This window comes from Oncorhynchus clarkii, chromosome 15, assembly GCF_045791955.1.
Source record: "Oncorhynchus clarkii lewisi isolate Uvic-CL-2024 chromosome 15, UVic_Ocla_1.0, whole genome shotgun sequence".
NCBI classification, from domain to species: Eukaryota; Metazoa; Chordata; class Actinopteri; order Salmoniformes; family Salmonidae; genus Oncorhynchus; species Oncorhynchus clarkii.
In genome coordinates, this window is record NC_092161.1 from 17546284 (window position 1) to 17617591 (window position 71308).

The 71308-nt window shown below is 42.8% G+C and overlaps 5 protein-coding genes across 7 annotated transcripts; 2 read left to right on the forward strand and 3 right to left on the reverse strand.

The window, feature by feature from the left end:
* The first annotated feature begins 3811 nt into the window (after window positions 1-3811).
* Window positions 3812-9097, forward strand: LOC139366991 (interferon regulatory factor 8-like). Of its 3 annotated transcripts, none has more exons than XM_071104827.1 (10): window positions 3812-3976; window positions 4934-4992; window positions 5172-5294; window positions 5418-5598; window positions 5968-6110; window positions 6236-6320; window positions 6481-6534; window positions 6651-7040; window positions 7157-7260; window positions 7630-9097. In XM_071104827.1, the coding sequence occupies exons 2-10, from the start codon at window positions 4936-4938 to the stop codon at window positions 7786-7788; spliced, it is 1296 nt and encodes a 431-aa protein (XP_070960928.1). In that variant the 5' UTR covers window positions 3812-3976; window positions 4934-4935; the 3' UTR covers window positions 7789-9097. The 3 variants fall into 3 exon arrangements, with proteins under 3 accessions (XP_070960928.1, XP_070960927.1, XP_070960929.1); XM_071104826.1 differs by having other exon boundaries at window positions 3866-3976; window positions 6463-6534; XM_071104828.1 differs by having other exon boundaries at window positions 3866-3976; window positions 7221-7260.
* On the reverse strand, window positions 8825-12086 carry LOC139366992 (ER membrane protein complex subunit 9-like). Its single transcript, XM_071104830.1, has 6 exons — window positions 11891-12086; window positions 11284-11480; window positions 11038-11114; window positions 10764-10833; window positions 10549-10643; window positions 8825-9407 (listed from the first exon to the last, which is right to left on the reverse strand). Exons 2-6 carry the CDS (start codon window positions 11476-11478, stop codon window positions 9227-9229), a joined length of 618 nt encoding a protein of 205 aa, XP_070960931.1. The 5' UTR covers window positions 11479-11480; window positions 11891-12086; the 3' UTR covers window positions 8825-9226.
* A 917-nt stretch (window positions 12087-13003) lies between these two features.
* LOC139366720 (alanine aminotransferase 2-like) lies at window positions 13004-27047 on the reverse strand. The gene is made up of 11 exons (XM_071104410.1): window positions 26888-27047; window positions 15515-15604; window positions 15301-15406; window positions 15071-15204; window positions 14702-14945; window positions 14519-14598; window positions 14264-14400; window positions 13909-14083; window positions 13610-13765; window positions 13358-13470; window positions 13004-13261 (listed from the first exon to the last, which is right to left on the reverse strand). The coding sequence occupies exons 1-11, from the start codon at window positions 27023-27025 to the stop codon at window positions 13171-13173; spliced, it is 1464 nt and encodes a 487-aa protein (XP_070960511.1). The 5' UTR covers window positions 27026-27047; the 3' UTR covers window positions 13004-13170.
* Window positions 27048-36955: 9908 nt separating this feature from the next.
* Window positions 36956-43840, reverse strand: LOC139366721 (protein phosphatase 1 regulatory subunit 16A-like). The gene is made up of 10 exons (XM_071104411.1): window positions 43360-43840; window positions 42365-42435; window positions 41539-41684; window positions 41060-41163; window positions 40725-40849; window positions 40284-40409; window positions 39895-39970; window positions 39577-39706; window positions 39246-39420; window positions 36956-39113 (listed from the first exon to the last, which is right to left on the reverse strand). Exons 1-10 carry the CDS (start codon window positions 43610-43612, stop codon window positions 38631-38633), a joined length of 1689 nt encoding a protein of 562 aa, XP_070960512.1. The 5' UTR covers window positions 43613-43840; the 3' UTR covers window positions 36956-38630.
* A 16572-nt stretch (window positions 43841-60412) lies between these two features.
* On the forward strand, window positions 60413-63235 carry LOC139366722 (forkhead box protein H1-like). The gene is given in 4 exon segments (XM_071104412.1): window positions 60413-60453; window positions 60455-60875; window positions 61518-61622; window positions 62252-63235. Coding segments are annotated over 4 exon segments (1551 nt in total).
* Window positions 63236-71308: the final 8073 nt, after the last annotated feature.

Below are 71308 nucleotides of genomic sequence, written 5' to 3' on the forward strand. Positions count from 1 at the left end.
ACTCCTTTAATTCATTGCCATTTACTCAGCTGGGCCAGGGGCGCTTTAATTAGGTCAGGTGGAAATGTCCGACAGATTTCTCTACCTTAACTCCATCTGATCCAGAAGTTATGTGCGTCCATGAATCCACGTAAGTCCACCGACTATGTTACCTTTCATCTGAATTATCTGTGGCGATCGGGAGAGTGGGCCATTCAGTTATTGTTTATAGGTTTTACCGCGGAGCGCGGCTTGGAGCGCACGCTTCAAACATATTGTGTAATGTGAATTGTCAATGATCACGGCCCTACGGATCCTCATAGGCCAATTATGCAATCGATATGGTTCATATGTATTGAAATGAATTATATGTACACATGAAGACAATTGAAAGAGTGAAATGAGAAACGTCATTGTTTGCTAACTGATTGACTTTGATGGGGATTATAGATTGTATTCACTGTTTGTATTCTTTCATGATTTATGATAAATAGTTACGAGCCTAAATGACTCGCGGATGATTACTATTGACTTAATGAACTGAACTGTTGACCTCCCTAACTTGTGTTAATAATGAATGATATGATTTGATCTTTGATTATGAATCTGATTGGATACATGTTATTTGTTTCCTTTGTGATGCAGCACAGACTACTCAGTAAATATACCACTTTATGGTTAAAGGAATTCCTGCCTCAGTCTCATCCATTCCTCTGTCACCTGACACGTGACCACCTGTTCACCTTCACTGTCAGTCATCCTACCTGTCCAGCTACTCACACAGATTCCACTAATCTTTCACAGACAGTGTGGGGAAGGCGCAACAGCGCCTCTTCAACCTCAGGAAGCTGAAGAAATGTGTCTTGACACCTAAAACCCTCAAACTTTTACAGAAGCACAATTGAGAGAATCCTGTCGGGCTGTATCACCGCCTGGTATAGCAACTGCACCGCCCACAACCGCAAGGCTCTCCAGACTGAAAAACAGCTTCTATCGCAAGGCCATCAGACTGTTAAACCGCCATCACTAACACAGAGAGGCTGCTGCCTACAGTCGTGGCCAAAAGTTTAGAATTCCCCAAACAATCGGAAAGGGGATTCATCAGAAAAAATGACTTTACCCCAGTCCTCAATAGTCCAATCCCTGTACCTTTTGCAGAATATCAGTCTGTCCCTGATGTTTTTCCTGGAGAGAAGTGGCTTCTTTGCTGCCCTTCTTGACACCAGGCCATCCTCCAAAAGTATTTGCCTCACTGTGCGTGCAGATGCACTCACACCTGCCTGCTGCCATTCCTGAGCAAGCTCTGTACTGGTGGTGCCCCGATCCCGCAGCTGAATCAACTTTAGGAGACGGTCCTGGAGCTTTCTGGACTTCTTGGGCGCCCTGAAGCCTTCTTCACAACAATTGAACTGGTCTCCTTGAAGTTCTTGATGATCCGATAGATGGTTGATTTAGGTGCAATCTTACTGGCAGCAATATCCTTGCCTGTGAAGCCCTTTTTGTGCAAAGCAATGATGACGGCACGTGTTTCCTTGCAGGCAACCATGGTTGACAGAGGAAGAACAATGATTACAAGCACCACCCTCCTTTTTGAAGCTTCCAGTCTGTTATTCGAACTCAGTCCATCAGCATGACAGAATGATCTCCAGCCTTGTCCTCGTCAACACTCACACCTGTGTTAACGAGAGAATCACTGACATGTCAGCTGGTCCTTTTGTGGCAGGGCTGAAATGCAGTGGACATGTTTTTGGGGGATTCAGTTCATTTGCATGGCAAAGACAGACTTTGCAATTAATTGCAATTCATCTGATCACTCTTCATAACATTCTGGCGTATATGCAAATTGCCATCATACAAACTGAGGGAGCAGACTGTGAAAATTAATATTTGTGTCATTCTCAATACTTTTGGCCACGACTGTACATAAACTCGAAATCATTGGCCACTTTAATAAATGGATCACTAGTCACTTTAATAATGTTTACTCATCTAACATGTAAACTCAGCAAAAAAAGAAAAGTCCCTTTTTCAGGACCCTGTCTTTCAAAGATAATTCGTAAAAATGCAAATAACTTCACAGATCTTCATTGTAAAGGGTTTAAACACTGTTTCCCATGCTTGTTCAATGAACCATAAACATTTAACGAACATGCACCTGTGGAACGGTCATTAAGACACTAACAGCTTACAGACAGGAGGCAATTAAAGGTCACAGTTATGAAAACTTAGGACACTAAAGAGGCCTTTCTACTGACTCTGAAAAACACCAAAAGAAAGATTCCCAGGGTCCCTGCTCATCTGTGTGAACGTGCCTTAGGCATGCTGCAAGGAGGCATGAGGATTGCAGATGTGGCCAGGGCAATAAATTGCAATGTCCGTACAGTGAGACGCCTAAGACAGCGCTACAGGGAAACAGGAGGGACAGCTGATTGTCCTCGTATTGGCAGAGCACGTGTAACACCTACACAGGATCGGTACATCCGAACATCACACCTGCGGGACAGGTACAGAATGGCAACAACTGCCCGAGTTACACCAGGAACACACAATCCAGCCATGAGTGCTCAGACTGTCCGCAATAGGCTGAGAAAGGCTGGACTGAGGGCTTGTAGGCCTGTTGTAAGGCAGGTCCTCACCAGACGTCACTGGCAACAACGTTGACTATGGCACAAACCTACCGTCGCTGGACCAGACAGGACTGGCAAAAAGTGTTCTTCACTGACGAGTCACGGTTTTGTCTCACCAGGGGTGATGGTCGATTTGCGTTTATCGAAGAAATTAGCGTTACACGAGGCCTATACTCTGGAGTGGGATTGATTTGAAGGTGGAGGGTCCATCATGGTCTGGGGTGTTGTCACAGCATCATCGGACTGAGCTTGTTGTCCTTGCAGGCAATCTCAATGCTTTGTGTTAAAGGGAAAACATCCTCCCCCCTCATGTGGCACCCTTCCTGCAGGCTCATCCTGACATGTCTCTCCAGCATGACAATGCCACCAGCCATACTGCTCGTTCTGTGCGTGATTTCCTGCAAGACAGGAATGTCAGTGTTCTGCCATGGCCAGCAAAGAGCCCGGATCTCAATCCCATTGAGCACGTCTGGGACCTGTTGGATCGGAGGGTGAGGGCTAAGGCCATTCCCCCCAGAAATGTCCGGGAACATGCAGGTGCCTTGGTAGAAGAGTGGGGTAACATCCCACAGCAAGAACTGGCAAATCTGGTACAGTCCATGAGGAGGAGATGTACTGCAGTACTTAATGCAGCTGGTGGCCACACCAGGTACTGACTGTTACTTTTGATTTTGAAATCCCCCTTGTTCCGGGACACAATATTCAATTTCTGTTCATCACATGTCTGTGGAACCTGTTCCGTTTATGTCTCAGTTGCTGAATCTTGTATGTTCATACACATTTTTACGCATGTTAAGTTTGCTGAAAATAAACACGTGAGAGGACCATTCTTTTTTTGCTTAGTTTATATACTGTATTTTATACCATCTATTGCATCTTGCCTATCCCGCTCAGTCATCGCTCATCCTTATTTATATGTACATATTCTTATTCCATCCCTTTAGATGTGTGTGTGTATTTGGTAGTTGTGGAATTGTTAGATTGTTGGAATCTAGAAGCACAAGCATTGCTACACTCACATTAACATCTGCTGACCATGTGTATGTGTCCAATAAAATGTGATTTGAAGTGTCCACTTCATTTGAGGGCTGAGGGGTATCTGGTGATTTTTATGCATTCGGGTGTTAATTGTGGGAGACTCTGCCTGGGGAGACGACTTTCTGAGCATAGGCCATATTTTAAGCGATATGTTGCCCCCTGGCGTCACAACAGTACCTAAGTTAGTTCTGTAAAGTCACGTGATTTTTGGGAAAAGGAACGTGTCCCTCTGCTCTGTGCGAGGCAAGTAAACAACTTCTGGATTTCCAGTCAAAGTGCTATGCGGGGGTGCGCTCAGCTGTAGTTAGGAAACGGAGGAAACGCAACCTAAGGTAAGCGAAACCTGGTCACCCAATAACATACATTAATGACAATCATTCTAAATCTGTGGAAAATATGTATGTTTCGCTTCATGAGCAATCTTGATTTATTTATTTCGCTATTTTTAGATGGAGACGAATAGTTTGATATATATTTCATACCAAGCGATGCAGAATAAAAAGTAATTACTTTAGGATCATGATCAACGTGATTAGGTCGCATGTGGCTCAGTTGGTCGAACATAGCGCTTGCAACGCCCGAGTTGTGGGTTCGATTCCCACGGGGCACCCGTACGAACAAAAAAAATGTATGCACTCTAAGTCGCTCTTATCAGCGTCTGTTGCATTTATAAAATGTAGTTATTTCATGCTTTATCATGAACATACAATTAAATATATTGTAATGAAACAGCAGGGAGTAGGTATCGAGCCGAGGTCCGGCGCGCTATCGACTGTGCTGCAAAAGAATGCTCCTGCGGGCAGAGCCGATTTCCGCGTTTATAAACTCAGGATTTTCCGCGTTTATAAACCCAGGGTCGTTACACTATAGTATCGTCTCTAAGTGTAATCACAGTCAAACCATCTTTGGCCGAATATTTATTCACCAATAATAAATGTAAAAGTCCAGTAAGTAACAATGTGAGCGACCCGACCAAATTCATATAGAAATGTGAGTTATGGATGTCATTTTCATTGAAAGCAAGTCTGATAAGCTGTATATCCATTCTTTGTGCGCTACTTCTATGCTTACGGCTAGCTCATCTTTTTACTTCTGGTTTTGTACACCATCTTCAAACAGCTGAAAATAACTTTTGTTATTTATGCACTACCACACTCATCACAACTAGCACTCTTTATGTATTCTGTTTGGTTTATTTATTTTCCATTGTATAGTGTATCGTTTTTATCAGATACAAAAATGTGTATTGCCAAACTAGACTCAAATAAAGTTATACCGCGTCTTCACAGCTATGGCATCTGGGAAAATTCGCTCCACACGCCGACTACGCGCTTGGATGGTAGAACAGGTGAGTGTTTGTGGAGGATGGGCTCAATAGTCAAATGTGTGTTAATTGTAACAGCTGATTACAGTGAGTGTTTCAGCTGTTATGTCATAGTGATAGGTAGAGTCAATGTACTGTCTGGGAAATGGGTTGAGTGTTTCCCAAGCAACACTAACCACATCCTGTTGAATGTATTGGTGCAGGTCAGCAGTGGGAAGTACCCTGGCCTGATATGGGACGACGACGACAAGACCATGTTTCGTATACCATGGAAACACGCTGGGAAACAAGAATTCCGCAGCGAAGTGGATGGTGCCATCTTCAAGGTCCTGACACTAACAACTTTATGACTACTAGTTCATTGACATTTTACAGTAGGCTCATCATGTATTATCTATTAAAAACACAATAGTAGATCTTACTTCCTGCCTCTTTCTACTCCTCGACAGGCGTGGGCAGTGTTTAAGGGGAAGTTGTCTGAGGGGTGTCATGCGGACCCTGCCTCCTGGAAGACGCGGCTGCGAGTTGCTCTCAATAAGAGCCCGGAGTTCAGAGAGGAACCTGAGAGGTCACAGCTGGAAATCTCCGAACCATACAAAGTCTACCGCCTCGTACCCATCAACGAACAAGGTGAGACCAGCACACACGCTGTTTAAATATGTTTGTTTATTTCTACCCCTCTGCTAAGATGTTCCAGCAATTATCTTTTGATCCTTTGTGTAGAGATCTATAACCACATACCTACGATCTGGCAATAGAAACTGGGTGTAGCAGTGTACATTCTTTAAATTTCACTCAAGGTTGAGAAGATTGACATTTGGAATATTTGCCAACTTCAATACTCTAGTTCCCTCAGTCAGTCCAAAGGTTCATAGTCATACCAGAGTCAACCATGCAAATTAGCACAACAATAACTCCATATAGTTTGTAGCTATGGAGACAACTTCAAAGCAGGGCAGTAAACACATTCGTGACCTATGGTCCCTTTTCTCTTCACAGCATTGGGGAGTGTTGACATGAAGGTCCAAGCCAGAGCAGGGGGGAGGAAGAGAAGGAGCCGCGATTCAGACATCGAGGCGGAGGAAGAGGTGGTGAAGGTCAAGCAGATGAAAGAGGTTACCACCTCCCTACCAATCACCATGGTGGGTCTGGCATTTTGAGGAGAAAATAACAATCCAATGGAAACAAGTTATAGACATTTTTGGATACATCTCTATTAGTTATGTCAGTCTCTCTCACCGACATGTTTGATGTTTCTATTTATCAGTCTGTTCAGGAGATTGAGGAAAGTGTTCTTACAATCCAGCTAGACCAGGTTGATCAGCCCTCGGTCATGGTGAAGAGTGCTGGGAGTAAGTCTTATGTCTTACTAACGCAATGTCATGTCTGTCAGACACTGAATCTCTATGTTAGTTGATGCTGGATCTCTCAGCCACTGTCTCTTCATTCTGTGGAGTTCCAATAGCATGTGGTTGATTGACATGCTCTTGACAGTCTGTTGTCTTCCTCTAGCAGTCAATGAGATCCAGGTGAACTTTACGATCGAGACCGTCCCTCCCCCTGGAGGTAATGCTGCAGTAAATGCTAGAGAGAGTATTACAGAGTATATCAGAACTGTTTTTCATCACATACACTGAAAATGCAGTCTGCTGTCTCTCATTCAATCTCATTCTCTCCCCCAGCCCGGGACTCTTTCCATGTCTTAGTGAAGTACATGGGAGAGGAGGTGCTTAAACGTGGGGTCATGGGCAGCGATGTCCGGATCGCCTATCTGCCCTCTTCGCCCGTTCCCCCCACCCTGATGGTGGCTGGGTTCCCCCGCATCCCCCTGCCCGACCCCCCTTCCACCTTGACCTCCAGCATCGGGCCCCAGTTCCAGGCCCTCTTCACCCTGCTGCCCTTCATGGAGAAAGGGGTGATCCTGACCTCCACGAGAACAGGGGTCTATGCTAAGCGCTACTGCCAGGGCCAGGTGTTCTGGACAGGGCCACATTCAGCCACGGCGGGACCGCACAAGATGAACCATGCTGTGGAGCCCGTGCGGCTCTTCGATAGAGAGGCTTTCAGAATGGGTGAGTGACATGGGGCTGTTCACTCTCTCGGTGAGGATCATCCCACTTCTTTTTTGTCCCCTTAATGAATTTGAGTATTTCAGCAGTCAGTGTGTATTTACTGACTGTTTCCTTAGAGCTAGACCACTTCAGCAGCCACGGGGGAGACCCTCCTCAGTGTGGCTTCACCTTGTGTTTCAGTGACAAAGAGGACCCATCCAGCAAACTCATCATCACACAGGTACAGCTGACTAAGCCGTTCCCACCTACTCATAAAATACCTGTTTAACCTGTTGAAATGTAAACAAAAAGGTGTAGCAAATGCATACCGTAGAATGTTAATACTAGTCTATTCAATCTGCGTCGCAGAAGTTCAGCTTTACAGCGTGATTGAAATTTAAAGGCAATGTTTCTGCTTTAGCGAAGACTGCATTTGTCAGCTCAATCTGAAGTTACCTTTAAAATATATATATATTTTTTTTTAAATCGGGGAATCTGTTAACAGCTTTACAGATTGAATAGATCCCTAAGGTTTATGAAAGTACAGCATTGCTACACCTTATTTTTCCCTGTGAAATAAAGAGGGATTGAACCACCCCCTCTCCTCCAGATAACCCTACCCTGGGCTCAGCAGCAGGTCAAGGAAGCTGAAGACTTCCGAGAATCAATGGCCTACTTCCGCAACATAACCAGCGAATCAGGAGAGGTCACCATCAACCTGGTATCAGGTTCATTGCTATCCGAGATCCTTGGGACGTCCCTACCTTAAACATTTAAAAATGTCAACTTCAAATGGGGGCGGGATAGCACGTAAAAGTGGCCTTTAGCATCCAATCACAGGAAATCTTGTATAATTGACTAGTCTTTTTTTAAATGAAGCACTCTGATCTGATACTAAGGCATACACATGATGCACCAAATACTTGTCTGAATAGCACTACATGGAGTACGTCACTTTGGTTTTGCCCTTTACCAACTTGTGATGTTATACTGATGTTCCAAACTCACTTTTATATGGAGTCAGATACTTCTACTCCTTGTTGTAGTATTTGAATGCTGACTGGTACTGCGTCAGACACCTCTCTGTGTCCTCATGTTGCTTACATAGGTGTACCTGTTGACCAAGTTGTTTTAAGTAGCATATGAGAGAAACACTGACAGGCTCTGAAGCCATAGTAGGCTGAAGGTCAGTGATTTGATCATCACCATGCCAACCGTTATGAGGCGGGAAACAAACTTGTCTTCCATTTCTGTTTCTGAAAGTGGTAACGCACATTTCTATAGAGGACATTAATATTCCTAGACTTTGAAGCAGGCTCCTTCACTAGAGACATTGGACTCTTAAATGTGTTTGCAAGTATGTATTCAAGAGCAAGTGAGTTTGTTTTGCATTTGTTAATCTGCTCTCCATAACTCAGCACTTACAACTAGTCCCAACCGTAGGAAGTTAATGGTGTTAATTGAGATTGGCCCAGTTTTGCATGGCAGGTCACTTTACAGGTTTACCCAATTAGTAAATTACACAAGCCACAGTATAAAGCAGGTGTGGAGACTGTTCTAGAGTTATGGTGTGTGGAGACTGTTCTAGGGACCATGTCTGAAAGGTTGTTTTCTGCACCTTTGAACTGGCAATCTGTTGTTCGATCTTGCTCTATTGCACAAATCAAGTATGTTTATATAAGGTCTACTTAAGCCTTTAAGTGCACAAGGTGATGGCTGGCCTCGTCAGACTTTTTAATCTGTTAGTATTGTAGAAATGAATGTGAATTGATATTTATATGAACATAGCACATGAACACTTGAAGTAGTTTGTAGATGTAGTTTAATAAATTGAGATAAGGTTACACACTGAAAGCAGTGAGACAGGATGCACATAATGTGATGCCATTAGCAGTCAGTGAACTATGAGCACAGCTTTGTCAGTTGTAAGTGGGTTAACAACATGGCTACTGGGTTTGACAAGGCACACTGACTGAGAGACCGGAAGACTGCACAGATCTGTCAAACTGTAAATATGTTATTTATGCTTGTCTTTTATTCAATGTTCTGTCTGACCGCATTAAATGTATTTCATATTATCTTGGATGATGTGCGCTTATTTGACTGTTAGATGTTAATAAAAATATTCTTAAAATTTGTAGTATCAGTAGGTTTAAGACAAATAATTCAAACTTTTTTAAAGTAACAAATTAAACCACAAACTTATTTCAGACATTACCATTGGCTGGTGAGGCAAGCTCTGCTATTTTGGCATTGAGTTTCTGATTTGTCCAGTCCCTAGTGATGTCGTCCAAATGGCTGTCAAAATCCACTAATAATGAGTGATCTCCAGAGTCCAGCAGCTGATTGGCTATTTCCCGAGTCTCCTCCCACTGCCGCAGCATTATCCTGGAAGAAAAACAAAGGTAGCTTTAAATGAACCTGTACTTCCCTCTTCAGGTACTAACACTAACCATGTTTCCATCCAACCTTCTTATGCAGGTAAAGTACATGACAGATGAAAAATGTCACGACAGGCCTGATGGAAACATTACATTTGGCGGTGAACTTTCCAAATGTTGACAAAACATGCTAGACAAGGTGGGATCTTTTTGTCTAAAATTGTGTAAATGACAAAACGCTTATGCACATTGATAACCATATCGAAGTAAACTTGGAGTCAGGCGATATGTTAGGTTGTCCTCCCACTACGACTTGGGAAAGTATGCAATTTATTAGGCAACAGATGAAATAAGTTATGATATACTTCACAAGGTGGTGAAAGTGCAGTGATGAGCTTTATGCTCCTTTCCAATAAATATTGAGGGTCTAATTCTGGTGACATGCTTGGCTGCCATTTCACAAAGATAATCTCTCTTTTGTCCTTAATACTCTCATGTAGGTGTAACCGATGTGAAATGGCTAGCTAGTTAGCGGTGGTGCGCACTAATAGCGTGTCAATCGGTGACATCACTTGCTCAGACCTTGAAGTAGTGGTTCCCCTTGTCAGTTGTCTGTGTGTGCAAGAGGGTCCCTGGTTCGAGCCCAGACTAAAGTTATACTGTTACATAGTGCGGGTATAGCCTATCTGCCAGCTGTTGGCTAGAGCACACGTGCCAAGACCAGAGTGGGCACATTCATTATATAACGCAACATTGTGACAAAACCATCAGTAGTGTTGAAAATGTGATGAAAACCCATTTAACGTGTACTTTTTATTTCGGTACATGGGAATTTAACCACAAGTTGTTTTTATGTGCACTAGGTCATCACACACAGCCTTTTATCTGCAACAAGTCAATTTGATGGAAACATCTCTGGTGGGAAAATACACATTGTTTTTATGCAGATTTTAGAATATTCGCATGAAAATCTGTCACCATTTAGATGGAAACCTAGCTACTGACTATTGGAATTTAGTTCCATGCTCACTCAGACGCAATGTATGTAGTCATATGCAGTTGATAAAAGGTGTGCTATTAACACAAAAGCAAACTGTAGTTAACTACAGTATCTTGAAAGAAGGATAGCAGAGATGTCCAGCTCTTACGTGTGTTTGTCTTTGAGGGTCCAGCGGGTGTCTTTCCGCTCATACATCACTATGGGAGGCACCCTGTAGTCAGGTGACATCTTTCCACCATCAATCTGAAAAGCCACATAGATCAGAGATAAGTAGATGGCACACAGCATAAAGATTTACCAAAAATCTGCATTGTGACCATGTACACACACAGGAATTTAGACTAAAGTTTTGTGGATGCTTACCATTAACAAAACTGCATTGTTACACTGCTCGGCAATCTTATCTGCAATCTTCAATGCACATGGCGTAGGGCTGCCCAGCGAAGGAGAGAGAGAAGGAATGGTTAGTGTTTAACACAGATTATATTTTTATTTAACTAAGCAAGTCAGCTAAGAACAAATTCTTATTTTACAATGACAGCAGTGCATGACAGCATATGCATGTGATAAGCAGGCTATCAGCCACTGAAACTACCTAAGAGAGAAAATAACATCTAGAGGTGAAGCTGGACCACACCTGTTGTCTGACACACAAGCGTTGGCTTGGTAGTATCCTACAATCCTTTGCTGTGTCTGTGCACACCATACATCCACCTGAAGCAAAAGGTATGATACATTACAGCATAACAAATACATTAAGTCAAAAGACAACCACAATGTACATGCACCACTGCCAGGTAAGGATGAGTAGTTAGGCGATCTGTATTGGTCATTTCAGACACATGTTTGACAGTGAAGACCACTCAGGATATTAAATGGTTACCTGTGTGAGACCCAGCTGGGTGATGGGAGCCAAAGGCAAGTGAGAGTGGAGCAGGGGAACACAGTCCGTCACACACACAGCACCACCTGCTGGACTGGACGACAACAGCAGCCCATTGACACTACACCGTGGAAACAAACAGCCGTGCAGGTACATCTTCACATAGGCCAGACAGGACAGCTCAACCTCCCCCATTGCTGTGGACAGAAAAGGGTGCACAGACCAGAGAAAATGCAGCAAACTGCATTTAGTGATGAATACGTTGTTATAGTGACATGGAATAACTACAATAAAACACTATTGTTGGCTGGATTTGAGCATTTTGATGGCAGAAGTCATGAAAGCTGAGATGGCAAAAAATAGGTGTAACAGCTATAGTAACTAGCTGAAATGGTAGCCAGCTGGTTAGCACACATCCATGGTCGAAGGGCCTGCCTACGTAGATAGTTATGGCCAATAGTAGTTACTATCCTTTTATTAAAGTAGAACTGGGAAAGTTTATAGTGTAGATATTGAAAAAAATAAATCATTTGATAGGATATATAGGCATTCATCACGAGTTAACGTTACGTTAGCTAGCTAACAGTTAGTAGCAAGCTAGACTTACCGTCAATGGATATTATTTGCTGGGATGAAATTTCAGAAGTCCAGTAAAACAAACGTCTTGTTTGAAACTCATATAATAGTGCATGTTAATACATATTTAACTGAATATTGATAATTTACAAACGTTTGCACTGTGGAGCTGAAACTGCATCATTCAACTAAGACAATTTCCTGTTCCGTGCCCGCCTACCAACAGTACATCTGCATTTGGGTTGGTAAGGATAGCGACCGTCTAAAGTTCTATTGGCGTCTCAGTATGTCAATCATTTGGAAGTAGATCCGTTCTTCAAGTAGTGACGGTGTCTCCTCCTGGTGGACAGAGTTTGACATACCTTGTAACCCAATCATGCATTCATTTTTTTTGACACATTTACAAAATATGATATATGTAGTATAGCCAGATCTGTTTGTGCCGTCTTTTCAACTCCTATAGTCAGTGACATTAATATAACATAAATATAGCCAGAGAATGCAGTAAATAGTCTCTCTTTGTAGAAGTAAACTAGGTTGACAATCTGTCTTTCAACTACCAATACAGTAGACAAATATATTTATTTTATTTATATAATTCTAGATACAAATCAACAGTCACTAAAAATAATAATACTGTAGCTACAGTCAGACTGTTCATTGGACACAGTACTCTTTTCAACCCAGCACCCTTTTCAACACAATATCCATTGCACTCCTGTCGTGCAATAGAAGCACACCTCCACCACCCATTTACTGATATTTGGACTAGTTTGGACCAGTGCTGCTGTATGACCTGTAAAACACTTGGCAGGACAAGTAAACTCTTAACTGAAAAAATAAAAATAAATCATGAGCTGATATCTGTTTTCAATCATCACATAAATACACACACATTGCAAAGGAGGCTGGTGAGGGGAGAACAGCTCATAATAATGGAAACCATGTGTTTGATACCATTCCATACATTCTGTTCCAGCCATTACTATGAGCCTGTTCTCTCCAATTAAGGTGCCACCAGCCACTGTGCAGATGCTATCTGACACAATTAAAAACAATTATCTAAAACAGAATAGCAGGCACCATGTTAAATAGTTCTGTTTTTTTAACAGTGCTTCCCTTGCAATGTCAACTCGAGCATTAGAGGGGAGATATTCCAACACAAGGTGTGTTGTGGTGACTGTTCCCTGTTCCAGCCACACAACGACACTTGGTAACTCACTGGCACCCTTTGTTGGCTATTTAATCCATTTTCTGAAGAGGATGGGTGGTTTTCTGAAACAGACTGCAATCTGGGGGAGGATTTTAGGGTTATGAGAACTCCTCTGTGAACCGCTTATGAAACTCCCTGATCTTTTCTAAAACGATCTTCAGCTTTTCAGTTGCAGGCAAGATGGTCATCCTACAGAAAGAATGAATTTTTCGGTGTTATCATCGTACCTTAACCATCACTAAACACTGGCATTGACACTGTACAGTAGCAGTGAACAGGTCTAACCTGAAGTGGTAGGTTCCATCCCTCTGTCCGAAGCCACTCCCTGGGACCAGACAGATGCCCATCTCCTCCAGCAGTTTCATACAGTAGAACATGTCTGGAGCCTGTTCCTGTTCCTACACAGACAGAGGGTGCAGGGAGCATATGGGTTGAACAACATTGGAAGAATCAAAACAACTGAGAAGAGCATCAGAAACAGGCAGATCATTTAAATACAAGTAAAGAGGGGGGGGTTAGAGAGCGAGGAAGAGAGACCTTGGCCGCGTTGATGGCCTTTTCTGGCAGTGTGAGGCGGGGGAAGGTGTACATGGCTCCCTGGACAGGGTTACAGTGGATCCCTGGGACCGTGTTGAGGACTTGCTCTGTCATCTTGGCCTTCTCAGACAGGATATGCAGGTTGGCAGTACGCTCCTGTAAACAGGTCAGGTTAATACCAACAAGTTGTGACACAAAGTACATACAAAATAAAATAAACTGAACAGCACTTGTCACACTGTAATAAGCTTAATGGAACATTTATCCTAACTGAACAGCCACATCATGTGTATGCTGACCTTGATGAAGGTGGCGTAGGAAGGTTCGTCAGGCTGGGGGGGGTTGACTACCAGGTCCAGTAGGGCCTGCCCAGGGATGGAGGGGCACAGCCGCACAGACACCAGCTTAGTCAGGTGCAACTTCACCTCAGGGTCCATGTTAATCACCTCCATGTATCCTCCCCTGAAACCACACCTGCAGGACAGTCAGTGACAAACATCAACATGGTACATTAACTTATCCCTTGCAGAATATTGGAGAACTCTTCATTCACAGCCAACATATCAACGGTAAGTTTTTTTTATTTTTATAAAGAGCCAAGTAGTGCAGTCAGTCACCATCTGAGAATGTGTGGGTGTGTAGCTAAATACTTACTCTCCCATGTAGCATTTGGAGGTGGAATGGAAGGAGGCCAGCTCCACAACACTTGAGTACTCTGGTCCCATCTCAAATAGAACCTTCTTAAAGGAGTGGAACTGGCAACCCTCCATGTACACATTATCCTGGTAAACCTATCAGGAACAGAGGGAGGGAGTCATACATATTGAGTAACTAGTCTAGAAGAAACGCCTTAGAGAAGGGGGAGAAAGGTCAAACCAGAAACAAGAGATTGTATTATTATTAAATTACCTCATCAGCCATCAGGAAAAGGTGCTCCTCAGCAGCGAATCGGATCACATCTTCAATGCACTGCCTGTTCTGGACTTGACCTATCACAGTGAAGGGAGTACACTAATCAGAACAGAGATTGGGTATAAATTAAAAAGGACTCACAGATCACTAATGTTTTGGAACGGAAACTTTTCCACATACCTGTGGGGTTGCCAGGGTTGATAATGCAGAGGGCGCGGGGGTTACAGTGCTCCCTGGCTGCCTTCACAGCCCTCCTCAGCTCACCAACGTCCAGGCTCCAGCACTTGTCCTCGTCCAGGTAGTAGCTGATCTGGACAGCCGCCAGCTCAGCCAGAGCAGCAGAGTAGAGGGGGTACTGAGGGATGGGGATCATCACCCCTGTACGGGTCTTCCCTTCGCCTGCGGTCAACAACTTCAGCATGGTCTACAGGACAGAGGGAGGAGATGTGAGGGAGGTAAAAAGGACTGAAAGGGGAGAGATATGTACTGTAGATCGAATTGCCATTGACCGGAAATTAAAATAAAGGAGGTTGTCATCGTCATTCTTACCACTATAGCATCACTGGCCCCAGTAGAGAGGTAGATATCGTCAGGGTTACTGGGAATTCCACTGTCCCGCTTCTCAATGTATTTAGCAACATCTTGTCGTATGACCTCAATGCCTGAACTAGCACTGTATGCACCTGGAGTAAAAATACAAGTTCAGTGGATATTTATCCAATGTTTGTCATTCAGCATGTACACACTGCCTGCCTACAGTAGAACTAGTGGTGTTTCACCTAAACTACCCCCTCCACAGGCCTGAAGGATGCGCCGTGCTCGGTTTTTAGCGTCCTCTGGAAACTTGTCTTCTAGGAGATCCGGGTACACGCACAGCGCTATAACCTGACAGGAACAAAGCAGATCAAGTCATATTTTGTAAATAGTCATCTGTAATAATGGGACACTTGGATATAAAAATGTACCACAGTTTTAGAACAACAATTAACAGACCTGTCTGAAAAATGTAATTGGTTTCTGGCCCATGGCATGTGCATCACCTATGTTGGCTTTAATGACCTCAGTGAAGGACTTCTTAACTCCCTGCAAATTAAACAGAGTTACAGTTATTACACAGACATGGTTATCCACAGTGCATTCAGAAAGTATTCAGACCCCTTGACTTTTTCCACATTACAGACATACTCTAAAATGTATTAAATTGTTTTGTTTTTTTGCATCAATCTACCCACAATGACAAAGGGAAAACAGGTTTAGAATTTTTTGCAAAAGTATTAAAAATAAAAAAAACTGAAATACATTATTTGCATAAGTATTCAGACCCTTTGCTATGAGACTTGAAATTGATCTCAATCTCAGGTGCATCCTGTTTCCATTGATGATCCTTGAGATGTTTCTACAACTTGATTAGAGTCCACCTGCGGTAAATTAAATTGATTGGACTTGATTTGGAAAGGCAGACACCTGTGTCATGACGTTGGCCTGGGGAAGGTTTATGACAGTTATAAATACCGCTTTCCCCCTTTTTCCTCTCTCTACCCTACTGATGTTACATTTGCAAAACCCTTGGTTAACATCGAGATTATGGGAACATCAGAAGGTGGGGGGAAATGAACTATATTCTGGTAATCTGACCAATTGAACATATGAGGTGGTACTTAATGAATATGATGTCAGTTCGGTTGTCATCTGAGATATTCTCATCAATGATAAGATGACAAACTCTACAGTGGAAAGTCTACACAGAGTTATCGGATTCACATGGAATTGTTGTTCAATTTAAATGTTTGAATATGAAATTATTTGTGATGGGATGAAATGTGATTTTAGCTTCTAAAATGTGAGATTTGGGTTTTTATAAGATAGGGCTCTGCGGCCCGCCTGTGGCCCGCCCCTGTGAAGGGACATGGGCTATAAAACTTTTCAAACACACCCTCCTCTCCCTTCCTATATAAGCCCTTGATGACAATATAGCCTCCTGTTCCGAGGACGACGGTCCGATGTCAGAATGGTTCAGATAATAACTGCAGAACGAAGCCAACATCAGCGTGAGCTTTGGTTGCGAATGGTATGAACTTTGAACTCTTATTCACGACAGAAGTGATACCTCCTAGCCGTTGAGTTAGCAACAGCCGCTGCAAACGAGGGTTAGGAAGGAACAGACAGAGTATCCCGTCTACCACACAACGACGTTACAACAACGTATTCAATTTACCAGCAGAGACATTCTTCAAAGGACTCGGTTGGGCAGCACGGCCTGCTATCTACCACCAACCTACCGAAGTGCAGCTCAGAGTAAATATGTATTGCATTTTCCTTTTCCAAATGGGCGGTCATTTAGAATGCATAAGATACTGTATTTACGATAGCACAGCGTCGCCCTTTGTTCCTCAGTCTTCCCGCTCTTTCACTCAAACCCAGCCCCTTTTCTTTTGTGTAACAATCTGTCATATCTGTTCCACCCACTGGGGACGTTTTCCTTTATGACGTAATTTGTAATCAAGTTATGATTTAATTATGTGTAATTAGTTAGGTATTTAGTAAATAAATAATTAAACCCAATTTTGTATTGCTGGTTCAACTTGTTAGCCAGGGTTCGTGCAGATAACCAAGATTTTACAACTTTCAGATGAGACGGAATTAAGATGACGATTAATATCGACTGCTATTGATGTAAAATATTACTAGGTCTTTAAGAGTTTATTTCGGAAGATAACAGCTCTATAAATATTATTTTGTGGTGCCCGACTCTAGTTAATTACATTGACATGATTAGCTCAATCAGATAATATTAATTACGGAGAAATCCTTTTATAGAATAGCATGTCATATCACTTAATCCGGCATAGCCAAAGACACGACACCTGCCTCGATAAAGGTCCCACAGTTGACAGTGCAAAAACCAAGAGGTCAAAGGAATTGTCCGTAGAGCTCAGAGACAGGATTGTGTAGAGGCACAGATCTGGGGAGGAATACCAAAACATTTTTTGCAACATTGAAGGTCCAAGAACCCAGTGGCCTCAATCATTCTTAAATGGAAGAAGTTTGGAACCACCAAGTCTATTCCTAGAGCTGGCCATACTGAGCAATCGGGGGAGAAGGGCCTTGTTCTGGGAAGTGACCAAGAACCCGATGGTCACTCTGGCAGAGCTCCAGAGTTCCTCTGCTGAGATGGTTGTCCTTCTGGAAGGTTCTCCCATCTCTGCAGCACTCCAATCAGGGGGGAACAATTATTCTAAAATAGATTAAAGGCTGTAACGTAATTTTGGGAGGAAAAAGGTCAAGGGGTCTGAATACTTTCCCAATGCACTGTACAACAAAGTCAGATTTAGTGCACAACAACCTCAAACAGCAAAACTTGTGCCAACTAAGATGACAACTCTAAACTTGGTTTAAAACCTCTGCTTATTTCAACCATTGGACATTGTATCATTCCAGAAGCCAACAGGCTATCAAAGAGGGGCAGGACAGCTGTGATACTCACACTGTGTGGAGGACTGGGGAGGAGGGGAACGATCTGGGTCAACAATAAGGTTGCTGTGCCAATGCCTTTCTTTCCCGCTCTTTTCTCTCCTTCTCATTCTGCCCCTGCTCAAAGGCACTCCATTTCCCTCCAGTTCTCATAATTTAATTCAAACTCATGATACTGATGGAAATTTGCAATGCAACAGCTTGATTTTCCAAGAAAACAGGGACAAGAACCAGATTGTGGAACCAGTGTGTAACATGACATTGACATGTTCTTTTGTGTAGATGTGGTAGGCCTAGTAGTCATTGAACAGCATAATGTGATAAGCCCCTGAATAAGGCACCCATGTTTCTACTGTGCAGCAACTCGATTAGTGGGGTTTAACTTTCATTTAACTTTTGTAGTCCCTGAGGTGTTTAGGCTACACACTACAGAACATTAAAGACAGCCTATGTGATGTCTATGCTGCATTTACTGTATGTCTGAGTGCTGCATCTTTTGTTCAGTGATCTAAAGCTATGGACTATAGATGACACTACTCTACTTGCTGTAGCTAAACAGCCACTCTGTTTGTCCCCCTAACTGAAACCTAAAACTACAGGAGACCTCCCCGATGTCCTCCTATTGGTCAATATCAGGGGGCATCTCAGGACTTCTGCCAATCAAAGAAGGCAAGAGAGACCACTACTGGTTCCGTTTAGACTAGGCCTGGCTGACAGTCAGCATGGAATAGTTTTACTTGAGTCATCTCCATTATTTTAACCAACTGATTCACCTCATTCTATAAATGAACAAAAATAAAATGTAATGATTTTACTGAGTTACAGTTCATAAGGACATCAGTTGATTTAAAATAAATTCATTAGGCCCTAATCTACGGATTTCAAATGACTGGGCAGGGGAGCAGCCATGGGTGACGTGGTTACATGTGGTCTGTGGTTGTGAGGCCGGTTGGACGTTCTGACAAATTCTCTAAAATGACAGAGTAAGGAAATTACCGTTAAAATATCTGGCAACAGCTCTGGTGGACATTCCTGCAGTCACCATGTCAATTACATGCTCCCTCAAAACTTGAGACATCTGTGGCATTGTGTTGTGACGAAACCACACATTTTAAAGTGGCCTTTTGTCCCGAGCACAAGGTACACCTGTGTAATGATCATGCTGTTTAATCAGCTTCTTGATATGCCACGCCTGTCAGGTGGATGGATTATCTTGGCAAAGGAGAAATGCTCACTAACAGGGATGTAAACTAAATGTATGCTTTTTGTGCATATGGAACATTTCACCTCATGAAACCTGGGACCAACATATTCTTGTTCAGTGTAATTACCATACAGGTCTGGACCTGTATCCACAAAGCATGTCAGAAAATATCCTAGGAATCCTGTTAAAAAGAGACACTGCCCAGAAAAAATAAATGAGCCAGGAGTAAAACCAACTCAAATGTTTCTCAGCTAGTAAAACACAACAGGTATCGCAAAGGAAATACAATGACGCTCATTGCATGGTTGCAAATTACGGGGAACAACTAATCACGATAAGGCATGGACAACGCCGGTGAACACTATAGCACGCTTCAGACAACCGAGTCACGACGTCAAGTCATTTTATTGAAATGACGTGGAAACCTTAATTCAACCGGTGTGTGCCCAGTGGGAGTGAATGGTAAAACGTGAGATATAATTTGCCTGACATAAAATCACTTTGCCTACTCTTAATTATTGGCCAATATGTAGGCATGCATTTTTAATAAATTCTGATGTTATTAAAAGCGCAATGGACAATTACCGTTATGTCAACACACTCGTCACTCCGGTTTCACAAATAAATTGTTTTGGCACTGTGGGCATCAAGTCACTTGCCGATAATGTTGCATACAACATTTGAAAAGTCTCATTACATTGGGTTCTAAGTTAACATAAGCCTTTAAGCCTTTGATGCCTTCAATTGCACAACTTCAAGGCATGACGAATTTATCCTCCAAAAGGGATAACTTGAAATAATAATCGATAGAAAGACGTGCTTATTTATTAGCCTAGTTATAAGTATTTAGGCACAGGCCTATCATGTGAAATGGGCCTCACATGAAATCACTTTCAAAAGCTTTGTGGATACGGCCCTTAGTTTGACTGCCGTCGTAGAGTTCTAACACTCTTGTTATTCCCATAATTAAATCTGAATAAATTACATTTGTGGTCGCTGCTTCAGCCAGTGTCATTTACGCTAGCCAATGTGATTTGGGACACATGGTAAGTGTTGTATAAGGGTAATCAAATAGCACTTATTATTCACACAGGAGCCTGTTTAAATCTAGCCTGATTGCCGTCTGTTAAGCCATCACATTCCACTCAGAAGTGGAACGTTCCCTCATTTTTTATTTTTTTTAAAGACTGGTGCCCAGACTCGTTTGAGTCAGTTTGAGTCACCATCATGAAAAGAGCCTTCAGGGTGCCAATACTTCAGACTGGTCAGTCATTTACACCTAGGCTGCATCCAAAGACCAGCCTACTTTGGATGCAGCCTAGGTGTAAATGACTGACCAGTCTGAAGTATTGAGTCCACAAAAAACATGACATAATACATACTTGCCTTCAATTGAAAGTCTAATTGTGCCATTCCACTTCAAACCATACTGATCTTTGTCCCATCTGTTGTGCTGAGTTATCAACAATTGTCACTGGCCAGTGCCCTGACAAAGTATCTCAGCTGACTAACCAATGGCATGAGCCAACTGTAGCTTATCAAGCTCATTACACATACGTTATGGCTGGAGGGAGAGAAAACAGGTGCAGTTATGTTCAACTTCAGACCTACTGTACTTTCTGGCTAACCTGAGCACCCTATGACACTCCTTAGAAAGAAGAGCTGGGGTGATGTCACAAGGGGAACCTGCTCGACAGTATTCAGCTGTTAAGACGTTGCACAAAGCCCAGTGAACTTTGCTCATAGAATTAGGAGTGACAAACTGAAAATATTTTAAAAAGCACAACATGCAACAATTTTACTGAGTTAGTTCATAATAAGGAACTCAGTCAATTGAAATTCGGCCCTTATCTATGGATTTCACAGGACTTGGCACTGGCGCAGCCATGGGTAGGCCTGGGAGGGCATAGAACCACCCACTTGGGATCCGGGCCTACCCACTGGGGAGACAGGCCCAGCCAATCAGAATTTGTTTCTCCCCACAAATGGGCTTTATTACAGAGAAATACCCTTCAGTTTCATCAGCTGCCCGGGTGGCTGGTCTCAGCCGATCCTGCAGGTGAAGAAGCCGGATATGGAGGTCCTGGAGGTCCTTAAGTCTACCCTCTCCTTTTTCGAACATTCTGTTAAAAATAGCGCAACATTTCAGCGTCCTGCTACTCATGCCAGGAATATAGTATATGCATATGATTAGTATGTGTGGATAGAAAACACTCTGAAGTTTCTAAAACTGGTTAAATCACGGCTGTGACTATAACAGAGCGTGTGTTTCATCGAAAAGCGCAAGAAAAACTGGTCATTGAAAACTGAAAAATATATCCATGTGCCACTTGCATGTATTATTTAAGGGGCACCAAAATTAATAGGGCCAAGGATGCAATTCCTACAGCTTCCACACAATGTAGCCAAAAACGTCATTTTCATTGACAAAAATCCTATGTGCCATGACAAATAGATCCGTCATTCCATCCAGCCTACAGCAATCGATTTTGGAAGAGAGAAAAATGGACATTGTTTTCTTGAGTAGCTGCTATTGAATACAGATCGCCCAGTGATCAATTTGATCGCTTATTAACGTTTACAAATACCTAAAGTTGGGTTACAAAAGTAGGTTGAAGTGTTTTGTCAAAGAATATAGGCAACTTATATAATTTTTTAAAATTACGTTGCGTGTTGGAAGAGAGCTTTTTTCCTGAACCAGACAGGCTATACAAATGGAAATTTTGGACATACATGGACGGATTTAATTGGGAAAAAGACCCAATTGTGATGTTTATGGAACATATAGGAGTGCCAACAAAGAATATCATCAAAGGTAATGAATGTTTTATTTCTGCGTTTTTGTGTAGCGCCGGCTACGCTAATTATTTTGTTTACGTCCCCTTCAGGTATATTGGGGTGTTGCATGGTATCAGATAATAGCTTCTCATGCTTTCGCCGAAAAGCATTTTAAAAATCTGACTTGTTGGCTAGATTCACAACGAGTGTAGCTTTAATTCAATACCCTGTATGTGTGTTTTAATGAACGTTTGAGTTTTAACGAGTACATTTAGCATTTAGCGTAGCGCATTTGCATTTCCAGGTGCCTACTTGAGACGTCTGCGTCTCAAGTAGGATCAACAGGTTAAACAAACTGCAAATTTCTCTAAAAAACTGTTTGAGGTGGCTTATGGTAGAGAAATTAACATTCAATTATCTGGCAACAGCTCAGGTGGGCATTCCTGCAGTCAGCATGTCAATTGAATTCCGACTAGCTTGGAAAGACAGTACCGTGCAGTACCGAAGAGCCCTTACTGCTGCTCGATCATCCTATTAATTGAGGAAAATAAGAACAATCCGAAATTCCTTTTTGATACTGTCGCAAAGCTAACTAAAAAGCAGCATTCCCCAAGAGAGGATGGCTTTCACTTTAGCAGTGATAAATTCATGAACTTCTTTGAGGAAAAGATTATGATTATTAGAAAGCAAATTACAGACTCCTCTTTAAATCTGCGTATTCCTTCAAAGCTCAGTTGTCCTGAGTCTACACAACTCTGCCAGGACCTAGGATCAAGAGAGACGCTCAAGTGTTTTAGTACTATATCTCTTGACACAATGATGAAAATAATCATGGCCTCTAAACCGTCAAGCTGCATACTGGACCCTATTCCAACTAAACTACTGAAAGAGCTGCTTCCTGTGCTTGGCCCTCCTATGTTGAACATAATAAACGGCTCTCTATCCACCGGATGTGTACCAAACTCACTAAAAGTGGCAGTAATAAAGCCTCTCTTGAAAAAGCCAAACCTTGACCCAGAAAATATAAAAAAACTATCGGCCTAAATCGAATCTTCCATTCCTCTCAAAAATTTTAGAAAAGGCTGTTGCGCAGCAACTCACTGCCTTCCTGAAGACAAACAATGTATAAGAAATGCTTCAGTCTGGTTTTAGACCCCATCATAGCACTGAGACTGCACTTGTGAAGGTGGTAAATGACATTTTAATGGCATCGGACCGAGGCTCTGCATCTGTCCTCTTGCTCCTAGACCTTAGTGCTGCTTTTGATACCATCGATCACCACATTCTTTTGGAGAGATTGGAAACCCAAATTGGTCTACACGGACAAGTTCTGGCCTGGTTTAGATCTTATCTGTCGGAAAGATATCAGTTTGTCTCTGTGAATGGTTTGTCCTCTGACAAATCAACTGTAAATTTCAGTGTTCCTCAAGGTTCCGTTTTAGGACCACTATTGTTTTCACTAATATATATATATATATTTTACCTCTTGGGGATGTCATTCGAAAACATAATGTTAACTTTCACTGCTATGCGGATGACACACAGCTGTACATTTCAATGAAACATGGTGAAGCCCCAAAATTGCCCTTGCTAGAAGCATGTGTTTCAGACATAAGGAAGTGGATGGCTGCAAACTTTCTACTTTTAAATTCGGACAAAACAGAGATGCTTGTTCTAGGTCCCAAGAAACAAAGAGATATTCTGTTGAATCTGACAATTAATATTAATGGTTGTACAGTCGTCTCAAATAAAACTGTGAAGGACCTCGGCGTTACTCTGGACCCTGATCTCTCTTTTGAAGAACATATCAAGACCATTTCAAGGACAGTTTTTTTCCATCTACGTAACATTGCAAAAATCAGAAACTTTCTGTCCAAAAATGATGCAGAAAAATTAATCCATGCTTTTGTCACTTCTAGGTTAGACCACTGCAATGCTCTACTTTCCGGCTACCCGGATAAAGCACTCAAATAAACTTCAGTCAGTGCTAAATACAGCTGCTAGAATCCTGACTAGAACCCAAAAATTTGATCATATTACTCCAGTGCTAGCCTCCCTACACTGGCTTCCTGTCAAAGCAAGGGCTGATTTCAAGGTTTTACTGCTAACCTACAAAGCATTACATGGGCTTGCTCCTACCTATCTCTCTGATTTGGTCCTGCCGTACATACCTACATGTACGCTACGGTCACAAGACGCAGGCCTCCTAATTGTCCCTAGAATTTCTAAGCAAACAGCTGGAGGCAGGGCTTTCTCCTATAGAGCTCCATTTTTATGGAACGGTCTGCCTACCCATGTCAGAGACGCAAACTCGGTCTCAACCTTTAAGTCTTTACTGAAGACTCATCTCTTCAGTGGATCATATGATTGAGTGTAGTCTGGCCCAGGAGTGGGAAGGTGAACGGAAAGGCTCTGGAGCAACGAACCGCCCTTGCTATCGCTGCCTGGCCGGTTCCCCTCTTTCCACTGGGATTCTCTGCCTCTAACCCTATTACAGGGGCTGAGTCACTGGCTTACTGGGGCTCTCTCATGCTGTCCCTAGGAGGGGTGCGTCACTTGAGTGGGTTGAGTCACTGATGTGATCTTCCTGTCTGAGTTGGCGCCTCCCCTTGGGTTGTGCCGCGGCGGAGATCTTTGTGGGCTATACTCGGCCTTGTCTCAGGATGGTAATTTGGTGGTTGAAGATATCCCTCTAGTGGTGTGGGGGCTGTGCTTTGGCAAAGTGGGTGGGGTTATATCCTTCCTGTTTGGCCCTGTCCGGGGGTGTCACTGGATGGGGCCACAGTGTCTCCTGACCCCTCCTGTCTCAGTCTCCAGTATTTATGCTGCAGTAGTTTGTGTCGGGGGGGCTAGGGTCAGTTTGTTATATCTGGAGTACTTCTCCTGTCCTATCCGGTGTCCTGTGTGAATTTAAGTATGCTCTCTCTAATTCTCTCTTTCTTTCTCTCTCTTGGAGGACCTGAGCCCTAGGACCATGCCTCAGGACTACCTGACATGACTCCTTGATGTCTCCAGTCCACCTGGCCGTGCTGCTGCTCCAGTTTCAACTGTTCTGCCTGTGATTATTATTTGACCATGCTGGTCATTTATGAACATTTGAACATCTTGGCAATGTTCTGTTATAATCTCCACCCGGCACAGCCAGAAGAGGACTGGCCACCCCACATAACCTAGGAAGAAACCTAGAGAGGAACCAGGCTTTGTCCTTTCTAGGGAGTTTTTCCTAGCCACCGTGCTTCTACACCTGCATTGCTTGCCGTTTGGGGTTTTAGGCTGGGTTTCTGTACAGCACTTTAAGATATCAGCTGATGTACGAAGGGCTATATAAATAAATTTGATATCGCACTGTGCAGACTGGCAGGTATTATCCGGGCTAAAGTGGCTGAAGTCCGGGCTAAAGTGGCTGAAGTCCGAGCTAAATGGTAAAGACCACTAGCAGTGGCTAACAATGACCAAATAGCTAGTAGCTAATTAGCTGGGTTAGCCTTGGAACATCTTGGAACATGAGTTAACCATTAGCAGGTATTGTTGTCATGTCCAAAAATAACTTTCTACCGGGACTCGTGTAGGCTATAACCGCAAATGGCCGACACGCAATTGACACAGGTGTGCAGTAGATAAAACCACTGCTGCATTCTCTGGTTCTAAAACAGTCTCAAGCGCTCAAAATGGGCTAGAATTGTCCTCTATTAAATACTGGCCATGTAAAGTAAAAAATTAGAAAAGCCTAATTGACAAGTAGCCTAATAGCTCCCTGGCCTCAACACTGAATATTTTAGCCAGTCAAATAGATAAACATCTTAGTTCAACCTGGGCTCAAAGCATATTGTATTATTCTTTACGTAAATCTGAGACATTCCATTCGTGACACACACACCTATTACAAAACAGTCAGTATGTTACGAATTTGCAAAACGTTTGATATGTTAATTCTGGCTAGCTAACTAACGTTAGTTTCCGTTAGCCACCTAGCCAATAACCTAGCTACCAACCTAGTGGTTAGAGCGTTGGGCCAGTAACCGAAAGGTTGCTGGATCAAGCTGATAAGGTAAAAGTCTGTCATTCTGCCCTTGAGCAAAGCAGTGAACCCACTGTTCCCCGGGCGCTGAAGACGTTGATGTCAATTAAGTCAGCCCACCATGAAACAGTATAACTTTAGTCCGTCCCCATACCCGGGCTCGAACCAGGGACCCTCTGCACACATCATCAACAGTCACCCACGAAGCATCGTTACCCATCGCTCCACAAAAGCCGCGGCCCTTGCAGAGCAAGGGGAACCACTACTTCAAGGTCTCAGAGCAAGTGATGTCACCGAAACGCTATTTAGTGCGCACCACCGCTTACTAGCTAGCCGTTTCACATCCGTTACACCCGCACCTCTGATTCAGATGGGTTGGGTTAAATGCGGAAGACACATTTCAGTTGAAGGCATTCAGTTGTACAACTGACTAGGTATCCCCCTTTCCTTATATAGTACATTTGCAAATTCATAACATATGTATGAGTTGCAATTTTAACATATGTTACTAATTGCAATTTGTACAATATTATACGAAATGAATGAACATCCACAAATGAATACATACCATACAAAACGTTACACTAAGTGAGTGTTTCAGTGTAAGTACACGAAATGCTCTGAGACCAGTATGAAGTGAGGCACTTTGCTAAATTAGTGGGAGGGATTCCACTTTTCATCACCTTCTTATGGCTAATTGGTATGTTTTTACACCTGCTACATTAGTTTAATGGGCAACTTCCCATTGCCTGAAGACATCTGATAATTTGCTCCATGTCACCTGGGCTGTATTCTCTCAAGGAAAAAGTCAGCCCCTTGCTCAAAAGCTTTGTTTGTGAAAGCAGCAGGACCGATTATTGCAAACCTCTATCCAATAGTAGACATGAAAATGTACCTCTTTAAGCTCTTTTTCGATCTGCACTGCACGTTGCACAACTGGACCACGGACAGCATACTCAATCCGCTTTACATTCGGGTTCATGGTGTCCACGTTAAGCACCCTCTCCCGGTGCCCAAGTCCATTTTCAGTCATGTTGGGTTTCTGGAGCTCACAAAAATGTTCCGCTGATAGTCCACGAAATGGTCTGTGGAATTTAGAGAAACAAGGAAGAGTGGTTGGGAAGTTTGAAGTGTGAAACAACCAATGCACAGCAGCACCACACCAGGATTTACAGTACGGGTAGGTACTAGCCAAAGACAACATTAGGCCTACTGTTGCAGCAAAGACACGTGCACATTGCGAAGGCAAAAAGCCCACCAACCATTCAGCGTGAAATAATTGTTTTCCTAATTGTCTTGCTTTCTTTCGTTCAATGACCTAAGCTGTATATAAAACTGTTTTGTTATCAGAGTTTACCAGAACCACCCAAAACGCGCGTTTAAGCGGTCACTAGATAGTGCCTGTCAGTTCCAGCTCTTTCTCTATTCGGCTAAAGTGACAACCTCTCTTACAAATAACAGTCGATGATTTTATAAGGTTGTCACGCCTCCTTTAGACTTCTGGTATCTAAACCCCCCAGGCCAGTCAATGTCATTTTTTTGTACATCATGTTCTCTTAACTTGATCAATTTAGGAGCACAAAAACATTTATGCAGGTTTAGTAGCACGAGAAAAAGTGATTTAAAAAAAAATGGAGATATGGATCCTAGCAACTTTAAAAGCACATCACCTGAATAAGCTCTCACTTTTCATTTATTTCGGTGACACCAAATGTTGGCCTATTACTGGTAAAGTTCCCACAAATATGATAACTTTCAGGTTGTTAGATAGCTAGCTAATGCTGTAACACGACTGAACTAGGTTATTTAAGGTTAGCGGCTTGTGAGTAGTTTTAGAACGGCCTGTGTGACATGGTTCGTGAATGTAAAATGCTGTCCTGCCTATGTGAGATGAGAAGAAAAAAAAACTTTGCATCGGTAATATGTATCATAGATTTTGAACGGTTTGGGCTAGAAACAATCCGTTTTCTCTGTAGTAATGGTGCAAGCATGACAGTAACGGATGCGCTCAGTGTATTCTCAATGGCACTAAGAGATGAATGAATGATGACAATTATTATCGGCGTTATAATTTTTCTCGGTGGCTAAATTGGATGCATCAACCAATGGTTGCCTACCTCGTCATCGAATATGCAGGCGGGCACTAGACAGCTATAACATATGGGCCGTGCACATAAAAATATATTACAAAATATATTTAAAAAATATGGGCTGTGCTCTACATGGAACCCAAAGGGTTCTCCTATGAGGACAGCCGAAGAAACCGTTGGCACCCTTTTTTCTAAGAGTGTAGTTTAAATACTTAAATAGGCAGCCTAGACAATGAAGAGATAGCTGGGGTGGATTTAAAGAACACTTGTGACCCATAAAAACATTAACCATTTAATTGAAGGATTAATATTATTGCCATGGAGTGTTGAAATACATTTTTTGCCTGAGCTCTTTACATTGCTTTCTCGAATTGCACAGAACCTGAAAGGGCTACAAATTAGTCTGTGGCACTGGCACAGCACTCTGTGTGCTCTTAACTGGGCCTCTCCAGCCCTCTTACTCTTACTGCCTGACCAAATGTACACATGCTGCACACCCACCCTGAGGTCATGGCCCAACTCCAGAGGTTGCTACCACAACAACACTCTCACACACACCCCTGCACACATGTAATTATCAAACCATTCCCTTGAATGTCAACATCCTAACCTAAATAACTCCTCCCATGTCCTAAATTACTCCAATGCACAAGTTTGCAATTATTCATGTCACATATGTCAGCAATACAATGTTCCCCTGAACATTTTTGACTGATCGTCAAACGAGTTTGTTTTAAACAGTCCTTCTAAAAAATAATGCCCTGTGAAATGTTACATTGCATAGGTACTAATCCAGGGTGACTGTGTGTTTGTACATGTTACAGAATTATTACATAGATTATTTCACTGGTACTCTGGTATCAACTTTATAGCAAGTTGATACAGGCTCAGACCTGTTGCACTGCATTACATGTGTTTGTTAGTTGAGATCAGACATTCTCTGCACGACTAAAAGTGCTCTGGTCTGATCTACTGAAATGACAGGTGGTTGGAGGTCATCCCTTCATATAGAGCTGGACATAAGCTCACTATTTTGCTTAACCTTTGTGACGGTCCAGTCTAGTCCATGTCTTCCGTATGAGACCCTCACAGTCACTCCTACAGTGAAAAAAAGGCACGGCCCTTGCAGTGCAAGGGGAACAACTACTTCAAGGTCTCAGAGCAAGTGACGTCACTGATTGAAATGCTATTAGCGCACACCACCGCTAACTAGGTAGCCATTTCACATCGGTTACACTCACCCCCCTTTTGACCTCCCCCTTTTCCGCAGCAACCAGTGATGATCCAGGTCAACAGCATTAATGTAACAGTATAGTTTCCGTCCCTCTCCTCGCCCCTACCTGGGCTCGAACCAGGGACCCTCTGCACACATCAACAACAGCCACCCTCAAAGCATCGTTACCCATCGCGCCACAAAAGCCACGGCCCTTGCCACACTTAAATGTCTAAAACTAGATCGAAAGTATGTCAAAATCACAATGTAGCCCTCGAGCCAGAAAGTTTGCCCACCCCTGCACGAGTCAGTGGAAGCACAATGGTTCTCTCTGCATATCCCTGTGTGTCTGTGAGGCCGTTTTGTCTCTGCTGTACCCCATTGGAAGAATCCAGAAACATCCGGTTCTCAGGGATACAGTATTTTCAACCTAGCTTACTTTTCCCCTGTAAACTGGATGTGGCGACCCCGGTCAGGCATTTATTTTACGCCTGCTACATTAGTTTAGCTTTATCCTGACACCCAGGACATAGGAGAGAAAATCAAATCAAGGTGTGGACTAACTATCAGGTATGAAGGGAAGACCCAGATGCAGACCACGTTGGATAAACAATAGTTTAACGTTCCAAACAGGGGCAGGCAATAGACAGGTCAAGGCAGGCAGGGGTCAGAAAACCCGAGGTGGGGCAACAGTACCGGAGGGCAGGCAGGCTCAGGGTAAGGCAGAGATTGGTAATCCAGAGGGTGGCAGAGGAACCGGTCAGCAGGCAGGCTTAGTGCCAGGCAGAGTGGTCAGGCAGGCGGGGTCAAGACAGGCACGCAGGAGCTGAGCCACAGAACACTGGTTGACTTGAACAAACAAGACGAACTGGCACAGACAGACAGAAATCACAGGTATAAATACACTGGATAATGGGGAAAATGGGCAACACCTGGAGTGGGGTGGAGCAGCCCCCTATCTACATTGACGGGACAGTAGTGGAGAGGGTGGAAAGTTTTAAGTTCCTCGGCGTACACATCACGGACCAACTGAAATGGACAATCGATGCACAATCGAGAGCATCCTGTCGGGCTGTATCACCACCTGGTACGGCAACTGCTCCGCCCATAACCGTAAGGCTCTCCAGAGGGTAGTGAGGTCTGCAGAATGCATCACCGGGTGCAAACTACCTGCCCTCCAGGACACCCACACCACCCGATGTCACAGGAAGGCCAAAAAGATAATCAAGGACAACAACCACCCTAGCCACTGCCTGTTCACCCCACTATCATCCAGAAGGCGAGGTCAGTACAGGTTAGAGGTCGACCGATTATGATTTTTCAACGCCAATACCGATTATTGGAGGACAAAAAAAGCCGATACCGATTAAATCAGACGATTTTTTAAATGTATATATATACACACATTTTTGTAATAATGACAATTGCAACAATACCGAATGAACAATGAACACTTTTATTTTAACTTAATATAATACATATGGCCTTTTGGATGGGTGTTCTTAAGGTGATTCCACAGGTTGGTGGTATTTTTTGATTTAGCCGTTGCTGGCCCCATGCTTACATCTTCATCACAAATAAGACACCTTGCTTTCCCTGGTGCTAATTCCATGTAATAGTCCCACACTGGTGCTCTGCTTTTCTCTGCCATCTGTAAAACACACGCACAGCTCTGAAGTGACAATGATACCAAAGAGTCTGCTTAGGAGACAAATACTCTCAACTGTTTGAATAAAAATAGAGTTTAAGTTACCTGGGATGAATGTTGAAAACAAAAACTGTCATTTCTATATGCAGGAAATCCTATTCTAATAACTGACATGGTAAGAATTGACTACCAAAGTGTGAGTCATAATTCCCATGACACCTTCTAGCAAAATCTGAAAAGCGGTTCCTTCATTCATTTTTTCCATAGGATATTTTCAGATTCACTTAAAATAAGGTCTGTTTCCTGTAGACTTACACCAGCTTGCCAATTTTCTAGCTGTGTAGATATCCATAGGACAAGGTAACTCTGATCAATATTGGCTATATATAAGCAAAGATTTTTTTTAAATTGTAAAGTGGATTTATGATTTTTTTTGGACAAACGTTACCTTATCCTAGTGAGATTTACACTGGTATCAAAACGCAGAGGCGGTTTAAGCACGAAACACAGACCTTATTTGAAGTAGATCAAGACATTCTCTATTGAAGACATGATCAGTAAAATAACAAAGGAACCCCTTTCAAGTTCAGCCGCAAGTTATTACAGGAATTATAACGCGTCGACTATTTCTCTCTAAACCATATACAGTGGGGCAAAAAAAGTATTTAGTCAGCCACAAATTGTGCAAGTTCTCCCACTTAAAAAGATGAGAGAGGCCTGTAATTTTCATCATAGGTACACTTCAACTATGACAGACAAAATGAGAAAAAAAATCCAGAAAATCACATTGTAGGATTTTTTATGAATTTATTTGCAAATGATGGTGGAAAATAAGTATTAATGTTAATATTTTTGCATTCCCTGCGCCACCGTTTCAGCTGAACGGGGGGGTGGGGGGGGGGGGGTGGCGTTCCCTGAACCCCTGGCTTCAACAGGTTTTAATATTGCCTGCTAACCTGGATTTCTTTTAGCTAAATATGCAGGTTTAAAAATATATACTTGTGTATTGATTTTAAGAAAGGCATTGATGTTCATGGTTAAGTACACATTGGTGCAATGACAGTCGTTTATTGATTGTTTTTTATAAGATACATTTAATGCTAGCTAGCAACTTACCTTGGCTTACTGCATTCGCGTAACAGGCGGGCTCCTCGTGAGGCAGGTGGTTAGAGTGTTGGACTAGTTAACTGTAAGGTTGCAAGATTGGATCCCCCAAGCTGACAAGGTAAAAATCTGTCATTCTGCCTCGTTCCTAGGCTGTCATTGAAAGTAAGAATGTGTTCTTAACTGACTTGCCTAGTTACATGAAGATTAAATAAAGGTGTAAAAAAAAAAAAGAGGCAAAATTGGCGCCCAAAAATACAGATTTCCGATTGTTATGAAAACTTGAAATCGGTCCTAATTAATCGCCCATTCCGTTTAATTGGTCGACCTCTAGTACAGGTGCATCAAAGCGGGGACCGAGAGACTGAAAAACAGCTTCTATCTCAAGGCCATCAGACTGTTAAACAGCCATCACTAACATTGAGTGGCTGCTGCCAACATACTGACTCAACTCTAGCCACTTTAATAATGGAAACATTGATGTTATCAATTTATCAGTAGCCACTTTATATAATGCTTACATACCCTACATTACTCATCTCATATGTATATACTGTACTCTATACCATCTACTGCATCTCGCCTATGCCGCTCGGACATCACTCATTCATATATTTTTATGTACATATTCGTATTCATTCCTTTGCACTTGTGTGAATAAGGTAGTTGTTGTGAAATTGTTAGGTTATATTACTTGTTAGATATCACTGCATGGTCGGAACTAGAAGCACAAGCATTTCGCTACACTCGCATTAACATCTGCTAACCCTGTGTATGTGACAAATAAATTTGATTTGATTTAACATTGAAACGCTTACTTATGGGCCTTTCCCAACAATGCAGAGAACGAAAATAGAGAAATAATATAAAAGTAAAACACGTAGTAATAAATACACAATGAGTAATGATAACTTGCCTATATACAAGTGGTACAAATACCGAGTCGATGTGCAGGGGTACGAGGTAATTGAGGTAGATATGTACATATACTAGGAATAAAGTGACAGATAGTAGACAGTAGCAGTGTATGTGATGGGTCTAAAAGAGTTAGTGAAAAAAGGGTTAATGCATATAGTCCAGGTAGATATTTGGTTAGTTAGTTTTATTGCTTGGGGGTAGAAGCTGTTCAGGGTCCTGTTGGTTCCAGACTTGGTGCATCGGTACTGCTTGCCGTGCTGTGGCAGAGGGAACTGTCAATGACTTGGGTGGCTAGTCTTTGACAATTTTTAGGGCCTTCCTCTGACACGACTAGTATAGAGGTCCTGGATGGCAAGGAGCTCAGCCCCAACGATGTACTAGGCCGTCCGCACTACCCTCTGTAGAATCTTGTGGTCGGATGCCAAGAATTTTCCATAGCAAGCGGTGATGCAGCCAGTCAATATGCTCTCAATGGTGCAGCGGTATAACTTTTTGAGTATCTGAGGGTCTATGCAAAATCGTTTCTGTCTCCTGCGGGGGAAGAGGCATTGTCATGCCCTCTTCATGACTGTGTTGGTGTGTTTGGACCATAATAGATCCTTAGTGATGTGGAAACCGAAGAACTTAACGCTCTCTACCCACTTCACTACAGCCCTGTCGATGTGAATGGGGACGGGCTGGGCCCTCCATTTCCTGTAGTCCACGATCAGCTCCTTTGTCTTGCTGACGTTGAGAGAGAGGTTGTTGTCCTGGCACCACACTGCCAGGTCTCTGACCTCCTCCTTCTGCCCCTGAACAGGCAGTTAACCCACTGTTCCTAGGACGTCATTGAAAATAAGAATTTGTTCTTAACTGACTTGCCTAGTTAAATAAAGGTCAAATAAAAATTATAGGTTGTCTCATCGTCGTCAGTGATCAGGCCCACCAAGAGGGAGGTTTTCAGTCCCAGGATCCTTAGCTTAGTGATGAACTTAGAGGGCACTATGGCGTTGAAATCTGAGCTGTAGTCAATGAACAACATTGTCATGTACTGTAGGTGTTCCTTTTGTCCAAGTGGGAAAGGGCAGTGTGGGGTGCAATAGAGATTGCATCATCTGTAGATCTGTTGGGGCAGTATGCGAATTGCAGTGGGTCCAGGGTGTCTGGGATGATGGTATTGATGTGAGCGATGTTCAGCCTTTCAAAGCATTTCATGGCTACATATGTGAGTGCTACGGGGTGATTTCATTAAGAGAGGTTCCCTTGGTGTTCATGGGCACAGGGACTATAGTGGTCTGCTTGAAAGATGTAGGTGTAACAGACTGGGTCAGGGAGAGGTTGAAAATGTCAGTGAAGACACTTGCCAGCTGGTCATCACATTCTCTGAGTACGCGTCTTGGCAATCCGTCTGGCTCTGAGGCCTTGTTAATGTTAAGCTGTTTAAAGGTCTTACTCACATCGGCTACGGAGAGCGTGATCACACAGTCGTCCGGTGTGTGCATTTGTGCTGTGTGTGTGTAAAGCTACGAGAGCTCACATCAGAATTACACCTAGGTGGTGTAAAGAATGGAAGATCTTATGTGCCAATTCACTGTACAATTCCACCACTAAGGGGTAATGTTTACTGTATCCATATGTACTATAAACATGAAAGAAGCACATAAAATACAAGGAAAAACACACACTCAAGTTTGACATAATATATTTATTGTATAATATATACAAAGGCTCTAGATTTGTTTTAAGGTGATTAAAATGAAGGTATCAGAAATACATTGACAGGTAAGCTACTGTAGGTCCTTGATCAGTCTGAGTCCTTCCACATTCCCCATCCCACACAAACAAGAGGGTCCCCCTTTTATGGTTCATCTTCATTAGCTGGACAGGAAAGACAATGAACTCCAGGAACCTTCAATATTTCAACCATTCATATACTCAGTGCAGGAACTTTCATGTACAATAGAGAGAAGGAAACTGGTGTGAATGTTGAGCAGCATGGTTTTCTTCCCTCAGTGTCCCCCTGCTGGCTTGAAGTAGTTATGTAGCAGATGAAGGACGCTACACATACACACACTACAGCACCAGAAGTATGTGGACACCTGCTCGTCGAACGTCTCATTCCAAAATCATGGGCATTAATATGGAGTTGGTCCCCCTTTGCTGCTCTAACAGTCTCCACTCTTCTGGAAAGGCTTCCCACTAGATGTTGGAACATTGCTGCGGGGATTTGCTTCCATTCAGCCACAAGAGCCTTTGTGAGGTCGGGCACTGAGGTTGGGCAATTTGGCCTGGCTCGCAGTCGGCGTTCCAATTCATCCCAAAGGTGTTCGATGGGGTTGAGGTCAGGGCTCTGTGCAGGCCAGACAAGTTCTTCCACAACGATCTTGACAAACCATTTCTGTATGGACCTCGCTTTGTGCACGCCGGCATTGTCATGCTGAAATGGGAAAGGGCCTTCCCCAAACTGTTGGAAGCCCAGAATTGTCTAGAATGTCATTGCATGCTATAGCTTTAAGATTTCCCTTCACTAGAACTAAGGGACCTACCCCGAACCATGAAAAACAGCCCCAGACCATCATTCCTCCTCATTCCTCACCACTGCTCCAGAGTCCAAAGCCGGTGAGCTTTGCACCACTCCAGCCGATGCTTAGCATTGCACATGGTGATCGTGCAGCTGCTCAGCCATGGAAACCCATTTCATGAAGAACCCGATGAACAGTTATTGTGCTGACAAGGCTTCCAGAGGCAGGTTGGAACTCGGTAGTGAGTATTGCAACCAAGGACAGACGATTTGTTTGCACTACGCACTTCAGCGGTTCAATTCTGTGAGCTTGTGTGGCCTCCCACTTCGTGGCTGAGCCGTTGTTTCTAAATGACGTTTCCACTTCACAATAACAGCAATTACAGTTGACTGGGGCAGAAATTTCACAAACTGGCTAGTTGGAAAGATGGCATCCTATGATGGTGCCACGTTGAAAGTCACTGAGCTCTTCAGTAAGGCCATTCTACTACCAATGTTTGTCCATGGAGATTGCATGGCTGTGTACTCAACTTCATACACCTGTCAGCAACAGGTGTGGCTGAAATAGTTGAATGTTCTAATTTGAAGAGGTGTTCACATACCCACGTATATATAGTGTATCTATTAGGAGAGCAAGCACGACTGTCCATTTTACTCCCAATATATACAAATAAATTACATGTCCACACATGTACTCCTAAGCCCATGTCGCAGCCACCCCCCCCCCCCCCCCCCCAAAAAAAAAAGTTTTATACAAAAATCTGTGAAAACATGACTTTTTAAACAGGCAACAACCATACAAATGATGTTCTACATTAAAACAAACAAATGTCAATGTGTAATTGAGGACTGAGTTCCATTATGGAAGGAGACATTTCAATAGTACATTTAGGAGAGAGTCAAAGGCATTTAGTCCCATACTTCACATCAATCAGAATTCCACACGGCCTATGTGGAACTTTGTGCAAGCAATGCAAACTATTTACACTTAGCCAATCAACCCTACAGTAGGCACTTACTGTTGACAAACCATCACATTGACAAGGCTAACCAAGATGGTCTGTCAGTTGTTCTGATGCCCCCTTCATTTCATTAAGGCAGCAATGTAGAAGATACTGGTTTCTAGGCAGGAATGGTTTGTTGTAAAGGAATAGTTGAGGTCAATCTACTCCATACACAAAAATATAATACATTTTTCAGTATTATATTTCATTTTTCACTGCCCTAGGGTTATTATTGATTGGATAACTATCTACTATTTATGTTTAGATTTTTTTTTTAAATTCCTTTTGAGGTGGGCACTGTACGGAACACCGGAAGAACTATCACTGTGAATCATTGTAGTTTGTGTGTGAAATAATCCTGTAAGGGATGGGTTGCCAAATTGTGTTGACACAAAAATGAAATGTCATTAATATCCACAGAGTGTACAAGACATTAGGAACACCTTTAATATTGAGTTGCACCCCCTTTTGCCCTCAGAACAGCCTCAACTTGTCAGGGCATAGACTCTACAGGGAGTCAAAAGCGTTCCACACGGATGCTGGCCCATGTTGACGCCAATGCGGTCCACAATTGTGTCCTTTGGGTGGTGGACCATTCTTGATACACAAGGGAAACTGTTGAACGTGAAACCCAGCAGCGTTGCAGTTCTTGACACACTAACCGGTGCGTCTGGCACTTACTACCATACCCCGTTCAAAGGCACTTAAATATCGTCTTGCCCATTCACCCTCTGAATAGCACACATACACAAGCCATGTCTCAAGGCTTAAAAATCCTTCTTTTACCCATCTCCTCCCCTTCATATACACTGACTGAAGTGGATTTAACAAGTGACTTCAATAATGGATCATAGCCTTTACCTGGATTCACCTGGTCAGTCCATGTCATGGAAAGAGCACGTGTTCCTAATGTTTTGTACACTGTGTACATCCCTATTCACAGCATAGAAATAGTTTAAATAGAAATGCCTATAAGAAGTCATTTTATCCTGAGGTGGGACAAACACCATGACAAAAACACAATTTATATTAATTTGAATATTAGATAATCTCTTACAATCATTTAGAAAACAAAACCCTTGTTTACAAATTGCACCGTAGAAAATGTAGGTTCTTAGTGCACTGGAACAGTATGTTGATTTACGAACAAAAAAACTATTTTGAGAACAGTGCTGAATGCTGATCAGTAGAAAGGCAGGGAAATAGCACTTGTCTACACATGTGTAAATTTGATGCAAATTCAAACCAACAAGAAAGAGAAACCATCATCTACAAACACTCCCACTTCTGTACCCTGTCAACAGACAGACTGGTGTGAGTGTGTATAGAAAACAAATAACACCAACAAATGCCATTATTATGTACCCTTTTGTAACAATCACTCTCAATCCTAATCTCTCCTTCTCTTAAATCCATTTACTGTGCATATCTCAAATCATGCTCAGTCAATCATGAGTAGAAAATTATCATTCATTGGTCCGATTTTCAGCTTGAAAAAAATTAAGTAAAATAATCAGCTTTGGTTCATTCACGCTTCTCTAGCCCCTTTCTGCTTTAAATGAGCAAATCTTATTCACTTAAGTCAGATGGCCAGTTCATATATAATATGCTTGATATGAGAAAACGCTCTCTTTTGATTGAATTGCCTCAAACAAACAAACATGGAAAAAGGGATTAAACTAAAGAAAGTACTCCGTGCTATTGAAGGAGTAATACTGGAATCTGTAGTTCTCTTAGAAGCCACCAGGTGGGCACATAAGGTCTCTCTCTATACGAGGTCCATAGATATGCAGAGCAATATCCATGTATGTAAATCTATGGCTCTGGCCACACCCTTATCAACAGAGGAACGTTAAGTGCTAATATATTGGAAAATTTTTACATTCCCTCCATTAGATAAATCTTGTTTTAGACATTTCAGGAAGGAGGGCTAAAAATAAATCCGTGCAAGAAGATGGAATGTATAACCACATTGACCAAAATGGAGAGTAGACCAAACATTCAATGGCATGTAATTGATGGAAGTAGGCGATTAAATCCAACTGCAATGAATCCTTAAAAGTATATCTGGTGGTCACCGTAGCGTTTTGAAATCATTTTTGATTGTTACACATCAACCACTTTCATTTCCAGTCAGGCAGGTGTTTGGAAGTGTTTGTCCCTACATGAGTCCACAGCAGGGCTCCTTGGTGTTGTTGGAGGTGTCCTCCTCTGGGGCTTGTAGTTTGAGCAGGGGCGGGTCCCCGCTGGCTGGGGTGAAGTACACAGTGCTGGGGGAGGCCACCTCTGTGCTGGGTGTCTCCTGGGCAGCTCCGGACGGGGTCCCATCCTGCAGAGGGGCGGGAGAAGGGGGCATCTCCTCTGGAGGGGGTGGGGCTGGGTACTTGTTGAGCTTGGCTGCGGCCCGCTGGCGTTTCAGGTCCGCTAGTGTCTGGTGGGATTTCTCCCGGGTCATGCTGTCCCCTGCCTCCCCGGTCCCTGAGGCAGGGCTCAGCTGGTAAGAGGCGCTGCGGTCCATCCGGCCTCCGCTCCACTGCTCCCCTGGGACTGACGCCGACAGGGCCAGGGGAATCCCACCGTTCCCCAGATTGAACTTCCTCTCCCCTCCCTCGTCATCCTCCCCCCTCGACATGGCACCTGCAGCCTGAGAGAGCCAGCGCAAGAGAGTTAATATGACACAATCACCTATCAACTCTGAACCATATCATCTATTCTCAGTGTTAATTGAACATGGTAGCAGTTTGTCCTGGTGTTGTTGCTATGACAGGAGTATTACAGTACCACTCACCATGGCAACATGCTGGTGGAGCTCGTTGTCAGTCTGTCTGTCCTCGTCGTCGTCCTGCGGCTCGGCTTGCCGGCCTCTCTCCTGCCACACCATGGCCTCCTTGTGGTGCTCCCGCCGGTACAGGCTGGAACGCTCGTTGATGCTCACACGCCGCACCACCTTACTGCTCAGACAGGGGGCGACAGAGAGAGATACTGTAGATACAGCTACAAGCTGGAGAGAGTGACCGTAGCTTGAGGGTTTTACATGTGTCTAAACAAAACCATTATCCTATCCCCTCAATTCTTGAACTAATCCTCTCTCTTGTCCCCCCCCTCACCCTCTGCTGCCAGTGCTGGAGACTCGTCTCTGCAAGGTGCCCTTGTGTCGGTCCCGACTCTTCATGATGGCATCGTGTTTGTGCTTCAGCTCCATCAGCTTGGCTCTCACCTCCTCGTCCGCACACACATCTGCCACGGACAGAAAACACAACAGGATCAGGACATGTCATCCCCATTCAGGATTTCAGTCCCTCTGAAACACGTTTATGCTGTGTCTGGACAACAATTATCTACCAAGACAACAGTAAGTTAATCTATACTGTCATTGCCCTTCACATCTACACAGTCTCTGAGGGGGTTGATAGTTGTGTTCTTACCCAGTGGCGTCTCTTCCAGAACGGACTTGGTGTTGAGACTGGCCCCATGAGCCACCAGCAGCTCCACCATCTGGACCTGGGGAAACAAGACACACCAGCATGTTCAGGTTTGTCAGGCAATACAGCCATTTAGCATAGCATGGCATATTTGACATTTTAGTCATTTAGAGGACGCTCTTATCCTGAACAGGAGCAATTAGGGTTAAGTGCCTTGCTCAAGGGCACATCAACATATTTTTCACCTAGTCAGCTCGGGGATTCAAACCAGCAACCTTTCGGTTACTGGCCCAATGCTCTTAACCGCTAGGCTACCTGCCGCCCATAGCATGACAGTTGAGAAAGGGGGACGTAGCTTCTTTCTAAACTGTTCTGAGTGCGGCACTACTGACCTGTCCCCAGCAGGAGGCGGCATGGAGTGGTGTCCAGCCGTCTGTGTCCTTCTCCTCCACTTTGGCCTGGTGCTCCAACAACAGCTCCCCTACCAACAGGTAGCCGTTAGCCGCCGCTAAGTGCAGCTGGATGTGAAGTGAGACAGAGGACAGATTGTTACACGGTCAACCTTTTATACCAGTGGTGAGGTGAATCTATGGATTATAATATGAGACTAGAAGTTCAAACCTTAGTGCTGTTTGTAAGTAATGTAACAGTTATTCCCAGCCAAGTGTGTTTTCAGGTGTATTTTAAGGTTTACAGGGGGGGTATTCAAAATCCTACCCTACAAGGTCCAGAGTACTTCTGGTTTTATCTGATAATTAATTGCACCCACCTGTTGTCCCAGGTCTAAAATCAGTCCCTGATTAGAGGGGAAGATAAACAGATTAGTGTCTCACCAGTGTGGCCCCATTGTCATCCTGAGCGTTCAGGTCCGCACCACTCTGGACCAGCGCTCGAAGGTCCGTCAGCATCTCCATCTCCTTAGCCCCACGACACTGGTTTATACGGTCCTGGGTTATACCTGCACAGGAAGTCAACACAAGACCATTTGACTAGGACCGATTTTTAGTAAGGGTCATGGTGGGGATCGCAACTGGGAAGAGAAGGGCTAGGTAGCTAAGGATGAAGGCTCAAGGCTGTAGTCATGGCATGAGAATGATTGGGAGTAGTTGGGAATGCAAATAGAGGATAAGGTTGTGGAGAAGGAGAGGATGTCGAGTTGGGTTCTGACCCTGCTCTGCCATGACCATCTCTAGCAGCTCCAGCGTGGCCTCGTCCTCACAAAGGTCATAGGGCATGTTGCCATCAGCGTTGACCGCCAGCATCTCTGCACCACTGGACACAGACAAGGAGAACGTTACATCAGGAGACAGGGACTCATTATACCAGTGGCACATGCATCACCATCACATGTAGCTGCAGTACAGTATATTCACTGACACACAGTGGTAATTTACTGTAGTAAATGATAAGGATGTCCTAGAATTGTAACCATATGTTTATATGATACGATAGTGCCTATGAAGAAAGGCTAAGAATAGATTTTGGGGAAGTTCAACCAGAGGGCCGTGTCCAAACTCATACTTAGTTACTCAAACTTATTTTTCCAAGTCTAAGTAAAGTAGTACATTGTAACTGTGTGTACATTTCTGTGACCAGCAGTACAGCGAGAGAGTGTGTCACATTGAAGGGTTTCTAAATGTGACTCACGACTGCACCAGGAGCTGCACCAGGGCTGTGTGTCCACAGGTGGCAGCAGCGTGGAGCGGCGTCCACAGCTCACTGTCACAGGCGTTCACACTGGCCCCGGCGTCCAACAGACACTGTACCAGCTCCACAAAGTCATCAATGCAGCACTGCAGGGGGGGCAGACAGACAGACAAACCAATGAATACATGCTCACCTACAGTGTTCTACCATCAGTAAGTCAACTGCAGTGTAAGCTGAATTTGCATAGGCCCAGGCCTCCAGTCGTTTACTAAGTAAAACACATTCACTTTTTTCAAAGGGAAGAAATAATTATAGATAGTACTTACAAAGAGAACACTGTTCTCTCTAGTGACACTCATGTGTTGACAGTGTGTGTTAATGTGTATATGTAGGGTCTGTGTCATTTTGACTTAGAAAGAGAGCAGTGTTGTTTCTTGGTGGTGTTCGTAGAACTTTCCAAACAACACAGCAGTGCTATGAAGGGAAGCATAACTAAACTTATCCTCCCCAATGGTCTAGGAATGTAAGCAAGAGCCTTGGTCCTGAGCAGCAGTTACATGTCTAGCCCTAGAAGCAATGTGAAAACGCTCTACAGTGTTTACATAAACTGCGATGTTAGTTAGACAAAACAGACAGATAGACACAACAGACAGTACTTACAGTTCTGAGAGCTGACAACACAAAACAATGCACACACAGGCTGACCTGTTGGTGTGGGTGGTCACAACTGTCTGTACCTGGTGTGTGTGTGTGTGCGAGTGTGTGTGTATATGTTTGAGAGTATGTGTTTAAGAGTATGTTTGAGTGTGTGTGTGTGTGTGCACACCTGGTGCAGGGCAGTGAGTCCGTCCTCGTTGTACAGATCTGGACTGACTCCACCGTTCAGCAGCTCCCTGACTGCAGAGAAACACAATCACAACAGCGTGGCCGTTACTCACTAAGCTATGCTACGAATCCTAACTTCAGATAGCCTCTGCTCTTGTAATGCAGGCAAAAGTTAGTTACGAGTGACCACTATAATTAACCATAATCATGTGTGGAAACAATAGCACCATTGAAACCAAATGCCTGGTCTGACAAGTTTAGAAGTATGACGCGTCTCACAAAAAAATATGCATGAATCATTTCCTATACACAAGTACAACTTTTAACAATTTCCATTGAAAATTTTACAAAAACATATTTACTTGAGGAACAGTGCCGATGCAAAGTTAGTTAACAGAATGACTGCACAAACAGTCATTCTGTTAACAATCATTGTTTTTTGTTTAACATACATTTTAAAGTGAAAAATCAAAGTCTCAGCATCACTGTTATTGTGGAATTGCCCTTGTGTTTATAGAGTAGTTGTACTGTGTAATTCATGCTAGCCTACTTGGAAGAACAGCAACCATAACAACAACAACAGTGAGGGTTATTTAAGGCCCTAGGAGGTGTGCTATATGGCCAATATACCACAGCTAAAGGTTGTTCTTAATCACGACGCAAAGCAGAGTGCCTGGACACAGACCTTAGCCGTGGTATATTGGCCATATATCACAAACCCCCGAGGTGCCTTATTGCTATTATAAACTGGTTATTAGAGCAGTAGAAATACATGTTGTCATACCTGTGGAATACGGTCTGATATACCACGGCTTTCAGCCAATCAGCATTCAGGGCTGGGATAACCTCTATGGATGGTTTCCCAGACATGGATTATCCTAAGCTTAGTCCAGGTCTAAAACACACTTTTAATAGTGAATCTCCATTGAGCATGTTTTTTATTCCAGGACTAGTCTTTATCTGTGTCCGGGAAACCAGCCCATAGTGGTGACTCACCTTCCTCCAGGTCATTGCGGGCTGCAGCCTCCAGCAGGGTGATGTTGTTGGGGAAGACCACCCTGCGCGTGCGCCCCTTGTTCTTGTCCACTTTCTGTCCGGCCTTGCCCCCGCCACGGGCCGTATCCTTGTCCATCTGGGCCCAGCCCTTCAGCTGCTGGGCGCGCCGCTTCTGGGCGTGCTTCAGGCGCTCCGTGGCACTCAGACGCCCAACCGTGGCCATCTCACCGAGCAGCTCGCCGTGCTCCGCCATGCCACACCACCGCCCACCTCAGACTTCCTACACCTCCCGTTTCACTGTTCTGATCTGGTTCTGGGTTTTATCAGTTGAAAGTGAACACAAAAATAATCAAAGCTGCTGGAAGGTCAGGTGGCAGACATCTCCACGGTGTAAAGGTCCAAGTCGGTATTCTTTGTGTGAGTAACAGAGAATCAATTTCTCTTCCATGGGCCTATATGCTTTAAAGACTATGCATGGAAATTCAAGACCTGAGAACCAACTGGTTCTTACTCTATATCTTTATGGAACATCTCCTGCTGGAACAGATCCATCCAGATTACTGAACCACATCTCTGTCCTTAAATCCTGTGTTCCTTCCTGTATTCCTCTGGGTTGGAGGGAGGGGGACCGAAACAGTGACACTACTTCACCTCTGCCCCCGTCAGTGCCAGCAATGCAACCATTGATGGTTAGGCCTACACTCTCTGGGAAGTGGACCCAACACACAAGTCCCCGGGTGGGAGTCCATACTGAGAGCTGTGGTGCAAACCTTGAAGTGAAGTGGTTACTTAGAGTACAAACTCAGCATCTAAGAGGAACCAGGTCACATTGTTCAATGTGATAATAAAATATAAACAGAGATTTGGACTAATACTGCATAGAGCTTGTTTTTAGAGTGCAGTAGTATGAGAGAATGTAAGGGCAGGGGTTGGTCAGAGGTGGGGGATGCATGGGGATTGCATCACTTCTAGTCCTGTAATAGGCCACTGCAGGTGGTGCTTCGGGAACCAGGAAGAGTCAGGCATCAAAGCGTCTCAAGAATCCATTGTGCTTCTTAGAATACAGAACATTCTACTCCCTCCCCTGACACCTGCAAACAGAAAGAGAAAGGGGGATACCTAGAACAACAATGCATTCAACTGAAAATGTGTCTTCTGCATTTAACCCAACCCCTCTGAATCAGAGAGGTGCGGGGGGCTGCCATAATCAACATCCACGCCATCGGGTGGAACAGTGGGTTAACGGCCTTGCTCAGGGGCAGAACGACAGATGATTTTCTACCTTGACAGCTTGGGGATTCGATCCAGCAACCTTTCGTTTAGTGGCCCAACGCTCTTACCCGCCAGGCTACCTGACAGAGGGAGAGAGTGTGTGTGAGTGTGATATTCAGAGAGAGAGAGAGAGCCCTGTTACAGTAATGTACACAACCTGCCCTCCTAAGCATGTTATCTGGAAGCTGTACGCTCCTTATCCTCCACTCCCACTACTCTATCCCAGGGAAACCGGAGATGGGACGCCTTTCATTAATGATTGACACCCTGCCTGCCCTGCGTATGCCCCCTCAACTTCAGCACAGCACGCTCTGTGGTTGGTTAGTGTAAGAGAACAGATCAGGAAGGGATTCTGTAGGGTGTTAATTAGTCAGGCGGTAGTACTAGTAACTAGACAATGGTTTGGGTGCTAAGTGCTAGGCTAGCAGTGGCCCTCCTGGCTGTCACCAAGCCCTCTGTCCCTCCCTTCCCATTTATCCAGGTAAGTAACATCTCACACCAGCCGCTCTTTCCAGGCACCTCATCCATTATTTAGCCTGGCCTGTGAGTCGCTGAGAGGAAGGTCAACTAGACGCACTCAGGGAGATAGAGGGAGCAGTTGCTTACAGGCAGGCCCAGCTTAGACGGAGACCACTCAAGTCACAGAGGCCTAACAGAGGGGGCCAGGTCTGGGACTGGAAAAAGACATCAAATATCTTGTAACATAGACAGGAAAGATGGCATCACAAACACATGGCACTTTTGGCTACATTCAAGTATACCTATGGTGAAACTACAGAGACCACTGTGTTGTGACCTTACTGCAGCCTACAGCAGTGGTAATCAATGTCGGGGTCGCGACGAACTGCAGTGGGGTCGCCAACATTTAAAACAAATTAATGAGACAATATACAATCGTTAATGAGAAAGAATTAGAAAAATGAATTGATTTCTTTTCATTTTGATAAGAAATTAACATGTAATGAATTTAAGTTTATTTGTTGAATTAAAAAGTGTCCCCCACTGAAAAAGTTGGAAAACAACTGGCCTACAGCATAATCTTTTCATAATTGTCATTCCAAGTCTTGAATGAATAGACCTGCTTTAGGGACACTTCTGTCACTATGGCTTCAAACTATATTTAGGATGACCTTTCCTTTGTCAGTGCCCAGACCACAATGTAAGGATTTCCTTGGATTCAAATCAGAATGTTTATCCTACACACCCGCACACACTAACAAAGTGGCACAGAGTATACCGGTATTCCTATTAAAATATAATGAGGCCCTACTGCAATATAGAGGCCAGGGCCACACCTTGCTTGATCCTCAATCACAGAGAACTGAACTTTGTTCCTAAACAAGACCTAGCTACAGAGACACCAAGCAGCCATAAACAGACAGACACCTGCTGCTGACACACAGGTTGTCGATGTCTAGTGTGTTCACACTCCACGGAACAGCTTGTAATCAGTGCACAGTAAGAAACCGGAGGGATGGTGCCCGGTTTCCACTACAGTAAACACAGAAAGAGAATAATCCTTATTTACAGACTCTTAAAGTGATGCTCTAGAACTTTGTATAATTTTAGCCAGTAGTGTTGAAAGTGGTGCTCACGAGCCAAAATGGGTACTCGTTTTTTGTGTACCACATCATCTAATTGTGTACTACGTCATCCATTTTGTATGATATGTTACAAATCCGATTTGTACAATATGTTACGAATTTGTTGTGCTTAAGATCCCAGACTCCATCTTTAAAGATGGAATCTGCAGTAGGTGCTGCCCCACCACCGTTGTTTTTGCTGCTGCATTATGGTAAAAAAAAATATATATATTTAAATGGTGCTCTGCTATCAAGAGTGCAATGAAAAAAGTGTTGTTTTCAGTAACTTCTTTGTTGTTGTAATATCACAAATGGACGTGACAATTTCAGCATTAAGGATTCCAGCTTTAAGGAGATTTGAGAAGAAGATCCCCACAATCCCTTTAGGATCAGCACAGAAGAACTAAACACTTCAGGTAAATCATATCGCTTAAAATAAAAAAAGAGCACAAATGAGCACGTGACATCTTATTCAACACCACCAATAGCCAATAGCTAGGCCTATATTTTAATGTACTTCTCTCATCAGAATGTAACAAAAGGGATGAAGTGATGAAGACACAGAGAACTACTGGTCTGTATGCGTTTGTCCTCTGAATCACAGATCATTGGCCGACCTCACTTGGAACACACAACTCCATGGGACTCAGGGACATAATAGCTTTCTATGCATGTCTGTGTTGAAAAGTCGTGAGCCTGTTCAGTTGCAGTGTGTTCAGAAGTGATATGTGATGTCGTAGCAGTAGGCTACATCTTTGTACGTAAAGATGGCTTAATCACAAAACCTGTAACTTCCGCTTCCTGCCTAATCAATCTCATTGTCTTTGGTTGACAGTCTTCCCAGTAATGCTGTCAATCACCAAGGATATAAACACCACCACTATATCTTAAGACCATTAGTGACCATGAAACCTAGCCTATTTAAAATCACACTTGAACAATGGCAATGAAACCTACAAAAAGGGTCTCCTTTCACCCTGAATAGCCAGTAGAATACACCTAGATCTCAACTTATGATAACAATAAAAAAAGAGATCATGCTCATATTTCTGGGAATATACTGTGCCTGGTGTCTCAAAGGTCATTTTGAAAGTGATAGCTGAATTACATAACCAAACATCGTAATGAACTCCGGGCTCTGCCTGGGGTCAGGAAACATGTTGGCGCCTATGGATCAACTTATGACCCTTTGTGTACACAAGGTTGAGGCGGATGGAAGACATCCTTTATAGAGCGAGTCACAGAGTGAGTTTAAGGCCGGAAGGACATCCTTGCCCGTCTGTTGCAGTTCAAATGCGAAACATAAAGCACACCAAGTCACAGCCAGTCAGTCGAACAGCGAGTAAGTCTGGAACAGAAGCAGATCAGTATGTGTACTTTAGCCCAGCACAGACTGGCACAGTGGCCCACAGCGAGGTTTAGCACAATAACAGCCACTGTGCCTCCTCAACTCAGAGAACCTCTCTACCCTGTAAAGGCATCCACATGCTTCCCACCTGAAACAGTTCGGTAGAGTTTGTGCATATATTATGACAACATTTTGTTATGTTTTTGTTTTGGACTTTGGTGAGGGTTTCTTCGGCTGTTCTGGCACACAAAACTAATTCTGGAGGCAAGCCGAAGTTCGGAGCTGAAGTCTACGCCCCTTCGTCGGTGATTGGTCAACAGCAGCGATTCTTCAATAAAGTCTGTTGTCATTCAACGAGAGATTACTTGTTTTCATGCACATTTTTTCATTGACAAATACTGCACCAAACATCTTTGTTAGATGTAAAATCTCTTTAGTAAAAACGTCAAAAATAATGTCATTTCTTGAGTCATCCTATTTTGACTGACACTTCACAGCCAGTTGGCTCTGTTCTGTGAAGGGAGTATCTCGTACAACGCTGTTGTACGAGATCTTCAGTTCCTTGGCAATTTCTCACATGGAGTAGCCTTAATTTCTCAGAACAAGAACAGACTGACGACTTTCAGAAGAAAGTTATTTGTTTCTAGCCATTTGTAGCCTGTAATCGAACCCACAAATCCTGATGCTCCAGATACTCAACAAGTCTAAAAGGCAAGTTTTATTGTTTCTTTAAAATCATCAAAACAGTTTTCAGCTGTGCTAACATAAATTGCAAAAGTGTTTTCTAATGATCAATTAGCCTTTTAAAATGATAAACTTGAATTAGCTAACACAAAGTGCCATTAGAACACAGGAGTGATGGTTGCTGATAATGGGCCTCTGTACACCTATGTAGATATTCCATTAAAAATCAGCCACTTCCAGCTACAATATCCATTTACAACAATAACAATGTCTACACTGTATTTCTGATCAATTTGATGTTATTTTAATGGACCAAAAAAATTTGCTTTTCTTTCAAAAACAAGGACATTTCTAAGTGACCCCAAACTTTTGAATGGTAGTGTGTATGTATGTATGTAAACACACACACACATACAGCCGTTGTCGGGTTATGAGTGAAGTAGGCAATTTAACATAGAAGTAACGGGAGTACCCTACCTCGCCGTGTGTATATGCTGCCTCTCGGCTACAGTTAATTCTAAGCCGAACTTTACCGCAATCATGACTAGGTTGATTTGTGGAAATAAAAGTAGAGGCTTTGTCAACCATAAATACCTTTCATATATAAAGAAAAGTCTGCAAAAAGTTGGCGGGATGCTGAATTTGGCAGAAAAAAACACCTTGGTGTTTAGTGTGGGTGATGGCTGAGTGGCTATTAATACAGTCGATAGAGGAGGGAAGATTAAATCAGGGATCATTTACTGGTAGACTGGGAGGGACGCTCTCTCCTCTATCTCAGTTCATTTAGGCAACTGGGCATATTTCAATAGATAGTAAAACCTACTGTACTCTGGCAGCAATCAGATTACAGTTTATCATACATTTTTTTATGGGCATACCACTTGGTAGGCCTACTGAACTTTTCACAATGTCACCCTAACCATACCCAATATAGGGAAAAAGATATAAATGCAACATGTAAAGTGTTGGTCCCTTTTCTCATGAGCTGAAATTAAAGGTCCCATAAATGTTCCACACACACAAAAAGCGTATTTCTCTCAAATGTTGTGTACAAATTTGTTTGCATCCCTGTTAGTGAGCATTTCTCCTTTGACAAGATAATCCATCCACCCGACAGGCACGGCATATCAAGAAGCTGATTAAAAAGCATTATCATTACACAGGTGCACCTTGTGCTCAGGACAATAAAAGGCCACTCTAAAATGTGCAGTTTTGTCAAACAACACAATGCCACAGATGTCTCAAGTTGAGGAAGTGTGCAATTGGCATGCTGACTGCAAAAATGTCCAACAGAGCAGATGTAAGAGAATGTAATGTTAATTTCTCCACCATAAGCCACCTACAACGTCCTTTTAGAGAATTTGGCTGTACGTCAAACTGGCCTCACAACCGCATACCACATGGTGTGTGTGTGTGTGGGGGGGGGGGGGGGGGGTAGGAGTATTTTTGTCTGTAATAAAGCCCTTTTGTGGGTAAAAACTCTTTCTGACTGTCTGGACATGGCTCCCAAGTGGATTGGGCCTATGCCCTCCCAGGACCACCCATGGCTGCCCAGTCATGCGAAATCCATAGATTATGGCCTAATGATTTTATTTCAATTGACTTATTTCCTTCTATGAAGTGTAGCTTAGTAACATCTTTTAAATTGTTGCATGTTGTGTTTATATTTTTCTTCAGTATATTAAAAGCTGGATAGGAATGTTATTTTTCAGGTTGGGCATGCACCACACAGAACGCACTGCAACTGCCTCTGCAACGCAATGCTTCAAGGCAAACACAGCGTTACATTGGAAATGAATGTACTTCTGGTGTACCAAAATGCATTGACGCATTTCTCTGATATCAAATTATATTTCAACAAAATAATGTTGCAGGAATGCTAATCTTATTGGTTTCTAACATAAACATTTTCAGAACAATCTGAGATGGTGGGTGTCAATCCTCTTTCTGGTGATTTTTGAGGTGGAACGACCCAGGTTATCGGCTTCTGGGCACCTGCGTTCTTCATGTATCATCGGTGTACTTTGAGTTTGGTCGGTAAATGCTTGAAACTGTTTACAGGAGAGCCACCATCAATGAGTCATTGACTCAGTTTGGGCAGGGAGGGCCGATGGTTCTGTGGAACAAATCACTCAGTGACTGGCCCTCACACATTCATATGTGTTTGGTGTGGTTTAGTCCCCAAGTGAAAAAGCAAATGACTTAATTTGCCTACAAATCATAAAACACATTTGTGCATAAATGAGTTACAGTTTAAGGCCTACAGAGGAAGGTTTTCAGAAGGACTGTTATAGGGCAAACAAAGGGATTACTTCATAACCAATAGGCCTAAGTATTTGGTTTATGACAAAGTCAATGTCAAAATATGTCTGAGATCTGATTAAAGCAGCGTTATAGGCGATAAGATTAAATAAAGAAACATAGCCTAAGTTGATAGTGCTACAGTCAGAATGATAGGCCTAGTTGAACATACCTATAGGCTACATTTAGGCCTAAATTGTATTTCTGTTCCATCAGAGGACAGAAAGAACCAACCTTGCCTGACAACTCAAACTGAATTCTTCCGCTGCTCTAGCGTTCTCAAATACTTCACTCTGAGACTGCCATCATTGAAGTCATTAGTGGTGAAGTCAAAATGAGGGGTGTTGTACAAAACAAAGCCATCAGCGATTGGAACATCTTTAACCAATCAGAGTATCAAAGCCAATGAAGAATTCTCAAAACCCTGCTATACCCACGTGTGTTCTGGCTCTGGCCCAACCCATTGGTTTCTGGGACCAATCTTCCATTCTAGAAATCATCAGGGAGGTTCATCCAGAATCATTGGGCATGGTGTAGCATTTGGGCGTAGTGTTTTGCCAGAGAAAAGAGTTTGGGTAGCCAGGCAAGAACCAACCCCATGTACACTGTGTCTATGGCTTGTGGCTTTCATGTAGGCTAACAATGCTGAATCAATGGTTGGTGTTATGGAATGATCCTGCCACTTGAACCACTGCCCAGTGGTCTAATCTCCTGTTCAATATTCCTAAAGGCTTTTTTTTCCCATCCCCAGCTTCAATGTGCAATTGGTTTAATGTGCAATTAAAAAGACAAAGCTGAGGAAGAGAGAGATCATTAGGCTATATAGTAGTTAGAGATGGATCAATGACAGCCAGGTTAGTAAAGGCTATACTGTCTGGCTCCTTTGAAGAATGGACATTGTTCCCAATGGTTAGGCCTATATTGATTAAGGCAGGGAAAATAGGAGCTAGTATTGTTTATTCAATAGTTGGATAAGACTTGATTAAGTAGGGGTCTCTTTCCTTTCTGTATGAAAACTGTGCTGCTCAGATAAAAGACCTTAAAAACCTTACCCTCGTTCAAAAGAGTCAGCCACTGAGCAAGAGCAGAAGTTTACATAAGCCAGTGTGTGTGCCATGTCACAATGTGGCCTAGGATATTGTGTTCTCAGATCTCCAGAATCTGAGATAGCATACAATTGTGAGTGCAGCAGCATTGTGTGCGTGCTACTCAAATAAATGTACTAGTTGTAACTAGGTCTGTGACGATTGTGGAATTTGGGGTAATGATTAATTGTCATGCAAATGGCCAAGGTTATTGTCATAATTGTTATTTTTGTTGACGTTTTTTTGTTGTTGCTTGCAATGCATCTCTGACAAATAGCTACGAGAAACCTAATTAATACAACACCGCTTTGGTGACGCCCCGGTCTAAAAAACAAATGGTTTTGACTGCTTGGAACTTTTTTAAATTAAGCTGTTCTGCTCGTAAAATGACTACGAACTTGACCAACTTCATGTAAAAATTTAAAACTGCTATTGGATAAATTATATCTACTTGAATATAATGTTGATCCACCCCCCACCCTTCTCCTAAAATTAATATGTATTAAGACATTTTTTTTTATCCACGGTCATTGTCCATAATTGTCTGTTATACGATTAATTGTGCCAGCCGTAGTTGTAACTTTTAGATATCTCTAAGCACAATAAGAAATGTGACCTGCTTGCTTCCTCTCTTTCCTAGAAAGATTCTTAATGAAAACAAATAAAATGGAAGTAACCAAATAAATGTAACACGGACCTTAGTGAAGGGACTGCCGCCATAAGAATGAGAAAGGCACTTAGCATCTTAAAGCATTGGCATTCTTATAACATAAACTCTGTGGTTGCTATCCTGTTGGTCCTGGACACACACAAAAAACACTAACATACAACTCATAAAGTCAGACTATGCAGAAGAATGCATGGCCAAATTCCACCACACAGCTCATAAGTGGCTAAACTCAGAATAAAGACTTACATTTCTATTTGAAAGTAAGGTATTACATGTATGCATCGATCTAGGCTTCTTTACCTGGTACCTAGTGAGCAAAACAACAGTTCTGCACCATATTGATTCACAACACTGAATCATGAGCTATTAAAAAATGACCTACTGAAAAATGCAAGTAAACTGTTTCATGAATTGAACATGTTAACAACAGTCTACAATCATCTAAGAAGTTGTCCACCAAAAATAACAGGAGATATTGCAGTGGTCTTAAGGGATAGGTCCATTCTATTAATTAAGTTTAAATGATTGAAATGCCAGCTACCCTGTTTTCAAGAGAATGCCGTGTCTCAAACAATGATTTTATATAATGGTTTATATACATCATTGTTCTCAACCGATGTGTCTGATGACAGACCAATACATTAAAAGCCTTAAATAGTAAGCAAATTCTGCTTCACTGGGTAGATGTTAGCAGATTACTAGCACTCTACAGCTAGGTAACACAGGCGAACTAGCTAGGATGCTTGCTGCCTGGTTTCACTGAATGCGAGTAATTCAGTCAAAAATAGACTATATTATATTCCGGTCACATAACTCTGTAGCTAGCTGCTGAATAAGTTGTGTGACCATAAACAACTATTTTTCTAATATCGCTTATCATAACCTTCTAACATCCAACATGCCCGCTCTATCCGTGACAGCAATCTGTTAGTCATTAACATTTTGTAATGCCAATTAATTAGCAACACAGTAGCATCCACGCTAGCCTGCTAACATTAGTTTACACAGCTCACTTACCCGTCCTCATTCAGCCCCGGTAAAAGTTTGCTTTGGGTAACTCAAATGTCAACCTTCAAATGTACTGGAGATTAAAAACAAGACTTGTTGCTTACCTGTGAAGTTAATTCAGTCTGACAGCAGCACAAACTCGTATCCGTGTTCTCAGCCCGACTGAACCCGATCAGCTGTTCTGTCCCCAATCCTCCGGGGAAATGCTTTTCCATAACAACCACTGTGCTGTCATCGAAAGGTGCCCACTAGAGGGAAACATTGCTCAGAGCAAACTCTAGAAATGTAAATGCTGTAAACCGAGTGCAATGTTTACTATGGGACGTAACTGTAATGTATAATGACTCTCACCAAACTATTTGACAACAAAATCCTACGTAAACTTAGTCTCACATTTTCTGACCTTTTCCTCTAAAATTCATTCAAAATAACAGCTGTCTGAAAAATACTGCAGCCCACCTGGAGCATCTGCTTATGCTCCATATAATGTACATCTAAATGTATGTTAACAAAAAAATATGGACTCATCATCAAGGGCAGAACATTTTCCCCAATGACATACACTGTAAAAATATAGCCTACCAAAATAATAAATTGTTGAAGGTTCGTATGAATTCAATCACTTTCTGACTGCACCCCTTTAGATTTTAACGAAACCTTCCAAACATGTTTGGTCGTGGTAGAGGTCAGAAAGTTACTTTTTGGAACCCAATGCCAAAACATTCAGGAGAAAGAGGTGCTCAAAGTCGACCCATTTTGCATACCCCACACTTACATGAGACTTGCCTGGCTACTCAAACTCCTTACGCCGGCCAAACGCTACACCACGCCCAGGGCCGTTAGTTTCTACTCCTCAATGAAGTATTTAGCGAACATACTCGGAAAGTATTCAGACCCCTTGACTTTTTCCACATGTTGTTGTTACAGCCTTATTCTAAAATTGATTAAATACATAAAAAATCCTCATCAATCTACACACAAAACCCCATAATGACAAAGCAAAAACAGGTTTGTGTGTAGATTGATGAGGGGGAAAAACAATTGAATCAATTTTAGAATAAGGCTGTAACAAAACAAAATGGGTAAAGGGTCAAGGGGTCTGAATACGTTCTGAACGCACTGTAGAGCAGCAGAAGAATTCCCTTTGTCGTCAGGCATCCACGACACATCCGTGTCTTAATCACTGAGGAAGATTAACGGTTGAGTTTAATACAATTTGAAATCTTAGAAATAGGGTTGTCAAACTATTTTATAATTTCTTGAGAGAAAAAACACAACATTGTAATTTAATCTTCAACGTCAATTGTCAAAAAAGTGTGAACTCTGATTTTTTTTGTCATTTTCAGATGTTGTAGCTTAGACCCTATTTTACAACGTCCGAAGTGTTTGTGTTGTGCCCATCATCAGTTGAGAACAATGATGTATATAAACCATTATATATAAATCATTGGTTGAGACACAGTATTCTCTTGAACACAGGGTGGGTGTCATTTCAATAACAGAAACATAATGAATAGAATGGCCCTATCCCCTAAGACCACTGCAATTTAGCTGGTACACTATTGAAATGGACATTTAATTCGATTTTTAAGTTTCAATTACTGCCATAAAGATGGCCACCAGCAGAGGTATAAAATACTTAAGTAAAAATACTTTAAAGTACTACTTAAGTCGTTATTTATATTTGACAAATTTTACTCCATACACTTTCCCTGACACCCAAAAGTACTCGTTACATTTTATATGCTTAAGAGTACTGGAAAATTGTCCAAATCACACACTTATCAAGAGAACATCCCTGGTCATCCCTACTGCCTCTGTTCTGGTGGACTCACTAAATACAAATGCTTCATTTGTAAATGATGTATGAGTGTTGGAGTGTGCCCCTGGCTATCCATAAATGTTCAAATCAAGAAAATTGAGCCATCTGGTTTGCTTAATATAAGTCATGTGAAATGATTTATACTTTTACTTTATTTTGATACTTAAGTATATTTTAGCAATTTCATTTACTTTTGATAGTTAAGTATGTTTAAAACCAAATACTTTTTGACTTTTACTCATGTAGTATTTTACTGGGTGACTTTCACTTTAGTAATTTTCTATTAGGGTATCTTTACTTTTACTCAAGTATGAGAATTAAGTACTTTTTCCACCATTGGCCAGCAGTCCACCAACCATCAAATATCAACTTGAATGGGAATGTCTATTCTAATATCTATATTTCTATCATTTCAATAGGTTTTCTATGGAATATTTACAGTTTATTTTAAGACAATGGATATTCCAACTCACGTCAACATTCTCCGATGTGTGGACCTCTAACCATCTTTGTGGTACCATTTGATAGTCAACATTTGTTTTCATTGACATTTTAGTTCATGTATCAGCCAAAACATGACACTCACTCTGTATTCAAGAGCATGCTGTTTTTCCACCAATGGTGGGCACAACACAAACACGTTTGATGACGCAAAATAAGGCCTCTAAGCTACAACATACACTACCGTTCAAAAGTTTGAGGCCACTTAGAAATGTCATTGTTTTTGAAAGAAAAGCAATTTTTTTGTCAATTAAAATAACATCAAATTGAGACATTGTAGACATTGTTAATGTTATAAATTACTATTGTAGCTGGAAACGGCTGATTTTTTATGTAATATCTACATAGGCGTACAGAGGCCCATTATCAGCAACCATCACTCCTGTGTTCCAATGGCACATTGTGTTAGCTAATCCAAGTTTATCATTTTAAAAGACTAATTGATCATTAGAAAACCCTTTTGCAATTATGTTAACACAGCTGAAAACTGTTGTTCTATTTAAAGAAGCAATGAAACTGGCCTTCTTTAGACTAGTCGAGTATCTGGAGCATCAGCATTTGTGGGTTCAATTACAGGCTCAAAATGGCCAGAAACAAATAACTTTATTCTGAAACTCATCAGTCTATTCTTGTTCGGAGAAATGAAGGCTATTCCATGTGAGAAATTGCCAAGAAACTGAAGATCTCGTACAACGCTGTGTACTACACCCTTCACAGAACAGCACAAACTGGCTCTAATCAGAATAGAAAGAGGAGTGGGAGGCCCAGTGCACAACTGAGCAAGAGGACAAGTACATTAGATTCTCTAGTTTGAGAAACAGACTCCTCACAAGTCCTCAACTGGCAGCTTCATTAAATAGTACCCGCAAAACAACAGTGAAGAGGTGACTCCGGGATGCTGGCCTTCTAGGCAACATGAAACAAATCAGAGTTTACTCGTTTTTAGATAAGGTTAGAAATAAAATATTTTAAAAAACGTTTATCTTTTTAAAGTGATGGTAGGGTGGTGTATGCAAAAAGGCTCCATTTTGAGCTCCTCTATCACCTGACTGTGATTGAAATCATATGGAAAGAACCTGAAACATACCATACAGTGATATGAAGAGTCTCCTACCCTATCAGTGATAAGATATGTTCTTGACGTAAGACAGAGTCTGTGAGCAGGCAACGTGGGGGTAGGTACAGTATGTTATCTTTTACAGCTGTAAAAAGGAAGGGTGTTGTACCTATCAGAGAATGAACATAGCAAGGGCAGGGTAATAAAACTGAGAAGGGAGTGATTTAGTTGATAGTTGTCAGATAGTTGCATAGGTATCAAAACATCGTCTGATGTTCATCTAATGAGATTTAGTTAACATGGTCTAGTAAATTTGACCTGAATCAAAACTTTTTTTTTAATGTAGTAGGTCCTGAGCCTAAACTTATTTGATATATAGTAGGGCCTTAATGAAAATGTAGTAGGCCTATTCTGCTTATGTGAAGGGTCCACTGACTGCTCAAGGTAGGTTGGACTGATAGAGAATCCTGGGAAAAGTCCCAGGCGGGGACAATCTGCTGAACTACTGACCTCCCCGGTCAACACTGGAGTAACATTCTGCAGAGGACTAGACACGGGAGATGTGAAGCTTCTCTTGTAGTATTTCACTCAATGACTGATGCGTTGGGAATTATATAATCATGCAATCCCTGTGCTTTCTAAATTGTTCTGTGATCGGTGGGGAAATGATATTTTATTGTACTTGTTGAGGCACCATTGTTTAGATATGATCAGTAACAGGAAGCTCTTGAAAAGAAAGATGACAATTATTTCATGAAGTGCACTGATTCAAGATCACTTAAATAGGATATTGGGATTGCATGGTTTTTGTTCATGTGGATCATCCATGCTGTGCAATGCCCTCAATTTCTACCTCTCACACCAAAATCTTTGTCTTTGTCTTATCCAAACCAGAGGATTGTGCATCCTGACTGAGAATCCCTTTGTCTGCAGTTGATTCAGACATGGAATTTGTCCCTTATTTCAAAGCTTCAGGGGGACAAAGACAGAGACTCCTCTCTCCCAGCAGGACTAAACCTGCTCTCTTTAGTCCTACAATCCTGTAGGCTACTCTATTCATTGGCACACCATTTTCACTATCCAACCAAAACCCATTTTGTCTCTTCAACATCCTGGAAGTGATTGCAGCATGTATTCAAATCTACCTGTCTTTTGAATAAGGAATAGTGTGCAACTTGAATATATTTGTCAAAGTTTAAGTTTCTATGTTTGTTAGCAAACCTCACAAAAACTGCAGATGTGAACTCTTAAAATACACAATGAAGTGAACTTGAGTATTTTGGACAAACTATATATCTGTATAATTTCTGTCATTTTGTAGAGATCCTCATACTTGCCATTGCACCACAGTGTAACTGCAAAAACACGGCACATTTATTGACTTTTAGGCCTACTAGAGAGCAGTAACATTTTGGACACACCTATTATACTTCATTTTCTCATTTTAACATTAATCAGGGCACAATACCAAAGTATCTATTTTGGCCTGAACATTGTCTCTACTCAAATGTCCTAACGAGTTTCTGAACAGCGGAGAATAAAATGTTAGTTCTTCTTTAGTAACTATATCACATCATTATTCTATAAATACCAAATGAACCAAGGACATTTTAGTTTCATAATACTTTCAAAATTGTGTTTGTCATGGAAAACGTGTCAAAAACATAATTCATAATAGATTACAACCAATTGGAAACAAGAGATCACATTGGAGCAATTAGAACATGTGCCAGCCAGGTGAGGACAGCATGAATGCACAACGGTCTCCTGTACCTTTCCATATCATCTTCACTCTAATTTGAAACATTTGACTTTCGATTTCTACACGGTAAGATCGAAGACATGATGGTTGACATAAAAAAAAACACTTCAGGCCTAGGCTACATAAAACACACAATAGGCTAAAACTCCTTTCACACTTTCATATATTATACATGTATTTATTTATTCGAAATGTATTTATTAGAAAGTGCAATTTTCTCCCCATATTGGTCTGCTTAATTGTCTCAATGGGCCCAGTTAATTAATTGAAACTTTCACTTGGTTAGATAGCCTTCACCATAATGTGGCCTTTAACAGCTTCGACATTGCCTATATTTAAATTAATCCTGTGCATAAATCGGAACGAGATGATATCCCCACCACTTGGCGATCATGGATGGTGTTGAATCGTCGATTGTATGTCCTCGCACGCTAAATAGTAGGCCATCCCTGAAACGAGACAGTCAGTCTGTCTGCCAATGAAAATCTGGCTAATCCAACTTGTTTTCAGGGTCTTGCTGAGAAGTAAGGGCTTGGGCATTAGCACTACATTAACTTTCACAAAAGAGGCATGCATTCCCGAAACTACTCTTTCACGTTGGACTCGCACTGCATATTCTCAAGGGACTTCCTACTGTGCGCAAATAGCCTACACCCCAACTTGTACGCTCCTGCACAGTCCCTGCGTTTGAGTACTCTCAGAATTATACTGACACATGCAGGCTACTGCCAGTGCCCATTAGGCTAGTCTGCCTACTGTTTTATATATTTTCAAAATATGCAATCGGACATATTTTAATAATTACACGCAGAGCCATATATTTAGATAATAAATATATATTTTATAATAGGCTACAATAATATATTGTTTTGTAATAAATATGGTGTACAGGACTGCCTATTTTTTTACGTGCAGTTACTATAGCCTAATGTGATCTAGTACTTTTTGGGCCACAAGTTGACAATTTGTCACAATGGCACAACAAATCAGCAACACAATTAATGAGAAGTACGCCTAATATTTTGAATTGACATGATCTCTATCTTCATTCAGTGTATCTGTTTAGTGGACCGAGGGTGTTAAATCCCTCAATGTTTGTATATTAGCTGTGCTATGTATATTGCTTGCCATAAATTGTTGATTGAATGAAACCCTCACCCAAAATTCCTCGTTTTTTTCCCCTCTCTGCTTGTGGGCCACTCTCGTTCCCTCCCCCCACTCCAACGTTCTACTTTCATTCTCAAATCTCTGGAGTCTCCCACCTCTTTTATATGGGTCACGTTGGCGACTGATATACTAGTGACATTGGAACATCACTACACAATCTGTGTTTACTGTAAACAAGTCTCAACATTTAAGAAAGTTAGATGGGGGTTTCTCATTATGACCCCCAATACCTTGTGTAAGGGGGGGGGGGGGGGGCTAATGATTCAAAAGGAACATTCAAGTGGACTGATAAACAACACAACACAATTTGGATCATCTGTGTGGCTCACTCCCATGCGCTAGAAGAAAAAGAAACGCACACCTATTAAGACGAGGTGCTGGCTAGCGGAATAGAAACTTGAAAATAAAAGAGAGCCGCACACTCTAGGAGCTCAGATGCAAAAATGTAATACCAACGTTTCGACAGCCAAGCTGTCTTCATCACTCCCATGCGCACCTGCTGCGTAAAAGTTTTGGGGCACCTTTGCCAAAAGGAATGCTGTGGTAAATTGGGGTTATTTACAGATTTACTGTTTTACTCTCTCTCTCCCCCCCCCCCCCCCTCCCCCCACGCCCCTTCTGCCCGCAGATAGCGCTTCATTCTCTCCTCCATTACGCAGCAGGATTTACATGAAGCTGTTAATTGTTTGCTCTTTAAATAGAGGCGGCCTGGAGCCAACAGTCTGCCAGAGGTTACGAACCGACTCCCTCCCTCCCCCTCCTGCCCGACAGTGCAGCCCCCTGGATGATCAGCATGACAAAGCACTGGGGGGGTCAGAGCCTGCTGGCACCACCCGCTCTCCTACCTGCGCTCTCCTAGCCTGGGAGGCCACCACGACCATCAACTTGACTTCCATATTCATCCTCTGATTGCCACAGCGCGGAGCTCTGCAGCCTAACACGGGCCTTCCTACTCGACCCAGGTGCCAGTCCAACAGCCTCCACGGCTGGAAAAGCTTGCCCCTGCCCAGTTCAGCTGGGCCACAGCGCCCATGGATAAAGCGATGCTGCTAAACCACCACGGACCGCCCGGGACATCCTACCAGCCGTCGCCCGAGCTCAACAAAGATGGGCCGATCAAGGAGGAATCTTGGGACCAGACGAAAAATGGAAAGAAAAAAAACTATCAGCGCTACCCCAAACCACCCTACTCCTACCTCGCAATGATTGCCATGGTCATCCAAAATTCTTCAGAGAAGAAGCTAACGTTGTCTGAGGTAACGTGAGTTGGTGTGTGAACATGCGAGTTTAGAATAAATTGTACATTTTGGTCAAATTACGCAAGGTTATTGGTGTCAATTTAGACCAAATTACGCATGGTTATTTGTGTACATTTTGGCTGTTAATCATTGTTATTTTCATGTATTATTTAAGTTTCAGCAAATAAAGTTGATATACTTTATTATTTAAAAAAGTTCTAATCGGGGATTCTGTTTTATCGCAAGTTTTAAAAAACGGTCTTTGTAGGGGTAGGTATACGACGTTCGATTGCATTAAACAGACAGAACAGTACAATCATTTGACGCTAAACAGAGTAAGCTAGTAACCGCTTGGCCCACTTCAGTGACTGCCATGCTTTTCTGGGTTTGTTTTGTTAAGGATAGCAGCATACAGTGAAACCAGACACTGATGTATCAGCTGGAGTTGGTTGAGTTGATAAGAAACATAGTCGATGATAGCTCTCTGTGTAGGCTATCAGTCCTACAGTTCATCTTACTTTTGTATTATAGGCCTATGAAAAGGCTGCAATCATGTTTTCAATCATATACAGTATCTCTTTAATATAGTCTGCTAATTTGACTGTTTAATGCAGACACCCATTGATGCAAGTTGACTCCTTTCTTATTGTCTCTCCCCAGATTCTAAAGGAGATCAGTACACTTTTCCCTTTTTTCAAAGGGAACTACAAAGGCTGGAGGGACTCAGTGCGACACAACCTCTCTTCCTATGACTGCTTTGTTAAGGTGTGTCTGATTTAGTGTCTTCTTTATTGTTATGTCAATCAGTGAGCTCAATTATATGTTTGATTCTAGAATCCAAACAACCTATAAGCAAGTATACATATTACATTTACATGTTAGTCATTTAGCAGACACTCTTATCCAGAGCGACTTACAGGAACAATTATTATTTATATTTTTTTATTTTACCTTTATTTAACTAGGCAAGTCAGTTAAGAACAAATTCTTATTTTCAATGACGGCCTAGGAACAGTGGGTTAACTGCCTGTTCAGGGGCAGAACAACAGATTTGTACCTTGTCAGCTCGGGGGTTTGAACTTGCAACCTTCCGGTTACTAGTCCAACACCAATTAGGGTTGAGTGCCTTGCTCAATGGAATATTGGCAGATTTTTCACCTAGTTGGCTCGGGCATTCGAACCAGCGACCTTTCGGTTACTGGCCCAATGCACTTAACCACTAGACTACCTGTGTAGCCTATCGAAAGCAACTGCAGTGCTTTATGAAACATTAGATGAAGCAAATCATTCTAGCAAATTATGAGATGTGAAACTGGGGAGATCCTGTCTGACTGGTTTTCAGGTTGTACTATACTTTTGATCTCACCGCTGTCTATCACTCCTGCTCCCTGTAGGTACTGAAGGATCCTGGGAAGCCCCAGGGGAAGGGGAACTTCTGGGCCGTGGAAGTGAGCCGGGTGCCGCTGGAGCTCCTCAAGAGGCAGAACACTGCTGTGTCACGCCAGGATGAGACCATCTTCGCCCAGGATCTTGCTCCTTACATCCTGCATGGGCACCAACATAAGCCACATGCGGAACCCCCGACCCCCCCACCACCAATCATTGTTCTACCCCGAGGACCCATCACAACCCCCCCTCCCGGCCCCTCTTTCACCGCTCTATCCCCCATGCCCACCAGACAGCTCTCCCCCTCTCAGGAGGACCTTTACCGGCCCAAGCTGGACTCGTCCTTTGCCATTGACTCCCTCCTCCACAGCCTGAGGCCGGCCAGCGAAGCAGGAGAACCCGACAGGGGCAGGGACTGCTGGGGGGTGGAGCCCCACTCTCGCCCTTCCCCTCCTCCATGCACTCGCTACTCCTCCTCCGCCCGCAGCGCCTCAGCGAGCTCCGTCAGCCCCGCCTCGTCTTCCGATGAGGACTGGAGGGGCGTGTCGCAAGGCGGGAAGCAGGTGCCCGAGGGCGAGGCGGGATCAGACGGGTACGAGGACTGCAGACCCCCTCCACACAAGACTGCCCGCCGAGGCTGCCCCCCTCCCTGGGAGCTTCCCACCTCATATGCCAAGTACACACCGCCCAATGCTGTGGCCCCGCCCAGCATGCGTTTTAACGGAGGCCCTCTGATGCCTCTGGGCATGCCTCTGTATGGTTACGGAGGGTCTCCTGTCACATCCAACCATTTTGTAGGTCATGCCTACTGGCCCCTCTTACCCAGCGGGCGCCCTCCCCTCATTATGGACCTGGACACTATGCTCCAGTCAGTACCGCCCAATAAGAGTGTGTTTGATGTGCTGGGTCCACCCAATCAGTCGTCTCACCAGCCTGCTGGTCAGTATGCCCTGCAGAGTGAACCCCCTCTCAGACGTTATCCCCATTATTGACTATGACTCAAATCAAGCCAGCACCGAACATATTGTAAGTGCAATGCAGGGATAAGAATGACCTATCCGTACAAACTTAACTTCGTCTCCACATTTATTAAATGTTTACAGAAGACCAAATTGTAAATTCAAATGTACAACCACTAATATCTCCCTCAAATATACAACCACTAATATCTACCTCAAATATACAACCACTAATATCTACCTCATTCTTATGAAATCAGTTGTCTACCTCATTCTTATGAAATCAGTTAATACAGGGATGTTGCACTGCCCGCGTTTGCACGATTGTATTGTCAATGTGATTCATTTTTCCTTTTAAGAAATCTCTCTTAAATGTTGCCTACCTCGACTACTGAATGTGTTTTCTCAGTGGATTTTTTTCCAGAGGAAAATTATTGTCTTCCCTTTTGTTTTTATGGTTGTCTTTTGAAAAGCTTGTACAGTATTTTAAGATGTAAAACTGCACATGGAGCCAGTATTGAAAAGTCAGCTTTTTCTTCACAGGGTATGAAATAAAATGTTTTCTTTCACTCAACTGTTGGCTTTGATAGTATTCAAATAGGAAAAGACATGGCGCTTTTCAATATTGCAGAGAAGTGAGGTTTTCTAAGCCTCACACCTAAGTGAAGATAGAGCTCTTTGTCTTTGTGTGTGTGCTGTGTTGGTCATCTTGTCTCATCGGTGCCCAGTGGATCACTGCCTCTTACTCCAGTGAGGTTAGGTGTGTTTGTTCAGATGGTTGAACCAAAATTGAGTGTTTGTCCCTGACTTGAGATAAGCTGTGCATAATTGGTTCAGAGTTAAAGTTCAGTGTCGAATGCCTTGTATTCTTTGTCCTATAGAGATGTCCCAGTGTTACAACACAAGACAATGTGATCTTACTGTATGCCTGCCTGACAAAAAGCTTGAATCCCCCCAGCCAGCTCTAAACGGCTTATTTGCACAAGGGTTACTGTTAATGGTAGCTGTTATTCTAGTCTAAATCACATTTTATTTGTCACATGAGCCGAACCTTACCGTGAAATGCTTACTTACAAGCCCTTGACCCACAATGCAGTTCAAGAAATAGAGTTAATAAAATATTTACAAAATAAACGAATGTAAACAAATCAATCAAAAAGTAACACAAGAAATGTACATAACAATAACGAGGCTTTACAGGGGTTACCGGTACAGAGTTAATGTAGAAGTTAGTTGAGGTAATTTGTAAAGTGACTATGCATAGATATTAAACAGCAGTGTAAAAATAAAGGGTGAGTCGATGTAAATAGTCCAGGTGGCCATTTGATTAGTTGTTCAGCAGTCTTATGTCTTGGGGGTAGAAGCTGTTAAGGAGCCTTTTGGTCCTAGACTTGGTGTTCTGGTACCGCTAAAGATTGGTGTCATGTAGTTTCACCCCTAAATGTTCATCGATGTTATCCCTGTATTAGTGTACAATACTGGCTATTACTGAAGAAATACTTGTAGAGAGTCTCCAAGTCGTCTTTCCTGATGAGTAGGCAGATATCCGCTCACTGGGAGGGGGCAGAGTTTTAGGATATCTCTTTGGGTGTGACTAACATTTTTACCACAGGAATTGTGATCCATTATTTTTTTATTTTCTTGTCTTGGATCCGTGCTGTAAGGTCCCAAGCCACTCCTTAACATCTGATTTACATCACTCTACCAACGTCCTGCTGCTGGGACATCAATGCTCACTATCTCCCAATCTATTCTCCATGCCTGCCTGCCCTGGGCCTGCACCCCCTCTCTCCTTCCCCTATCATCATAGACACTGAAAACTCTCCTCCCCCTGTGGGGATGAGGCCCTCTCAATCCTACTGCCTCTCAGACCCACACCTAAACCCTTCTGCCTCTCAGCACCACCACACCTCAACCCTCCTGCCTCTCAGCCCCACCACACCTCAACCCTCCTGCCTCTCAGTCCCACACCTCAACCCTCCTGCCTCTCAGCCCCACCACACCACCTGTGTTTCCTGTCTCTGTGCCAGTGTATTTATCCCAGTGTTTCCTGTCTCTCTGTACCAGTTTGTCTTGCTTTCCCCAGTGTATTTATCCCTGTGTTTCCTGTCTCTCTGTGCCAGTTCATCTTGTATGTTCCAAGTCAACCAGTGGTTTTTCCCGTACTCCTGCCTTTAATATTCTCCTTTTTCTCGTCCTCCCGGTTTTGACCCTTGCCTGTTTCTGGACTCTGTACCCGCCTGCCTGACTATTCTGCCTGCCTTGACCTCGAGCCTGTCTGCCACTCTGTACCTCCTGGACTGGGTGGAGTCTGAACTGGTTTTGACCTTTTGCCTGTCCACGACCATTCTCTTACCTACCCTTTTTCCTGTCCACGACCATTCTCTTACCTACCCTTTTTGGATTATTAAACATCTTAAACTCCAACCATCTGCCTCCTGGGTCTCGCCGTGTGTCATGATAATAATCCCTCCCCTCAATACCTGTGTCAATGCTCTGATTGGACGACATGGCCTCGTTGGCCCCTCTGACGAAACCCATGGCAACTTCCTCAACGCTCATCTCTGATTTGCCACCCATGACCCTGCTGTTGTGTGTATAGGCGCTCCTGTTGGCACTGCTCTGGGATTGGTTGGTGGAAAGGAAAAGGTTGATCTCGCGAGTGAGCTGGTGGAAGTGCTTCATGGTGTCATCGCTGGACAGAGGCTCGTCCTTTCCCGGACCAAAAATCCTGGGGAAGAAGGAAGGGAGCAGGCGGCCCAGAACCAGGTTGCCATCCGTCGCGTCAGAGAACAACCTATGGAGATCAGACAAGAATACCTGTATATTAGACCAGGCCTTAGACCACAGTCTACAACTCACATATTTCTGTCTTCTGTGTGGTACTACCAAACCAAAAGTGTAGGGCTGGTTCATAATATAGGCAACACTATAAAGAACACACTTCCATACACCCGTAGCAGGAGTCATACCATACCAACAGTAGCAGAGTCATACCATACCAACCATAACAGGAGTCATACCATACCAACCGTAGCAGGAGTCATACCATACCAACCGTAACAGGAGTCATACCATACCAACAGTAACAGGAGTCATACCATACCAACCGTAGCAGGAGTCATACCATACCACCCGTAACAAGAGTCATACCATACCAACAGTAGCAGGAGTCATACCATACCAACCGTAACAGGAGTCATACCATACCAACCGTAACAGGAGTCATACCATACCAACCGTAGCAGGAGTCATACCATATCAACCGTAACAGGAGTCATACCATACCAACCGTAACAGGAGTCATACCATACCAACAGTAGCAGGAGTCATACCATACCAACCGTAACAGGAGTCATACCATACCAACTGTAACAGGAGTCATACCATACCAACCGTAGCAGGAGTCATACCATACCAACCGTAACAGGAGTCATACCATACCAACCGTAACAGGAGTCATACAATACCAACCGTAACAGGAGTCATACCATACCAACCGTAACAGGAGTCATACCATACCAACCGTAACAGGAGTCATACCATACCAACCGTAACAGGAGTCATACCATACCAACCGTAACAGGAGTCATACCATACCAACCGTAACAGGAGTCATACCATACCAACCGTAACAGGAGAACATAAAATGGTTTTGTAGGTTACTACTCCACCAGAGCCGTATGTAAAGTTCCCCCTCGGCCACCCAATCAACCTAAAGATGGGGTAGGGGAAAACATTTTCCGTATAGATGTAAAATGTCCGTACATTTTTATTTAACTGAGTGGAACGGATTAAAGACAAATCTGTATCCGGGACAAAGGGGTAGATAGAGTCAAAGGGTAAAAGCTGGGGGTGATGGGGTGTATGATAAACAGTACCAGTGTCACGTTCTGACCTTTATTTCCTTTGTTTTGTCATTATTTAGTATGGTCTTGGCGTGAGTTGGGGTGGGCAGTCTATGTTTGTTTTTCTATGATTTGGGGATTTTCTATGTTTCGGCCTAGTATGGTTCTCAATCAGAGGCAGGTGTCATTAGTTGTCTCTGATTGAAAATCATACTTAGGTAGCCTGGGTTTCACTGTGTGTTGGTGGGTGTTTGTCTCCTGTGTCAGTGTTTGTACCACACGGGACTGGTTTCGGGTTTTCACATTTATTGTTTTGTAGTTTGTTCAAGTATAGTTTTTCTTATTAAAAAACCATGAACTTCAACCACGCTGCGTATTGGTCCGCCTCTCCTTCGATGGAAGAATCCCGTTACAACCAGTCAATAGTTGGGACACACCTTCTCATTCCAAGGTTTTTCTCTATTTTTACTATTTTCTACATTGTAGAATAATAGTGAAGACATCCAAACTATGAAACAACACATATGGAATCATGTAGTAACCAAAAAAGTGTTAAACAAATAAAAATATATTTGAGATTCTTAGTAGTAGTAGCACCCTTTAGCTTGATGACAGCTTTGCACACTCTTGGCATTCTCTCAACCAGCTTCCTGAGGTAGTCACCTGGAATGAATTTCAATAACAGGTGTGCTTTCTTAAAAGTTAATTTGTGGAATTTCTTTTCTTCTTAATGCGTTTGAGCCAATCGGTAGGGGTGGTCTAGTGGTTAGGATTCTGTGCTCTCACCCCCGTGGCCCAGGTTCAATTCCCGGTCAGGGAACACACTTTTACGGGCTCCTGAGTGGCGCAACGGTCTAAGGCACTGCGTCACTACAGTCCCTGGTTTGAATCCAGGCTGTATCACATGCGGCCGTGATTGGGCGGTGCACAATTGGCCCAGCGTCATCTGCGTCATCTGGGATTGGCCGGGGTAGGCTGTCATTCTTAACTGAGTTGGTTAACGGTCTAAGGCACTGCGTCACTACAGTGCCTCAAATAACCAAAGAGAAACAACAGTCCATCATCAGTGCCTCAAATAACCAAAGAGAAACAACAGTCCATCAAGTGACAGACACATCTCAACATCAACTGTTCAGAGGAGACTGCATGAATCAGGCCTTCATGGTTGAATTACTGTAAAGAAACCACTACTTAAGGACACCAATAAGAAGAAGAGACTTGCTTGGGCTAAGGAACACAAGCAATGGATATTAGACCTAGAAACTAAAAAACATTTGTCATAAGAAGCTAGCTCCCTGGTATACAGAAAATACCCGAGCTCTAAAGCAAGCTTCCAGAAAATTGGAACGGAAATGGCGCCACACCAAACTGGAAGTCTTCCGATTAGCTTGGAAAGACCGTACCGTGCAGTATCGAAGAGCCCTCACTGCTGCTCGATCATCCTATTTTTCCAACTTAATTGAGAAAAATAAGAACAATTCTAAATGTATTTTTGCTACTGTCGCAAAGCTAACTAAAAAGCAGCATTCCCCAAGTGAGGATGGCTTTCACTTCAGCAGTAATAAATTCATGAACATATTTGAGGAAAAGATCATGATCATTAGAAAGCAAATTACGGACTCCTCTTTAAATCTGCGTATTCCTCCAGAGCTCAGTTGTCCTGAGTCTGCACAACTCTGCCAGGACCTAGGATCAAGAGAGTGTTTTAGTACTATACAGTGCCTTGCGAAAGTATTCGGCCCCCTTGAACTTTGCGACCTTTTGCCACATTTCAGGCTTCAAACATAAAGATATAAAACTGTATTTTTTTGTAAAGAATCAACAACAAGTGGGACACAATCATGAAGTGGAACGACATTTATTTATTTCAAACTTTTTTAACAAATCAAAAACTGAAAAATTGGGCGTGCAAAATTATTCAGCCCCCTTAAGTTAATACTTTGTAGCGCCACCTTTTGCTGCGATTACAGCTGTAAGTCGCTTGGGGTATGTCTCTATCAGTTTTGCACATCGAGAGACTGACATTTTTTCCCATTCCTCCTTGCAAAACAGCTCGAGCTCAGTGAGGTTGGATGAAGAGCATTTGTGAACAGCAGTTTTCAGTTCTTTCCACAGATTCTCGATTGGATTCAGGTCTGGACTTTGACTTGGCCATTCTAACACCTGGATATGTTTATTTTTGAACCATTCCATTGTAGATTTTGCTTTATGCTTTGGATCATTGTCTTGTTGGAAGACAAATCTCCGTCCCAGTCTCAGGTCTTTTGCAGACTCCATCAGGTTTTCTTCCAGAATGGTCCTGTATTTGGCTCCATCCATCTTCCCATCAATTTTAACCATCTTCCCTGTCCCTGCTGAAGAAAAGCAGGCCCAAACCATGATGCTGCCACCACCATGTTTGACAGTGGGGATGGTGTGTTCAGGGTGATGAGCTGTGTTGCTTTTACGCCAAACATAACGTTTTGCATTGTTGCCAAAAAGTTCAATTTTGGTTTCATCTGACCAGAGCACCTTCTTCCACATGTTTGGTGTGTCTCCCAGGTGGCTTGTGGCAAACTTTAAACGACACTTTTTATGGATATCTTTAAGAAATGGCTTTCTTCTTGCCACTCTTCCATAAAGGCCAGATTTGTGCAATATACGACTGATTGTTGTCCTATGGACAGAGTCTCCCACCTCAGCTGTAGATATCTGCAGTTCATCCAGAGTGATCATGGGCCTCTTGGCTGCATCTCTGATCAGTCTTCTCCTTGTATGAGCTGAAAGTTTAGAGGGACGGCCAGGTCTTGGTAGATTTGCAGTGGTCTGATACTCCTTCCATTTCAATATTATCGCTTGCACAGTGCTCCTTGGGATGTTGAAAGCTTGGGAAAACTTTTTGTATCCAAATCCGGCTTTAAACTTCTTCACAACAGTATCTCGGACCTGCCTGGTGTGTTCCTTGTTCTTCATGATGCTCTCTGCGCTTTTGACAGACCTCTGAGACTATCACAGTGCAGGTGCATTTATACGGAGACTTGATTACACACAGGTGGATTGTATTTATCATCATTAGTCATTTAGGTCAACATTGGATCATTCAGAGATCCTCACTGAACTTCTGGAGAGAGTTTGCTGCACTGAAAGTAAAGGGGCTGAATAATTTTGCACGCCCAATTTTTCAGTTTTTGATTTGTTAAAAAAGTTAGAAATATCCAATAAATGTCATTCCACTTCATGATTGTGTCCCACTTGTTGTTGATTCTTCACAAAAAAATACAGTTTTATATCTTTATGTTTGAAGCCTGAAATGTGGCAAAAGGTTGCAAAGTTCAAGGGGGCAGAATACTTTCGCAAGGCACTGTATCTCTTGACACAATGATGAAAATAATCATGGCCTCTAAACCTTCAAGCTGCATACTGGATCCTATTCCAATTAAACTACTGAAAGAGCTGCTTCCTGTGCTTGGCCCTCCTATGTTGAACATAATAAACGGCTCTCTATCCACCAAACTCACTAAAAGTGGCAGTAATAAAGCCTCTCTTAAAAACCCCAAACCTTGACCCAAATATCGGCCTATATCGAATCTTCCATTCCTCTCAAAAAAAATTGAAAAAGCTGTTGCGCAGCAACTCACTGCCTTCCTGAAGACAAACAATGAATACAAAATGCTTCAGTCTGGTTTTAGACCCCATCATAGCACTGAAACTGCATCAGACCGAGGCTCTGCATCTGTCCTTGTGCTCCTAGACCTTAGTGCTGCTTTTGATACCATCGATCACCACATTCTTTTGGAGAGATTGGAAACCCAAATTGGTCTACACGGACAAGTTCTGGCCTGGTTTAGATCTTATCTGTCGGAAAGATATCAGTTTGTCTCTGTGAATGGTTTGTCCTCTGACAAATCAACTGTAAATGTTGGTGTTCCTCAAGGTTCCCTTTTAGGACCACTATTGTTTTCACTATATATTTTACCTCTTGGGGATGTCATTTGAAAACATAATGTTAACTTTCACTGCTATGCGGATGACACACAGCTGTATATTTCAATGAAACATGGTGAAGCCACACAATTGCCCTCGCTAGAAGCCTGTGTTTCAGTCATAAGGAAGTGGATGGCTGCAAACGTTCTACTTTTAAACTCGGACAAAACAGAGATGCTTGTTCTAGGACCCAAGAAACAAAGAGATCTTCTGCTTAATCTTCATGGTTGTACAGTCGTCTCAAATAAAACTGTGAAGGACCTCTGCGTTACTCTGGACCCTGATCTCTCTTTTG

Coding starts and splice junctions, on each gene's coding strand:
- LOC139366720 (XM_071104410.1), bottom strand. CDS start 27,025: ATGACTGAAAATGGACTTGGGCACCGGGAGAGGGTGCTTAACGTGGAC. Junction 14,946..15,070: donor GGGCCAGTGATGCTATAGTG/GTAAGAATGACG, acceptor TCTGTCCTGTAG/ACCATGCTGAAGTTGTTGAC. Junction 13,471..13,609: donor AGGCCATCAACGCGGCCAAG/GTCTCTCTTCCT, acceptor CTGTCTGTGTAG/GAACAGGAACAGGCTCCAGA.
- LOC139366721 (XM_071104411.1), bottom strand. CDS start 43,612: ATGGCGGAGCACGGCGAGCTGCTCGGTGAGATGGCCACGGTTGGGCGT. Junction 41,685..42,364: donor GACTCACTGCCCTGCACCAG/GTGTGCACACAC, acceptor CCCCCCCTGCAG/TGCTGCATTGATGACTTTGT. Junction 40,850..41,059: donor GATGGTCATGGCAGAGCAGG/GTCAGAACCCAA, acceptor CTTCCTGTGCAG/GTATAACCCAGGACCGTATA.
- LOC139366991 (XM_071104826.1), top strand. CDS start 4,936: ATGGCATCTGGGAAAATTCGCTCCACACGCCGACTACGCGCTTGGATG. Junction 6,111..6,235: donor CCTCCCTACCAATCACCATG/GTGGGTCTGGCA, acceptor TCTATTTATCAG/TCTGTTCAGGAGATTGAGGA. Junction 7,261..7,629: donor GCAAACTCATCATCACACAG/GTACAGCTGACT, acceptor CCTCTCCTCCAG/ATAACCCTACCCTGGGCTCA.
- LOC139366992 (XM_071104830.1), bottom strand. CDS start 11,478: ATGGGGGAGGTTGAGCTGTCCTGTCTGGCCTATGTGAAGATGTACCTG. Junction 11,115..11,283: donor CCCAGCTGGGTCTCACACAG/GTAACCATTTAA, acceptor CTTTTGCTTCAG/GTGGATGTATGGTGTGCACA. Junction 10,644..10,763: donor ACAATGCAGTTTTGTTAATG/GTAAGCATCCAC, acceptor GTGGCTTTTCAG/ATTGATGGTGGAAAGATGTC.